Raw genomic sequence first — 63,988 nt, 5'->3', positions numbered from 1 at the left:
CTTTTCATTTCTGCTATGTTATCCATTTCTGGAATTGATCTAATTTCTTCCAGGTTTCTAAGTTGCTGGCATATAATTTTTCATAATGTTCTCTTATAATCGTTGGTGTTTCTGTGGTTTTGTTCTTTTACTCTTCTCTCTTTTGTGATTTTAATTTGGGTATTTGGGTCCTTTCTCATCTTTTCTTTCTTTTAAAAAAAAGATTTTATTTATTTATTCATGAGAGACACAGAGAGAGAGGCCAAGACACAGGCAGAGGGAAAATCAGGCTCCATGCAGGGAGCCTGATGTGGGACTCAATCCCCCAGGACCCCAGGATCCTGACTGGAGCCAAAGCAGAGCCTCAACCACCGAGGCACCAGGTGCCTTGCTGATTCAATTCCTTTGCTAGTTATGGGTCTGTTCCCCTTTTTCTATTTCTTCCTATTTCAGTTTTGCTCGTTTGCACATTTCTAAGGATTTGTCCATTTCTTCCAGGTCTCCCGGTTTGTTAGCATATAATCTTTCATAGTATTCCCTTATAATTGTCTTATTTTCTGCTGTTGATTGTGATCTCTCCTCTCTCATTTGTGATTTTATTTATTTAGCTCCTTTCTCTTTTCTTGTTGATGAGGCTAGCTAGGGCTTGATCCATTTTATTAAGTATTTTGAAGAACCGGCTCTTAGTTTCGCTATTCCATTCTACTGTTTTGTTGTTTCTGTATTGTCTATTTCTGCTCTCATCTTTATTATTTCCCTTCTGCTGCAGGGCTTTAGGCTTTGTTGCTGTCCTTTTCCAGCTCCCTTAGGTGTAGGGTTAGGTTGCGTATTGGAGACTTCTTGTTTCTTGAGGTAGGCCTGTATTGCTATGTACTTCCCTCGTAGGACTGCCTTTGCCGCATCCAGAGGTTTGGAGAAACGTGTTTTATTTTCATTTGTTTCTTTTTTTTTTAATTTCCTCTTTAATTTCCTGATTGCTCCATTCTTTCTCTAGTAGGATGCTCATAATCTCCATGTATTTTTGGTCTGTCCAAATTTTTTCTTGCTGTTGACTTCGAGTTTCATAGTGTCGTGGTTTGAAAATGTACATGGTATGATTTCAATCTTCTTGTACCTGTTGAGGGCTGATTTGTGGCCCATGATGAAATCCGTTCTGGAGAATGTCCCATGTGCACTTGAAAGGAATGTGTATTCTGCTGCTTTAGGATGAAATGTTCTGACTATATCTGTTGAGTCCCTGTGGTCCAGTGAGTCAAGGCCATTGTTCCCCTGTTGATTTCTGCGTAGATGATCTGTCCATTGCCGTAAGTGGTATTAAAATCCCCTGTCATTGTATTATTATCAGTGAGTTTCTGTATGTTTGTTGTTAATTGGTTTCTATATTTAGGTACTCCCATGTTGGCGGCATAAATATTTACAGTTGTTTGATCTGATAATCAGAGATTGATAGTCTTCTTAATTATGAAATAATGCCCTTCTTCATCTCTTCTTATAGTATTTGTTCTTTCTTTTTTTAACTTAAAGATTTTATTTATTTATTCATGAGAGATACACAGAGAGAAGCAGAGGCAGAAACATAGGCAGAGGGAGAAGAAGACTCCCCAAGGGGAGGCCGATATGGGACTCGATCCTGGGACCCCAGAATCACACCCTGAGCCGAAGGCAGATGCTCAACCACTGAGCCACCAGGTGTCCCCAGTGTTTGGTTTCAAATCTAGTTTGTCTGATATAAGTATGGGTCCTCCAGCTTTCTTTTGATGTCCATTAGCATGATAGATGATTTTCCATCCCCTGACTTTCAATCTGCTGGTGTCTATAGGTCTAAGGTGAGTGTCTATAGGCAGCATATACATGGATCTTGGTTTCTTTTTTTAAAGATTGTATTTATTCATGAAAGAGAGAGAGAGAGAGAGAGGCAGAAACCTAGGCAGAGAGAGAAGCAGGCTCCCCACCAGGAACCCGATATGAGACTCGATCCCAGACTCCAGGATCACACCCTGAGCCGCAGGCAGAGGCTCAACCCCTGAGCCACTCAGGCATCCTGGATCTTGTTTTTTAAATCCACTCTGATATCCTATATCTTTTGATTGGAGCATTTATTCCATCTGCATTCAGAGTGATTATCGAAAGAGATGAATTTAGTGCCTTTGTGTTACCGTAGCGTTGGTGTTTCTGGCGATGTTCTCTGGTCCTTTCTAGTCTCTGTTGGTTTTGGTCTCTTTATTCCCCCCACTAAAAGAGTCCCCCTTAAAATTCCTTGCCAGACTGGTTTAGAGGTCATGAACTCCTTTATTTTTTGCCTGTCTGGGAAACTCTTTATCTCTCCTTCCGTCCTGAATGACAGCCTTGCTGAAGAAAGAATTCTTGGCTGCATACTTTTCCCATTCAGTATATTGAATATTTCCTTCCACTCCTTTCTGGGCTGCCAAGTCTGTGGACAGATCTGCTGCAAACTCGATTCATCCTCCCTTGTAGGTTAAGGACTCCCTCTTCCCACAAACCCCGCCTCCGCCGCTTTCAGGATTCTTTCCTTGTCTGTGTATTTTGTGAATTTGACTACAATGTGCCTTGGCGATGGTCGGCTTCTGTTGAATTTAGTGGGAGTTCTCTGTGCTCTCGTTTTCAGTGTCTGTGTCCTTCCTCAGGTTAAAGAAGTTTACATAATTTGTTCAAATAAAACTTCTGCCCCTGGGATCCCTGGGTGGCGCAGCGGTTTGGCGCCTGCCTTTGGCCCAGGGCGCGATCCTGGAGACCCGGGATCGAATCCCACGTCAGGCTCCCGGTGCGTGGAGCCTGCTTCTCCCTCTGCCTGTTTTTCTGCTCTCTCCTCTCTCTCTCTGTGTGCCTATCATAAATAAATAAAAATTAAAAAAAAAAAAAACTTCTGCCCCTTTTTCTCTCTCTTCATCTTCTGAGTCTCCTATGATATGAATGTTATTGTTTTAATAAGTGGCTGACTTCCCTACGTCTGCCTTGTGGTCCATAACCTTTCTTGTTTTTAAGGCTTCCACTTGGGACTGCATCTCAGTTATAGCATTTTTAACGTTGGCCTGACTAGATTTTAGTTCTTTTATTTCTACAGTAAGGGATTCTGGAGTTTTCTTCTGTGCTCTTTTCCAGCCCAGCTGCTATCTTTATAATCATTGTTTTAAGTTCTAGTCAGACATCATATATGTGTATTGATGAACTTCCTGGCTGTGGGTACTAGGAGGTTTTTTTGGAGGTGAATTTCTCCATCTCATTATTTTATCCAAAAAGAAGGAAGAAAAAGAAAAAAACAAGAAAACACAATAACAACAACAGCAGGTCTATTTTTAACTCTTTGAGGAACCTCCACACAGTTTTCCAGAGTGGCTGCACCAGCTCCCATTCCCACCAACAGTGCAGGAGGGTTCCCTTTCTCCGCATCCTCTCCAACATTTGTGGTTTCCTGCCTTGTTAATTTTCCCCATTCTCACTGGTGTGAGGTGGGATCTCATTGTTTTTGATTTGTATTTCCCTGATGGCAAGTGATGCAGAGCATTTTCTCATGTGCGTGTTGGCCATGTCTATGTCTTCCTCTGTGAGATTTCTCTTCATGTCTTTTGCCCATTTCATGATTGGATTGTTTGTTTCTTTGGTGTTGAGTTTAAGAAGTTCCCCAAAGATTCAGATGCAATGAAACGCCGGGACACCTGCACCCCGATGTTTATAGCAGCAATGTCCACAATAGCCAAACTGTGGAAGGAGCCTCGGTGTCCATCGAAAGATGAATGGATAAAGATGTGGTTTATGTATACAATGGAATATTCCTCACATTAGAAACGACAAATACCCACCATTTGCTTCAAAGTGGATGGACTGGAGGGTATTATGCTGAGTGAAGTAAGTCAATCAGAGAAGGACAAACATTATATGGTCTCATTCATTTGGGGAATATAAATAATAGTGAAAGGAATATAAGGGAAGGGAGAAGAAATGTTTGGGAAATATCAGAAAGGAGACAAAACATAAAGACTCCTAACTCTGGGAAACAAACTGGGGGTGGTGGAAGGGGAGGAGGCGAGGGTGAGTGGGTGACGGGCACTGAGGGGGACACTTGATGGGATGAGCACTGGGTGTTATTCTGTATGTTGGAAATTGAACACCAATAAAAATTATTTTATTAAAAAAATAACAACAACAGCAACCACCCACCCCCCAAAACCCACTAGATCCTGTGTGTTTTGGCCTGCTTGTTAAAAGAATCTAAATTCCAAAATAAGAAAGAAAATCAAAGTACAATGAAAGTAAACAAAAATAAGTAATATATAAGGTATATACATAAAAATTAAAATCAAACAATTAATAAAAAGAATCGAAGAAAAGAAATGAAAATAAAGCAAGCACAAAGTACAGAGGAAGCTCGACCCCGCTCTCCCTGCGGAGCTGGAGCTCTGCGGCCTCCTCTGCGGTCCATCCACCTGGGGCAGCAGGGGGGGGGCGGGGTCTTGGGGCGGGGCCGCGGCGCTGACGTCAGGTGCGCACCGCCTTGGTGGCGATGCACCTGCCTCCGGGGGCGATCCACCTGCCTGGGGGCGATGCACCTGCGGGTCAGAGGCGGAGTCTGGCCTCCCGCGGGCGGCGCTGTGCTGCCCCGAGCCTCGGCGGCGCTGAGGGCGGGATGCGGGGGGCGCCGGGTCCCCTGGGCCTGGGGCTGAGCATCCCGCCCCCCCCCCCTGGTCTGCAGGGGCCTCCGCAGAGGAGCCCCTCGGGCCCGGGCCTCCGCCGCTTCTGAGGACCCTGCTGCACCCTGCTGGGGCCCAGCTTCTGTTTGGTTTTTGATCTCGGACAAGTGACTGAGTTTCACACCTCCAAGTTTTAGGGGCTGCCCTGGAGAGACCCGTGCTCACCTCCCGCCCGGGAGGGTGCCCTCCCACTTCTGGCCTTTGCTGGCCCGGCCCAGGGACGTGGCCCCGTGACTGCACAGGGTTTGCAGTCCTGCTGCCACACAGGGCAGACAGCTGGCCCTAGTCCCGCGGCTCTCGGCTGGGGTCCCCGCTCCTGGGCCTGGGAACCGTTGGCGCCCCGTCCTTGGGACCCCCCCCCCCCTGAGCCCACCCTGTCGCTCCAAGGGCCGCCCCCCATTCACCTCCCGAGCACCGTCAAGGCCGGCGTGGCCCCCACTCTAGCAGACTCTGAAAGTTCCGACTTTGTGCTCTGCTGCTTCTAATACTGTGCGTAGACCCGTCGTCAGCTCTGTGGGACCCGATCCTCTGTGGGATCCCGGTCTGTGTCTCCCCCAGACTGACTGATTTTTAAGATTTTATTTTCTGTCATCTCTCACCCACATGGGGCTTGAACTCTCCGCCCCAAGAACAAGAGTCGCATGTTCTTACGAACCACACCGAGCGGCCAGGCCTGGGAGACCTTCCTGTCCTTAGAGGAAAGCGGGAATCCCACAGGGGTGCGGGTGCCAGAGTCCCCCACCTGGGAGCCTGTGTGGACTCGACTCTGGGTGGGGGCGCGTGTCCTGAGGTTGGGGCGTTGAGAGGTGGTTCTGGGGGCAGCAGGGCTGACGTGGACCTGAGGCCCATGGGCTCCTGCGCTGGGTCCCCGCAGGGCAGCTGGACCCCGGCCTCGGGCCCCCTGGGGCCGGGGGACTGACTGCTGGAGCCCCAGCATGTGGAGGAGCCTGCCTCCTGGTGTGGGTGTGGGTGGGGCCCACGGGCCTGCCCCTGCTGCCCTGCCCTGGGGTGTCCCAGGATCCCCAGGGCTGCCCTAGGTCAGCGACCTGGATCTGTGGGGCACGCCCAGGGCCCAGGAGGCCACATCCGGCGGTGAGAGGGCTCGCTCAGCCCAGGGCCAGAACGCAGGCCTGGCCAGGGCCCCGGGGCGCTGGATCCCATTAGTGCTGGGCCTGGGAGGGGGGCTCGAGTCGCCCCTGCCCCCACAGAGCCCAGGGCCAGGCCAGCCCAGGTCCCTCTGGGTCAGGGGCTGGTGTCCTGTGCGGGGGGTGCCGCCCTCTGGGAGGGACAGCAAGATGAGGCAGGGCACGGTGACGGCGGGCCAGAGCCTCTGGGCCCCCGCCCTCACCGCCATGCTCTGCCCCCGAGGCCCGCGAGCATCGAGCTGCCCCGTGGACGCAGAGGGCAGAGGGTCCCGGGCCTGTGCGGGGCCTCGAGGCAGCGGGCTCAGCTCCGCCCTGGCTCTGCCCTGGCTGTGCCCATCACTGCCCAGCGAGGGGCACAAGCTACAGTGGCCGCGGGGCAGGAAGGGTGTCCTGGACCCGACAGGTCGTCCCTAGGGGGCTGGGGGGACCCCGTGATGGGAGTCCTGGGGGTGCTCCAGGGCCTGGTCCGTCACGGGGCCTCTGGGGTGGCCCAGGCAGGTGCCGAAGGGAAGGGGACCCCGTTTTTTGTCATCAAGCCCACCATGTCCAGGGACCGCCTGCCTGCACCGTCTTGTTGCACTGGGAGGGTGGGGAGGGAGCTCCATCGCTGGGGGGGAGGTTGGACTATGGCCTGGCCGGGAGGGGGTCCGGGTGGCTCAGGCTGGGTGGCTGGGCCCGGGGAGGCCGGCTCCTCCACCCTGGGCGGTGTCTCAGAGGCCGGAGAAGGGAGGAGAGGCCCGGGCGCTGGGGACACTCGCTCCAGGCCCACAGGCCTCGTGGGGAACTCCTCAGGTCCCGCTGGAAAGAGGCCGACGGGGTCAGCGTCTCCAGCAGGCTGTGTGTCCCCCGCAAGGGGCCCCGGGGGTCCTCACGGCTCCCACGTGGCCCCTCGGCCTGACCCTGTGCTCAGCCCCCCACACTGGTGCCCGGGCCCTGCAGTGGGTGCCCACCCACCCAGCCCTGGCCTGGGGTCCCCAAGGCTGGAGCAGAAGAGGAGAGCCCCAGAGATGAGGACGGGGCCCCAGGGGCTCTGTCCCCTGTGGGCGGCCCCAGCAGGCCGAGTTGGGAGGGGCCGGGGCCCTGAGCCCACCTGGGGGGGGCAGGTCGCACCGCATCCTCCGGAACTGGGTCATGGAGGCCCGAAGGTGTCTGAGCACCGCCTCGTCCTCCAGGGCCCAGGGCTGGGCCAGAGAGTCCTGGAGGAACTCCCGGAGCCCTTCCAGGGGCAGCTTCAGGAGGCGCTCTGGGAGGTGGGCGAGAGTCAGACCCAGAGGGCCCCGCCCTGGGGCCCCCGGTGCCCCCAGGCCAGCGGCTGGGGTCCCGCTGTGCCCAGGAGCGCCGTGGGCAGTGCGCTGGCCAGGGTGGCCCCTGCCCACTGCTCCTCTCAGGGAGCCCCGCTGCACCTGCCTGCCCCGCCGTCCCCCCGCCCCAGGTCTGGGTGCTGCTCAGAGCACAGGGTCACCGCCCCTGCCCCCCCCCCCCCCCCGGCACACCTGGGCTCCCAGGGGCTCACTTACTCCTGTGCACCTTGAGGATGGTGTAGGCCATGGCCGTGAGCACCCTCTCCCCATCCAGCATGTAAACATCCCACAGCTTCAGGGTGAGCGAGCAGGGGGTCTAGGGGACAGCAGGGTGGGAGGAGCGGCCTGAGCAGGGCCCCTGGAGGGCTCGGCTGGGGCTAGGCTAGGCTTGCCATCTGCCCCCCGCTGCCTCCGACAAGGCCCCACAGCCCCTCGTGCGTGCCCTCCTCCCAGGGAGATCAGGGCTCCTGGCCACTCCGAGTTCCGACCCCGGCCAGCACCTCCCGCACCCCTGGGGGCACAGACTCTGCCCGCACTTGACGACACCACACCTCGAGAGGACCCCAGGCTGGCCGCCCGATGGGCCGAGGGCCCGTCCACACCCCGGGCTGACCCGGCCTCCCCCGGGGGAGCTGAGGCAGAGACGGCCTGCCCCCCGGAACCTTGTCCAGGGACCCTCTGGGCTTCTCCAGGACGGGCTGGGCTGCAAGCCTCAGCCTCAGGGCCCCGGGGTCGGGCCTGGCTCGTCTGGAGGGTGGGACTGAGCTGGGTCCTCCCCGGGGACAGGGGGCAGGTCCGGGAGCAGGGGTCCCGGGGGTCCTCACCCGGCCGAGGAAGCACTGCAGGAACCACTTTGGGGTATAGATACCGGTAGACATCTGCTCGTCCTGGCGGGAGGGCAGGAGGTGCTCAGGCCCCACGCCGCGGGCCCTGGAGCCGGGTGGACGCGCTCCCCATGGCCCAGCCCAGCCCCCGGGCACCCCCGGGCCCCAGGGGGAGGAACGTGACCCCAACTCTGGGCAGCTTGGAGGGCCGTGCCCCCCACCCCCTGCCCTGGGCCCCGGGGACGGAGCCTCAGGAGCTCCCACTCGCCATGTGCTTCCTCAGGTCAGGGAGAGCTCTTTGGAGGATGTGCTCGTGATGAGCCTGGAACCTGAGGAGCTTCGGGAAGCCCGGGACGAAGAAGCCTGAGAAGGCCCCAGGCCCCCATGGTCAGGCCCTCCTCCTGCACCAGGCGGGGTGGGGGGTGTTGGGGCAGGGGACCCCCCCACGCCCTGACCCCTGTGTGCCCACTGCCCTCGGAGCCCTGACTGGACCCGCTCTTCCCAGAGGGCAGGGCTGCCTCCCAGGCCGGGGGCGTGGGGCCCGGGGACCCTCGTCCTCACAGAGACCCTGCGGGGCGTGGGCTGGGGCTGAGGACCAGGCCCAGCTGACCCAGCACCCTCTCTCCTGCAGGGGCCGCCGCGCGGACAGGCGGGTCCCCAGCCCCGAGGGGCAGCAGGTGCAGGCCACGGGGAGGGTGATGGGTGTGCACGGCCCTCTGTGGGGCTTGGGAGTGAGGCTGGGGGCCCCCGGGAGGGGGAGACGCTGCCCCCTGGGCCCCGTGTGGCCGTGGGCTGGCAGGGGGGCCTGGGGGGCAAGCAGGCAGCCGGGCGGGAGGCTGGGGGAGTAGCGGGAGTGCAAGGCCTGCAGACGGTGGGGCGGGTGGCCGTGGCTCCGGGACCCCGAGGCCTCCGGGGAGGCGGGGCCCTTGCCCATGGGGGGGCGGGCTGGGGGGTCCCCGCCTGCCCCCCGATGCAGCAGCCTGCAGGGAGGCCCTCCTGACTCCCCTCCCGCCCGGCGGCCTGGCAGGCCCCTACCGTGCATGGTGTGCCTGTCGTCGGTCATCAGGTGGGCCAGCGCCCAGAAGGCGTCCTCCTCGGGCAGGAACATGAGGATGGCCGCGATCTCGCTCATGCCCTGGCAGTAGCCCACCTCCTGCAAGAGCCAGAGCCCCACGGAGGGCGTGCGCCCCGAGGCCCCCTCTGAGCCCTCCCCGTGGGCGTTGGGCTCCCCCCAGCTCCCTCACAGCCCGGGCACCCGGAGGGGGCTCCAAGAGGGTGGGGGGCAGGTGAGGGCCACCCGGACCAGCTCGGGCGCCAGCACCCCGGGCCCCGCTACCGAGCCCTGTGGCTGCCGTGCCAGGGCCCCTGTCCTCAGACCAGCAGGAGGGGCCTCCGTGAGCTGTGCCAGGCTACAGGGGACCCGCCAGGGTGGAGACCCCCCGGAGGGCAGGTGGGGGCCTGACTGTGGCTCCTGGCATGTCCCACGAGGGGAGCTGGGCCAGGACACCCCGCAGAGCCGGGGAGTGTGTGAGCTGGGGTCCTCGGGGACCCTTCTGGAATGTGCCGTGGAAGGGGGTGGCCTCGTGGGCGCCTCGGCCTCGTGCCCTTCAGGGGAGTGGGAGGCTTCCCCGCCCGGGTTCTCATCAGTAGTGCCGTCTGTCAGGGTCCAGACCGGAGCTCTAGGACGGCCGCGGTGCACGCGGGGGCCCCGGGCAGCCCTGGCCCTCGGGCACGCAGGCCCTGCCTCCCCTGGGAGGTCTGCACCCGGCCCCCTGCCCGTCCCGGAGGAGAGAGACCCTCCCCGGCATCTCGGGGCCGTGGAGCTGGGGCCCTGACTGTGAGTTCCGCTGGTCACCAGCACAACAAGGCTGCCTGCGGGGCAGGAGGGGGGGCAGGGACACTCACGGTGTCGTACACCAAGTAGGCCTCCAGCACGAGGAACAGGGCTCGCTGCCTAGGAGGGGGGACAGCGGGGGGCTCTGCTCAGTCAGCCCCCCACAGCGAGACCACCGAGGTGCCGACACCCGCCCCGCAGGCCCCGCGGCCCGCAGGGCCCCTCCGCGGAGGCCGATCTCTGGAGTCAGGTCTGTGCACGGGGACAGGCGGTGACCTCACACGTGCAGCGTGCCTGGGGTTAAGTGCACCCTGGGGTGTCCGACGCCTCCGAGAGGCTCCCGCCATGGGGTGTGCAGCTCTGGATTCCCCGAGCACCGCCAGCGCCCCCTCCAGCCCTGGAGCGGCCCCCCCGCACGCCCCCTGGGAGCCAGCGCTCCCCCTGCCCCGGTCCCCCACAGCCCCTGACGCCTCTCCTCTCCTGCCCTGGCCTGCCCTGGCCCCGTGTCCCGGGAACACCACCAGCCCCACGTGGCCCCTGCCCCGAGCCCACGCAGCCGGGGCATCCGTGGCCCTGGGCACACCCCCACGCCTTCCCAGGTGTCCCTGGGCTGGACTCTGTGGGGGGGACCCCGGGGCCGCCCATCCCAGAGCATCTCGGGGCTCCAGGTCTGAGCCACTGTGAGGAGAGCAGGGAACGTCGTGCAGGTGTGACCCGGATACAGGCTGCGAACCCCTGGGGTCACTATCTGAGCACAGGGGGTACGGGGTGCGGCCCCTCAGCGCTGCCAGGAGCCGCCCGATGCCCTCCCGCACGGCAGCCTGAGTCTGCACCCCGGCTCCGCGGCCCCCGGGCCGGGCTGCTGGAGGCCGGCTCCCCCTGGGCCGGGGGTCACAGGTCAGCCTGACACCGCCGCGCTCTGAGGGCCACGGGGGCCCCAGGGGGCAGCAGGTTCCCTGCAGGGAGGAGCACCGAGTTCTCGTGGGGAGACGGTCTGAGCGGCCCCCTGGGAAGCCCAGCTACCCTTGCCTGGTAGCCCCCTAGCCCCGCCCCTGGCGCCCCTGCAGGTCACCCCTGGGGTCCCGGGCTCCCACACACCCTGCCAGCTGCACACAGAGGTAGCTTCACCCTCTGGTCCACCCACCGGCACCCCCCTGTCGGGGGCTCCTTGCCTTCCCCACCTCCCCGCGGCCCCTGGGGACTCTACGGGACACCCGGGCTTCTGACGGGAGCAGGCCATCCAGAGAACCCCAAGGTTGCTGGGGAGGCTGAGCATGTCCCACAGGGGGCAGCTGCACTGCGTCCTTGTTGGGGGGGAGACCGATAGTGTAGGGGTGGGGGGTGTGGGGGTGTGGGGGATGGTGTGGGGGTGATGTAGGGGGATGGCGTGGGGGCGTTGGTTGAGGGGGATGGGGTGGGGGGCTGCAGACACAGGGCACCCCCTTCTCTAAGGTGCACACAGAGACATCTACAGATAAAGGCGACCCCAGTCTGGGGTTTGCTGTGACCCCTGCCCCTGCCCCTGGGGCCCCGTGTGCTCAGCGCAGGGCCTGCCTGGACCGGGGCGGCATCTGGGGGTCGTCATGCTATGTGTGCTCACCAACTGCAAATTGTCTAAAATGCCCAGAATTCAGAAGTACATAAAGCACCGAGGGTGGGTGTCACCCTGACCTGTCCAACCCTCGTCGGGTCCATATGTCCCGGTCCAGCCGCGGCCATGCACCCTGGCCCCCAGGTCCCCTTCCTGCCCCCCACGCCCCCACCCCGGCCCCCTGCTCTTCATGGGTCTGCCCCTCACCCCCTTGGGGTTCAGCTCAGACGGTGACCCCAGGACGGGGCCTCCCCATCCCCGAGACCCTGGGGGTGGGGGCACGGGGGTCATCCCCAGCACCCTACCATGTGGCAGTGTGTTGTTTGCTGCCGTCGCTCCCCCCGGCCTCGGAGACCCCGTGTCCCCTGCACAGAAGCCCCCGGGCCTCTCCCGGGCCCCCAAACCCCGCAGGCCCAGCAGCCTCACCCGACCCCGTAGCCCTCCCAGAACATGGTGTGACTGCGGAACATCCCGTTGACGTCCAGGTCAATCTGCATGATGTCCCGGGAGGAGACCAGGGCCTCCTCCTTCATTTCCTGCGGGGAGACCCTGGGAGGAGGAGCCGGCGTCAGGGACACAGACCCCGACCTGTCAACAGCTGCCATCCTGGGCAGGGAGCCCTGGGGCCACCATGGCAGTGTGTCCTGCAGGAACCTCCACCCTTCCCCTGGGGGGCTGGGGACGGCGGAAGTGCCCACCATGCCCGTGGGGCCTGCGTGAGGGCCTGTGCCCAGCTGTCGTGGGTGGGGAGGGGACTGAGGGTCAGCCCTGGACAGGGAGGGGACATGGAGGATCAACCCGGGTGGGGAGGAGACACGGGGGGTCAGCCCGGGTGGGGAGGGGACACGGGGGTTCAGCCCGGGTGGGGAGGGGACAGGGGGTCAGCCCTGGACAGGGAGGGGACATGGAGGGTCAGCCCTGGGCAGAGAGGGGACCGAGGGTCCACGGGGAGTGGACGGGCCCCACCTGGTATTTCCCGGCATTCCTGGCCTTAACCTGGTCGACATTCAGCAATCGCAGCCACACCTGTCCCCACACCTGGGGCGGGACCCCCTTGTAGACTCAGCATCTCAGCTGCGGGGAGGAAGGCAGCGCTGGTGAGAGGGGCCCGGGGCGGCCCCTTGGAGCCCAGGGAGCGCGAGGCATCTAGAAGTTTCCAGCTTCGGCTCCAGGGTGTCTGCGGAGAGGCTGGGTCTCCCTGAAGCTGGGCCCCATCCCCCACGAGGAGCAGGGACCGTGGCCCCGACCTGACACTCCCCCACTGCCGACCCGGGGCCTGGGGAGGCTCGGGCTCCCAGCAGACTCTCCCCAGGCAGGGGGCTCCCCCGAAGACAGGGCAGGAGGACACTGAGGGCAGCCCCCCAGCCCCGTCAGGACGGAGAGCCCTTGGGGGCACCCAGCGCCCCACCTTCTCGCTGGGGAGGTAGTGATCCCATCGCTTGAGCATTTTTATCCATTTGTCTGCGCGCCGGGTCTCTTGGCGGAGTTTCTGGAAGAGGACAAGCGGGGGCCGCAGGTGAGGCTCCAGCCTGGGAGGTGGGCGCTCGGGCCGCGTCCAGTCCCCCGCGGGACCCGGAGGAGTCAGGAAGGCACAGGGCCCCCTGCGGACCACGGCTCCGGGTCTGGGGTGCATTTCTGGCAGCCCGTGCGCCCCTGGGATGGGGGACTGGGGAGACGCCCGGGGATGTCCTGGGGTCTGTCACGGGGTGCAGACAGCTGGCCCCAGCTCCCCCCACGTCCTGCCCGGGGCCTAGGACGGGCTCTCACCTTGGCCTCGCGGGGGCTGGGGCCGGGCAGCTCCTTGTCCCTGGAAGGCAAGAGACGCAGAGCCCTGAGGCCCTGGCCCCACAGCCACCCCACCCGTCTGCACCCAGGGGCAGTGCTGGGCAGTGCAGGTGACGGCGGCAGGACACCTGGCGCAGGGTGAGGGCTGCCCCGATCGGCCCGTGGCCCGCAGTCCTGCCACTTCAGAGCATTTCTTACGGAGCCACCTAGACAGGGCCATGTGTGCACATCTCACTGTCCTCACCCTGCTTGTGCCGTGAGACAACCAAGTGTCTACGCGGTGACCCGGCGCTCGGCTCCCATGGACCTCCTGTCCACGTGTCGGGAGGGGGCCGCAGTGACCGGAGCCACGGCGGTGGGGTGGGCCGGGCAGCCTGCGTGGGAAGGGTGTTGGTGTGTTCAGGCCCCGTGAGGAGGGCGTAGGTGTGCTCGCACACCGTGCACGCTCAGCGGGCCGCCCCAGGGACCCCCCCCCCCGGCCCTGCCTTGGGGCCTTCGTGCTGCACACGGTGGCGTGGAATTCCTGCTCACGCTGGAGACAAAGCGAGTCTGTGTGTCAGAACCTGAGCTATTGGTTCACGCCTCTGAGCAACTCCTACTTTTTCCCTAGATCTTTAGTGATTAAGGAGTTTTTTTCGAAGCCCAAGTACAACCACATTTTGAAGCCAGAAGACTGTCTGAACCGTGCACCATCCTGCAGCTGGACAGGAGAACCGTGCAGATCGCTGACCTGGAGGTGAGAGCCCCGGAGGCTAAGTGGGCGGCGCACGTACCAGACTCTGTGCGAATAAACAGATTGAGGAACCTTGCCTTTGATTTTCCCCGAGTCTTGTCTTTTTTATGCTCTGATTTTGTATTTTTACATTATTTTTTCACGGACCTCTTTAACATAATCAGTCATTTTTATATTTATGTTTAATATTTTCAGCATCTTGAGATTCTAATAAATTATATCTAGTTTCTTCAAGGATTTCAAGTTAAAAATTTTTTTTCTAAGTTGTGCTACCGTGGATGACAAAATTCTTAATTCTCACTCTTACATTCCCCCTGTTGCCACGAGGTGGCGCGTGTGCATTCAGAAGGGTCTCATTTTAAGGGTGTGCTCGGAGGTGCAGAGCTTGGGAGCGGGTCCCTGGAACCCCCTGGAGCTCAGCCGGGAGCTAAGCTGTTGGCTCTGCACTTAGTTTCGCAGTATAGAGAGGCCCGGTTCTTTATGCCAAGAATTGAGAAGAAAGGATTCCACTCAAATATGGGGCCAGAAAATGAGGCAAGTGAGGCCCACGTTGCTTGAAACCTTTTCTTTCTTCCTTTTTTTTTTTTTTTTTTTTTTGAAACCTTTTCTGATTATCTGCAGCATGTGAATTTGTGCTGCCAGCTTTAGTAGTTCTTTCCTGAGGAGCAGGTTTGCTGTGTTTGGCGACACTAGCAAGTTGCATCCACAGTTACTGGACTAGACGTGGGGCCGGGCAGTGCAGCGGCATCTGAGCGGGGCTGGCGGGGACAGCTGCTAGTTCCTGCCCCGGAGCCCTCGCCGCCTGCTGTCACGCGCTCACGGGAGCCGCGTCCCTTCCTTATCGTTTGCCTGAACAGACCGTGAAAGGCGAGCTGCACTTTGAGATCAGGAAGGCCGGCACGCTGCATGGATTCACGGCCTGGTTCAGTGTCCGGTTCCAGAGCCTGGAGGAGGACAAGCCGCAGCTGGTGCCGAGCACAGGCCCGTTTCACCCGTGAGTGTGCAGCACCCGCAGGGGCTCCGCTGCCCCGGGAGGAGCGGGTGCAGGTTCCCTGCCGCGCAGCCGTTGGGGAGGCAGTGGCGTGTGTGGGCGGTGGGCGGGGGACCGGGACCGTGCCCCACCCGCCCCTGCCCTGGGCTGCCCTGCTTGCCCTCTGACCCCTGCATGAACGGGCGGAGCACACTGTGCCTGCCTCAGTTGCCCTGGACGCTGCTTCAGCTTCCCATGGTCTAATACAAGCACAACCCACGGAATTGTAGGGGCTTTTAACTCCCCAAGACTTTCTTGAGGAAGGTCAGTGTTTCTTGAGACAAATTTTTTTTAAAGATTTTATTTGAGGGAGAGAGTGGGCGAGAGAGCACACGAGCAGAGGGCGGGGCGGGGAAGGGAGAGGCAGACGCCCCGCTGAGCAGGGAACCCGATGCGGGACTCGATCCCAGGCCCCGGGGTCATCCCTGAGCCGAAGGCAGACACTCCCCGGACTGAGCCCCCAGCCGCCCCTGGGACACTTCTGTGCAGTAGCATTTTGACGCTGCACGCTGCTCAGGCGCGCTGGGCGCTGCGGTCTGCCTCGGAGCTGTCGCCCGTCGAGGGCGGGAACTCAGACCCCGGGCAGTCGAGCGCCCGCACACGGTGGGGTGGGGCAGGCAGGTGCCGAGCCCGGGCAGCGCTCTGGGACGCGGGGACAGGGGCCCTCACAGCGGCTGGGGTCAGAGGGACGTGAGGCCGTGGAGCCGTGTCCTCAGGGCCTGCAGAACCCAGAGAGCGCGGAACGACGGTTTGTCCCAGATGTCGCACTTGCCACACCCCCTCCAGCCCGACTCCCAGGGGCAGTGGCCTTCCTGCACTGCGGAAACTAGAACTCGGCGTTGGCAGCCTAGGGACCGGGCAGGGATGCAGTAGACGCCCGTGCCAGGGTGCGGGGGCCTGGGAGCACCTAGAGCAGTGTGCTCACTGGGCTGTGGCCCAGTCCCTGGCGCCCACAGAGGCCTCGCCATGGGCCTGGTGCATCTGCCCCACGGGGGAGCCTGGGGGTCCACCCCACAGAGGTGATGCGTGCCCCGTGTCTTGCAGAACCACCCACTGGAAGCAGGTGCTGTTTATGATGGACGAACCCATGTCCGTGGTCTCGGGAGATGTGGTCATAGGCTTGGTTGTGCTGCAGAGAAACCCCGTGTGGAGGAGGCACATGTCCGTGGCGCTCAGCTTCCACACAAGACCCCACATCCACACAAGACCCCACATCGCAGAAAGTAAGGCTTGTGCTGCAGGGCGGGTGCTGGGTGCTGGTGCTGGGAGATGGGCGTGGCGGTCGCGATGCCACGGCCTCGGCCTCGCGAGCCTGCGCTGCTTTCTCACCCTCCTCACGGGAATTGGGTGCTGTTATTGGTAGAACAGGAAACGGGGGCAGGAAGGTGAGTCTGAGGGCAGGGGCCCAGCCCAAGGCCACCCTTCCCGTGTCCAGGAGGCCCCGGTGGAGAGTGGGCCGGGCCGCCGTTCCCACACCTGGTGCAGGATGGCAGAGGGGACGCGATGGTTCTCCTCTGGTCTCCTACCTGCTTTGTGCTAATTTTATGTCAAAGTCTTAATCTTGGTCATTAAGAAAACTTCTCCGCCTGGAAGTCGCTCTTGGGTGCCATCCTGAGTCGTCATCAGGAGGTGCTGGGTGTGAGTCACACTCAAGCGGTTTATTATGACTGATTTGCTTTGTCTGTTTTCAGGTTGGAGAGAAGGTCTTTCCCATCTGGAGATGACGGTCGAAGTTGTGGGAAGCAGGTGCTGCAGGAACGAGCCCGGGCGGAGACGCGCTTGGATGTGAGCCCCCGTTCCTGTGGCCTGAGAGCTCCCCTGCCCGGCGGCGGGACACCCGTGTGCGTGCACGCTACCTTCCTCGTGGCCTCCAGAGGCGCCGCGTGGGGCTCGGTGGGGACCCCTCACCCCTGTCACTGCCCGTGTCTGTGCTCTAGAAGTAGGCTGTGTCCCCAGGTGTCCACAGTCTGGCTCGTGGCCGAGTCGGTGGCACCGTGTCTCTAAGCTAGGTCTAGATCTCAACTCGTAGGGCACACGCGCATCAACCTCGTACTCCTGTGAAAGTGGCTGTTCACGTATCATGTGTCATGGTGTCCTTGCTGCCCGGGTCCCTCCCTGTCGTGCGAAGGTGGGCGCCCCAAAGCCGTGCAGGGCCTGGAGGCGGTGATGCATGTGACGGGACTCTGCATGGATAGTACAGTCGTAGAGATGTCTTCCACGTAAATTATGTGTTGGCGCATAGCACATACTCAATAAATAATTTTAAAGAAATGAGTGTTGGCGTGTATCCCATTTCCATGTGCGTGTGCTGTGTCGGCAAGCGTGGGATCGTACCGCCTGTGCTGCTTTGTAGCCTTTCTCACCTGGTGTGAAGGAACGTCCCTGCCTGTAGGTCCAGGTCTACGTCTTTTGGTGTGTATTGTTTTGATTTTTAGTTGACTTTACATTGCAATATGAACGGTATATCCCAACCGCGTGAGTGACGGGTGTGCAGGTGTGCATCTCTCTGTAACAAGCACTCGACCGAGACCGTCAGCCGCGAGCGGCTGCCCCAAGTGCCCAGCACGCAGCGCCTCCGAGGGTGGGGCCCCCGGTGACGCGCAGCTTCCTGGGGCCGGTGGGGCACACAGGCTGCTTCCTGGAGCCTGAAGCTTGTGCCGCTCACACTCCTAGGCTGAGGCTCCTGGCGGGGGGGGGGGGGGGGGGCTTAGGAGCAGGTGTTTGGGAGGTGCTTAGGCCTCGAGGGGGGCCCCCAGGAAGGACTCGTGCCCTTCCGGGGGAGAGCCCCTCAGAAGGTGGCTGCCCGGGGACCAGGCCGGGTCTCCAGGTCCCAGGGGGGAGGCCGCTGGGCTGGGGGACGTCCAGCCCCCGGGCCGTTGAAGCCACCGGGCCGGTGCCATCCGGGCCCTGTCCCTCGCTGTGGGCGTCGCTCAGCTCACGGGCACCTGTGAGCCCCGACCTGTGTTGCTGCGGGTTCCCGCCATGTCCTGCCCCGCTGGTGGTCAGCGGGTGGTCAGTGGGTGGCCTCCCGGGCCGGCCCCGGCAGGTGCGGCAGGTGGTGCGTGTGGGCCCGCGCGTTCCCCTTGGGTGCACGGCCGCCGTGGGGCTCCCAGGAGCCAGGGTCCTAGCGTCGGCGTCCTTGGCGGGCCCGGCTAGAAGCCCTTCATAGGCTTGTTCTGCAAACACCTGCTCCGTGGCTTAGTCTTCTCTCTATTTTGATAAACAGAAGTTCTTAAGTGTTAATTTTGTCCGATTCGACATTATTTTCCTTAAGGATACACTTGCTGCATCCGGTGGAAGGAATCTGCTCTCCGTTTACGGCTCCGTCGGTCGCCCTGGCGCACAGCTCAGCGTCCCCCCCCACCCCACTCCCGCCGGCCTTGGTTTCTCTCGGGCCGTCAGGGCGGGCTCGGGATTCGCGTCCCCGGGGGTGGCTGCTCCGGCGGTGGAGTTGCAGCTTCTTTCCTCTCCTGCTGCGCGCACCCTTGCTTTCTCCTCTAGAGCTGCTGCGGCGGCAACAGCATATTTTGATTTATTTTCAGTATCTCCCAGTTCCAAGTATTTTCTAATTCCCATTATGAGTTCTTCTGCTGTCCCAGGGCCATTTAGAAATTGTGGCTTAATTTCCAAAGGTGGAATTTTCTAGGTATTTTTTCTTATTAATCTCTAGCTGAATGTCACTGTGCTCAGAAGACGACCTGAGTGATCTCACTCCCCTGAGGTCACAAGGACTTGAATGTGCGTCATGCTGTCGGATGATGCGGAGGCCACCATGTCGCCGGGATCGGCTCAGGCAGCAGTGTTGCTCGCTCGGGCCCCGATGCTTGGGCCACTTGCGCCTCCTCGTCCCCTCAGGCAGCCGCCAAGGGAGGGAGCGGGGCCTCCGAGGACACAGCTGCACACTCTGACTCCGAGGACACAGCTGCACCTCGGCGGCTTCATTTGACCCATGTCCTTAAGGCCCTGATCTGCAATGCAGTCACACTGCGGGGCCCTGCTGTGACCCCCGACATCCCCGTGCTGGGATGGAACCCCCACTGCTGAGCGGGCCTCTGGGGATGTCAGGGGCTCCTCAATGATGGGGGGGTGAGGCGGCAGGGGATGTTGGGGACCCCTGAATGATGGGGGGGCCACAGGGGATGTCAGGGGCACCTGTGGGGGCGCCTGGCACTCCTGTAGCACAGCCCCACCCCGCACTGCTCACAGGGCCACCAGCTTGCCAGCCCCCATCCCGGCGCCTCTTGGAGGCCTGGCAGCTGGCCTGTGTTCGGGGTGGGGTGGCTTTAGGGGTATCTGCTCAGCGGGGCTGCCCCCGCTGTGGGGGGGTGGGGGGAGCAGCCCCAGGCCGACCCCCTGGCCTGACCCTGTGCCCTCTGCACCCCGGAGCTGACCCCGTGGTGGACCTGGAGGCTCAGGCAAGGTCATCGTTGCAACAGGAAGACCTTGACTGACCTGCATCTGTCTGCTTTTTTACAAAACGTGTTGTGCCCATGTGCGGCAGTGCCCAGGGCCCAGACTGGGTGGGGGCGACTCGTGGGCGTGCAGTGTGGCCTGCTGCCCCTGCTGTGGCGTCGGAGCCCCCGAGGGTAGGCTCCAGCCTCCGGCCTCCGGCCTCTGGCCTCCGGCCTCCGGCCACCGCAGCCCAGCCAGCCCAGGTTCTGAGCGTTCCCAGCCTTCCCCTCTGAGGCCAGCACGGGGCCTGGCACGTGGCAGGCACTGCAGGAGCAGGAGACCGAGGGGGAATGAGGCCGGTGCATCCCGGGGAGCCTGTGGGGGGCTGGGGGAGGGGTGTGGCGTCTGGGCCAGGCCTGCTGCCCTGCAGCCTCCTGGCCCTGTCCCCACTGCTGCGCCCCTAGAGGCCTGCAGGCACCCCTGCCCCGGGCACACACCGGGCCACCGTCCCAGCAGCGGGGAGGGCGGTGAGCAGACGGCGGGAGGAAGCCAAGGCTCGGCCCGGATGCGCCGGGCGCCTGGGTGCTGGGCTGCCCCGGTCCGTCTGCTCGCCGCCCCTGGGGAGCCGAAGCTCAGCACCTCGGCCTTGCAATGGCCCCGCGTGGAGAGAAGCCCCCGGGATGGCTGCTGTATCCTGCCCCCAGCTGGTCTCCCTGGCCGCTCTGCTTCCACAGGAAATATGGAAAGTAGCAAGTGGAGCCTGGGGCCTGGCCTGGACTGAGCAAGGGGTGAGGGGCCGCCGGCGGGGTGAGTCCCCCCTGGAGCCCTGCCCCGGGCGCTGGTGGCAGCCAGAGGCACCGGCATAGGGCTCTATAGATAGTCAGTTTATACATTTGCTTGGAGTTTACACTAATCTATATTTAAGGTATATGATAATTTAGGTTGACATAGTGGGATAGAAATTTTTTCTTTAGAAATTGTCCATACATTATTCATGCAGGAAATAGTGACCTGACACAAGACACCTGACCTCAACTTCGCACCATGGTGAGAGGCAACCAGGATAAACTGCACTTTACTGTGAAAACTGACACCCACTTCCATCCTGCCAGGGTCTTGCGTCGTTTGCCTCATTGTCAAGGGGACTTTACTTTCCCTGTTCACATCACAAGGATGTGGCGAGGATCAGGTATATGGAAGTGTGTTGGGATCTGTAAGAGACACACTCCAGCCAGCCAGCCATCTGTCCATCCATCTGTCTGTCTATTTATTGTCTTTATTGAGCTTTCATTCACGCTCACGCATGCAGATGCTCACAGAGCCCCGAAATCAGTGTCCCTCTTTTGTCAGACTAATAAATGGAACTTGAAGAGGTTAAGAGGTTTCCCCAAGGTTATGCAGCTGCCAGGCAGGTGCCGGCATGATCATGTGTTGTGACAGGCACTGGATGGTGACTTCGGGTGTGTTAAAAGAAGGCCCCTTGTGGGTTGGGAAGGGGCAGGGATGGGCAGGCTTCTTCATTGCCCTGCAGCTTTCTCCCTAATGCACGAACCTCATTTGAGCTGTTCTGCTCCACTGCGCACAGCCCAGAGGGCCGTGAATAATCCGGGAGGAGCTGGGACCTCTGGGGGAAGCAAAGGGTCGGCTTTTGGGGGAGACGGGCCGTATCAGCTGGGAGTACTGTTAAGTGAGGCCTGGGAAATGAGTCCCATTTTTAAAATGTCATTTCATAAACTCACCCTGGAAGCAAATGCATTCTCTGCTGTGTGAGGAGCTCCACGTGGACTCAGAGCAAAGCAAACGGTGGTGATGCTGGTGATAATGACCATTGACATTTATTGCTATTTTGGGCCAGACTTTATGCAGCATCCCAAAATAGGTATTAGTGCCAATTTTACAAAAAAGAAATGGGCTACATATTAAAAAATACATAAAAGTGGAGGTTGAGTGGGGGCCCTATCAGGAATAAATGTGTTTGTTTTTAATGTGCCAGAACATAATTAATATTAAATGACGTGTAAACTAACTAACTAGGAAAATGTGGCTGTAGCCAGCCACAATCTACTCTTTTCCATCCAAGAGCAACAGCTCACTTCTGAAATTCATCAAAGTTCAGTTTGAACACAGAAGAGAGAAACTGGAGGCAAGCATAACTTCAATATTTTCAGCATTACTTTTTGTTAATTTGACATTTCATGTTGCCCTTTTTATATTTTGGGGAGCTGTATTTCCTAAAATATTCTCCCTTAAGAAGTCTTATCAGGGTTCTCCCAAGAAGCAGAACCAATAGGATTTACGTGCGCTACCCACGTCATCTCTCTCGATCTACAGCGTCTCTATGTTTATCCTTCATCACTATCTGTATATGTGGATCATGCCTCTCTCCTGCAGGCTGGAGACCCAGGAGACGTCATGCTGCAGCTTGAGTCCGAAGGTCAAGGTTGTCTGCCATCAGAATCCCCTTTCTCAGGGAGGTCAGTCTCATCTCTACTAAGACCTTCAACTGACTGCATGAAGTCAGTGACTTCATGTGACTGCTCATCACACTGGAAAGCCTCGTCTGCTTTATTCAAAGTCTAATGATCTAAATGTTAATCACATCTAGAACATACCTTCGCAGAGAAATCTAGAACGTTTGACTAAATAGGCCTAGCCAAGTTGGCACAAAATTAACCATCACAAGTGTCACTCATTTAAAAAAATATATATTTGGTTTTTAAAATATTCTTGAATAAAAGGATCCTGCATCTAGTCAAACATTTATTTTTTTTATTTATTTATGATAGTCACAGAGAGAGAGAGAGAGAGAGAGAGAGGCAGAGACACAGGCAGAGGGAGAAGCAGGCACCGGGAGCCCGACGTGGGATTCGATCCCGGGTCTCCAGGATCGTGCCGTGAGCCAAAGGCAGGCGCCAAACCACTGTGCCACCCAGGGATCCCTAGTCAAACATTTAGAGCTAACTTCTACTCTGCAGGTAGAAGGTCTAGTGAAACAGCAGTCCACTGACGCCAGGTCCCAACTGGGGAATTCTGGGGGATGGATACACCGCTCAGTCACTTGTGGCAGTGACAGCACAGATCCTGTCTCCACTCAGAGAGGGTAGGCTGAGAGAGAGGTCTAGGAGGCACAGGAACAAAATACAGCGTGTGCACCACGTTTGAGTCCTGATGGGAATAAAACCAACCGTCAAGGGACCCCTGGGTGGCTTAGAAGTTGAGCATCTGCCTTTGGCTCAGCACATGATCCCAGGGTCCTGGGATCGAGTCCCACATCAGGTTCCCCGCAGGAAGCCTGCCTCTCCCTCTGCCTATGTCTCTGCTTCTCTCTCAGTATCTCTCATGAATAAATAAACTAAAAAAAAAAAAACAACCAACTGTGGAGGAACATTTTCTTTTTCAGAAATGGCAAGTTTAAATTTGAAATAGGCACAAACTGACGTTAAGAAATCATGGAGAGGGGATCCCTGGGTGGCTCAGCGGGTTAGTGCCTGCCTTTGGCCCAGGGCGCGATCCTGGAGTCCTGGGATCGAGTCACGTGTCGGGCTCCCGGCATGGAGTCTGTTTCTCCCTCCTCCCCTGTCTCTCCCTTTCTCTCTCTCTATGTCTATCATAAATAAATAAATAAGTAAATAAATAAATATTTAAGAAAAAAAGAAATCATGGTGAATTTTCATAGGTGTGAAAATGCCACAAGTAAGAAAATGTCTTTTCTTCTAAAAGATTTTATTTATTTGAGAGACAGCCAGAGCGAGCGAGCGAGCAAGAGAGAGCATGGGGAAGGGCATGGAGAAGGACAAGCAGACTCCCTGCTGAGGGCAGAGTCTGACCTCAATCCAAGACCCTGAGACCATGACCTGAGCTGAAACCAAGAGTCAGACAATCACCCAGGAGCCCTGGAAAATGCCTTTTTTATTTGAGATGCGACTGATGGTTTTCCAGGTGAAATGATGTGTTTAAGGTTTTCTTTGAAATTACTCCAGCAAAAAGAAAACTGAGATCAGTAAAACAAGTATGGCAAAATGCTAATGATTGCCAAAGCTGGGTGACATATATGAAGTCCACTGCTCTATTCTGTGTATGTGTAGATGCTTTCATCAATAAAAGTATACAATAAATAAACCTATTAAATATTAAGAATTTGTATGTTTACATATATAAATATAAATAAGCCTATTAAAACATTATGATTTTCCATATAAAAAAATCTTACATAACAATTTGAATTTGTGTTGGTAAAACTGTATTGCTGAAATTCTTCTCAGCATCCTCCAAGTGCACCTTATACTTTCTCTGTATCCAAGATAAAAGTCGTCTGCTTCCTCAGCTGTTACATTAATAAGCCAGCTGTTCCTTCTGCATTCCCATCTCTGCTCTAGGACCGAAGTCTCAACAGGGCAGAATTTCAGTGACGCACCCTAACACCTCTAACACTAATATTTGTTGAATGAATAATTGTTTTTCTTGCCAGAAAATACTGAGTCGTGAATAGTCATTTCATAAATTTGAACGACGCTTCCATTCAACAATGGAATGATGAGCCAGTGCAACTTTTCAGTAATTAATGCATGAGTACAGCATTAGTTTTGCATCTTTTCAGAATTTCTTTTTTATAGTCCATACATTTTACAAGCCTGATAATACAGTATGGTCGCACATTAAGATTACTGGCAGGTTACAAAAGATTCACATTAAGTCGTCGCAAAAGCACATTCATGAAACTCCGCAGAAAATATTCAAAAATGTCTTGCACTTTTCTCAAGTACAACCTGACACGGGCACAGTTCGGTAGCGCGAGGCCGCCTGGGTGTCCGGCCGGGGGGGGGGGTCCACTCCTTGGGACTCGCGTCCTCCAGAACACGGTGTTTTGTCAGGAAACCCAGGGCGTGGGTTACAGTCTGCAAAGCCCAAATCAACATCTGATGGAAACTGGCTTCTGAGCAAACAAGAAACGGTTTTTGAAGAACAGAATTCCTTACTGGTCGCTTCCGGGGCCCCGGAGCCCACGAAAATGGCTTTTAGTGACTTAGGGCGGGTCACGGGGTTAACGGCCTCCTCGGGCGAGGGCGCCACGTAGATCCGTGAGAGGAAAGAGTGTCTTCGAGCTGGGTTCTCCGCTTCCCACGCAGGGCTGGAGGATTCGCAGGCCGGAAAGTGTCGACCTTGCAAGATAAAACGGCTATTCTACCGGCAAATCGGGTTTCCCCAGGAGCAGCAGAGGCGCTGCAGCCTGGAAGCAGCCGGCGGGAAACGCTTTTATATGGAAGGGGGTGGGCGGGGCTGTATGGAAGGAAAGCCCATTGGAGGGCGGTGGCGGCTTCTCACTGGCTGAGTGCGGCGGCAGCTTCTCATTGGCTGCAGGTGATGGTGGTGGCTTCTCATTGGCTGAGCGTGGCAGAGGCTTCTCATTGGCTGCCGGTGATGGTGGTGGCTTCTCATTGGCTGAGCGTGGCAGAGGCTTCTCATTGGCTGCCGGTGATGGCGGCGGCTTCTCACTGGCTGAGCGTGGCGGCGGCCCGCCCGGAAGTCTTGGCGCTTCCTGCCGCCCTGGGCCGGGTGAGGCCGGTTTCCGCTTGAGGCTGCCCGACGGCAGTTCCCGCGAGGTCTCCTCGGCTCGGCTCCGGCTCGGCTCCGGCTCCGGCTCCGGGGCAGCAGCAGGGGAGGCGCGGAGGCCCCGTGGAGCCCTGGCTTCCGGCCGGGCGGCGGAGCAGCTCGGGGCCTCGCCGCGGGGCGGGCAGGGGGAGCACGCGGCCTCCGCCTCGAGCTGTGCGGGCGGAGGCACCTGGGCCCCGAGCCCAAGGCGCGTCCGTCCCGCGGCCCCGTCTGCCTCCGGCCGGCCTCCCGGACGCCCCCTGTGCCCGCCCGTGGCCGCCGCGGGAGCCCTCCCCGGCGCAGCGGCCCTCGGGGCCCCCCGGGGACGAGGACGGGGACGGGGACGGCGGCGCGGCTCCGGCACGTCCTGCCCCCGCGTGGCCCCGCGTGCCCGTGTGGCGGTGTCGGCCGCCGCCGCCTGCAGCTGGGACGAAGCCGCCCGTACCTCGACGCTCCTCGGCGGCCGCGGCTCCCCGTGGGTCGGGCCGTGGCTGCTGCGTCGTGTTCCGCGTCCCTGTCGGGCGGCCCGTGTCCTCGCCGCGAAGCACGGGCCTGGGCCGGGGGCGAGGGCGGGCGCGTCACCGGGATCAGCGCCCTCAGGACCCCGAGCGCCCGGCGAGGCCCGCGCCTGCAGCCCCGGGAGTGGGGCCGGAGCCGGGCCCGTCGGGGGAAGCCCTGGCCTCGGCCTCGGGGGCGCAGGGGTGAGGCCCCGCCGTGCAGCCCGCCCCGCCCCGCGGCTCCCTGCGCCCCACCCGGCCGAGGGCGGCGCTTGTCCCCGTGGCCGCGCCGCCGCCGCCGGAGCCTCCCCCGGGGCTGGAGGCCGCGTGCCCAGCGCCGACCACGCCGGGCCGCCTGCGGGGGGCCGGGGCCAGCCTGAGCCGCCGGAAGGGCCCCGCCCCCGCCCCCGCGTGCGCCTGCCCAGGGCCTGACCGGTCGCCGCAGACCTGGGGCCGAGGCCGGACACGGATCCCTGAGAGGCCCCGTCGGCCGCCCCGGGCCCCCGCGGTGTCCCCGAGCTGCCCGGCCTCTCCCAGCGCCCGGGGCGTGCCCGGCCCGTCCTCCCGCCCCGTCCTCGGGAACGCGGCCGCCACCTCCCGGGAGCCCGGAGTTCTCCGGAGGACACGCGGCCGCTCGCCCAGACCCGGTGCGCGCTGGTCGCCGCAGGTGCCCCCCCCGTGCCCGGCAGCCCGACGCCACGCGGGCCCCTGGACGTTCCCTCCGCCCCTCGTCCTGCGGGCCGCGGTGTCCCTCGGTCGGCGCAGGCTCCGCTCACCGCGGGTGCCTGGGGCCCGTGTGCCGGCGTCGCGGAGCCCCTGCCTGCTGGGAGCGCGGCTCTGGCGCCGGCAGGGGTCGAGAGCGAGGGCAGCCGCGGGGGGCTCGGCGGCTCTGCGGCGGCTTCGTTCCAGCGACGAGGACGCAGCCCGCAGCGCAGACGCCGCCTTCGCTAGCGAGCGAGTCGGGGTCCCCCGTGGGTGCCGTGGGGGGCGCGAGCGGCCGCGTCTGGGTCCCGCCGGCTTGCTGCGGAGGCGCCTCCACCCCGGGGCGCCGCGCTCTGGGGCCCTCGTGCCCGCGGCCGCCGAGTGCTCCGCCGCCCCGTCCCGCTGCGGCCCGCGCAGGCCCCGCCCAGTCCTGTGCTCTGCCGGCGGCGGCCCGTGTCCGTCCTGACGCCCGCCCCGCGAGGGCCGCCCTGGGGACCCCGGGCCCGAGGCCGCCCTGGTGGATGAGGCCTCTTGGGATACGAACAAGATTCAGCCTCTGCGGAGGGCGGAAGTGGTTTTTCTGTTGAAACACGGAGCCCCTGCGGTAGCGCGTGCCCCGAGACTCCCCGCCCTTTGCTCCGCGTGCGCGGCGGGCGCTGCTGGGGCCTGCGGTCGCGCCCGCCGCTCCGTGCTGGCTGCGTGTTTCCAGAAGGGTGAGCCTCCGTTCACATTCGATTGCCTTTTCTTGGTCCCACACGGTTCTCCTTGTCCTTACTCCCACCCCGGGATTGTGTTTATTTCCTAGACAAAGGCACTTGTATCTTTGTTTCTCTGGTTCCCGCCGAGGTTAGGAGCCCTGCCTTCCCTGCCCAGAGCACGTGGTCAGGATTTTTTTCCCCTGGCGAAACGCCTTTTGGAGTTGTTTTCTTTTCTTTCTTTCTTTTCTTTCTTTCTTTCTTTCTTTCTTTCTTTCTTTCTTCCTTTCTTTTTTTTTTTTTAAGATCTGAAGCATTAAAAATGTAGTTATTTCAGCTTGAGAGTGGGGAGAGATCACAGATTGACTTTTAAGTTACTCTGAGAAAAGTGATGATTTGTCTCAATAGTTAGATAAGCCCTTACCATACAAATAAAGATGCGGTGATCTTTCATGCCACCCCTTCTTTCCTAAAGAGGAGACCCCGCCTCTTCTGTGGCCACTCACCCAGTGGTGATGCATGTTCCTCCTGAACTGTCTGTGGAAGTTTTGTACTTCTGGTTTGGCAGGTAAAGATCTGTTACATTTGAGCCACCCAGAACCTGGATTCCTTGCTAAGGTACCAGCAATATATCTTACTTACTTATTTATTTAAATATTTAATTTATTTATTCATGAGAAAGAGAGAGAGAGGCAGAGACACAGGCAGAGGGAGACACAGGCTCCATGCAGGGAGCTCGATGTGGGACTCGATCCCGGGTCTCCAGGATCAGGCCCTGGGCTGAAGGTGGCGCTAAACCGCTGAGCCCACCCAGGCTGCCCAACATATCATATTTAGATAGAAAATTTCAGAGAAAGAAAATGTTCAAGTGCCCAAAGTTAGTAAAAATGAAATATGGTATGCTAATATTGCTAATATTTCCATATACACAAAAGATATTTTTCCTTTGTACGTTTGTTTCCTTTCTTGTGTTTGATGGCTTATGGTATGATTTACACATACATCCCTCCCCCTGAGTCTCACACTTCCTGAAACAGATAGGACACATGCAGCATCACCCTTGTGGGGAGAGGTGGCTGCTCTTTGACTAGCCGTTGGCTCTCAGGGATGGACATCAAGGGTTTCTGACTCTGCCCTGTGTGACTCTCACCCACATGGCACTTTGGTTATAGAATTGTCTGAAAAATGGAAGGAATAGATATAGAATACTTTATCCAACCAGAAAATTGACTTGATAATTAAAGATAAATTCAACAAGATTTGAAATGAAATGTTTTTTGAAAACCTCTGAGGCCCCAATTCTGCTATTATCATAACCACTGACAGGAGATAGATTTGGAAAATGTCATACAGTACCCGAATAAGCAAGTCTCCTTCAGAAAACAGCTCTAGATTGACCTGTGGAGAGGCATGCTCACTTCCTCCTGGATTCATGGGTCGGTCAGCTGGGCAGTCTGCAATGCTGTCCTTTAGGGTGGCTGAGGAAGAGAAAATGTTTAATGTTCCTGTTTGGCTTAGCTCTTTTTTTGGTATATTTTTTTATTGGAGTTTGATTTGCCAACATATAGCATAACATCCACTGCTCATCCCATCAAGTGCCCCCCCTCAGATCCCATCACTCAGTCACCCCATCCCCCCCCCACCTCCCCTTCCACTACCCCTGTTTGCTTCCCAGAGTTAGGAGTCTCTCATGTTCCATCACCCTATCTGATATTTCTCACTCATTTTCTCCCCTTTCCCCTATAATCCCTTTCACTGTTTTTTATATTCCCCGTATGAGTGGAACCATATGATGATTGTCCTCCGATTGACTCACTTCACTCAGCATCATACCCTCCAGTTCCGTCCACGTTGAAGCAGATAGTGGGTATTCATCCTTCTAATGGCTGAGGAATATCCCATTGTATACATAGACCACATTTCCTTTGTCCATTCTTCTTTCGATGGACACCGAGGCTCCTTCCACAGTTTGGCTATTGTGGACATTGCTGCTAGAAACATCGGGGTGCAGGTGTCCCGGCGTTTCACTGCATCTGTATCTTTGGGGTAAATCCCCAGCAGTGCAATTGCTGGGTCGTAGGGCAGGTCTATTTTTAACTCTTTGAGGAACCTCCACACAGTTTTCCAGAGTGGCTGTACCAGTTCACATTCCCACCAACAGTGCAAGAGGGTACCCCTTTCTCCACATCCTCTCCAACATTTGTGGTTTCCTGTCTTGTTGATTTTCCCCATTCTCACGGGTGTGAAGTGGGATCTCATTGTGGTTTTGATTTGTATTTCCCTGATGGCAAGTGATGTGGAGCATTTTCTCATGTGCTTGTTGGCCATGTGTGTGTCTTTGGTGAAATTTCTGTTCATGTCTCCTGCCCATTTCATGATTGGATTGGTTGTTTCTTGGGTTTTGAGTTTAACAAGTTCTTTATAGATCTTGGATATGAGCCCTTTGTCTGATTATGTCATTTGCAAATATCTTCTCCCATTCTGTAGATTGTCTTTTGGTTTTGTTGACTGTTTCTTTTGCTGTGCAGAAGCTTTTCATATTGATTAAGTTCCAATAATTCATTTTTGCTTTTGTTTCCTTTGCCTTCATAATTGTATCTTGCAAGAAGTTGCTGGTGGCCAAGTTCAAAAAGGGTGTTGCCTGTGTTCTCCTCTAGGATTTTGATGGAATCGTGTCTCACATTTAGATCTTTCATCCATTTTGAGTTTATATTTGTGTCTGGTGCAAGAGAGTGGTCTAGTTTCATTACTCTGCGTGTGGATGTCCAATTTTCCCAGCACCATTTATTGAAGAGACTGTCCTTCTTCCAGTGGATGGTCTTTCCTGTTTTGTCGAATATTAGCTGACCATAGAGTTGAGGGCCCATTTCTGAGTTCTCTATTCTGTTCCATTGATCTGTGTGTCTGTTTTTGTGACAGTACCACACTGTCTTGATGACCACAGCTTTGTAGTACAACCTGAAATCTGGCATTGTGATGCCCCCAGATATGGTTTTCTTTTTCAATATTCCCCTGGCTATTCGGGGTCTTTTCTGATTCCACACAAATCTTAAGATTACTTGTTCTAATTCTCTGAAGAAAGTCCATGGCATTTTGATAGGGATTGCATTGAATGTGAAAATTTCCCTGGATAGCATAGACATTTTCACCATATTAATTCTTCCAATCCATGAACATGGAATATTTTTCCATCTCTTTGTGTCTTCCTCAATTTCTTTAAGTGTTCTGTAGTTTTTAGGGTATAGATCCTTCACCTCTTTGGTTAGGTTTATTCCTAGGTATCTTACGCTTTTGGGTGCAATTGTAAATGGGGTTGACTCCTTAATTGCTGTTTCTTCAGTCTCATTGTTAGTGTATAGAAATGCCACTGATTTCCGGGCATTGATTTTGTATCCTGCCACTTTGCCAAATTGCTGTATGAGTTCTGGCAACCTTGGGGTGGAGTCTTTTGGGTTTTCTATGCACAGTATCATGTCATCTGCTAAGAGGGAGAGTTTGACGACTTCTTTGCCAATTTGAATGCCTTTTATTTCTTTTTGTTGCCTGATTGCTGAGGCTAGGACTTCTAGTACTATGTCGAATAGCAGTGGTGAGAGTGGACATCCCTGTTGTGTTCCTGATCTTAGGGGAAAGGCTCCCAGTGTTTCCCCATTGAGAATGATATTTGCTGTGGGCTTTTCATAGATGGCTTTTAAGATGCTGAGGAATGTTCCCTCTATCCCTACACTCTGAAGAGTTTCTATCAGGAATGGATGCTGTATTTTGTCAAATGTTTTCTCTGCATCTATTGAGAGGATCATATGGTTCTTGTTTTTTCTCTTGTTGATATGATCTATCACATTGATTGCTTTCCGAGTGTTGAACCAGCCTTGCATCCTGGGGATAAATCCCACTTGGTCATGGTGAATTATCTTCTTAATGTACTGTGAGAGGACTCAGGCCCCCAGCTCTGCCCAGACCAGGGCCGGGACCTGCTGAGGATCAAGGTGTTCCTCACGAAAGCAGTTCACAGCACACGACTGGTAGACAGCTGCTCTCCAGGGCAGCCCAGGTCCCATGTGTGCCCCTTACCTTGGGCCATCCTGGGCAGAGGGTCAGAGCGAGGGCAAGGGTCTGAGGTCTCTACCACTGTCAGTGGCCTGCAGCACAGCCCAGTGGGTGGGGACAGGCCCGAACTAGCGACACGTGGGCAGACTGCCTGGAGACAATGGCAGAGGCAAGCAGAGGACCTATTCAGGGTCTTCGAGGGCTGACAGGCCTACAAAGGACCCCTGCCTCCCTCCCCGCAAAGGATCCCAGCCCCTGTGGGATTCACGTAGCCTAAAATTAACCATTTTAAACTGAGAAACCACCACCTCTCTCTCCATCCAAGATACTGGATCCACACCCCCAAAAGGAAAGCCGGTGCCCATTTAGCGGCCCTCCCCGATGCCCTGACCCCAGCCCCTGGGGTCACAGTGGACCCCTGCATGGACAGTCCACAGCACTGCTGTACGAGACTCCACAGGTGCTGCTGCTTTGCAGTTACCCCTGCAGCTGGGTAATTTCATAGTTCTCAGTGTATTTTCAAGGTTGACTAGACCCGTTTCATCTTTGAGTTTCTTTTTGAGCAGCTGTAACCATCTGTCCCGTGTTGTTCAGGCCCAGAGTCTTCCTTGGGCTGTCTTCCTGTGCGGCTGCTTACTAGCTATGGAGGGGATGTGCTCAGCTGCATCACTCAGTTTACTGCGTACAAGTCCCAAGCACAGGAATGGGTTAGGACTAGCTCTCAGCAATGACACAGTGGATTAGCAGGTAGGAAACAGAAGAGTAGACTGTGCCCGTTACATGGTAAGGAAGTTTAGGAGAAAAAGAGCTCTGGGAGATTATAAGAAATAGCCCAGTTCATAGCTTCAGAAAAATGAGCCCTTTGTTCTGAGCCAAAGCTCTGGAAGATGGAGGAACATTTAATTTATCACAAGAAATGATAAAGTAAAGGAAGGAAAGAAGTTAGACCATCTGCTAGGACCTCTCCTCTGCACCTGCCATTCTGTGAGCCTGGTGGGAAGCCCGTGCCCATCTCCTTCCACAGAGAGCAGAGCCCAGGGTCCATATGACAGGCTGGGCAGAGAGACACACCTGCAGTCTGGGTCACCTATTGTACCTGAGCTGAGCGTGAGGCCTTCTTCCTGTGTCCGGGACCCAAACACTGCGGTGCCGCTTCTGCCTCACAGAAGGTCAACGCTTAGAGCTTGTGGGCAAGCTCCTCTCGTAGCTTGATCTGGAGCCACGCGGCCGCTTACCTGCAAAGCAGCTCTTCACCTTCAGGTAGCCCACGACCAGCCTGAGGATGCAGAGCTTGTCAAGCCGGGCTGCACGTCCTCGGGGTAGGGCAGCAAGGTGGTCAGTTTGCTCAGCTCTGGATTCCAACGGTCCGGTGCTGCTTCAAAGGGTTGCATTTGGCTCCCTCTGGAGGCTGTGGCTCAGGACTTGGCAGGGAGAGAGCAGCAATCATTCTCTACCTCCCTCTGTACCTTCACCGGAGTCACCCGCAGGGCCCCCAGGCCATGCCGGACGCCATCTGGCCCCAGGTCCTGGTGCTTGGAGGCAGGGACCCTTGTCCTTCAGGTTCGGGTTCTGTCCTCACTGCCCTCCTGGCCGGCGGGCCCTATTCATACTGTGCACATGCGAGACCTGGTGGCCCTCAAGGCACTAGGGGCCCAGGACTGGTCATCCCCTCCCAACTTTCTGGTAGCCTGACATGTTTGCAACCATTTTTTAAAAAGATTTTATTTACTTATTCATGAGAGACACAGAGGCAGAGACACAGGGAGAGCGAGAAGCAGGCTCCCTGCGGGGAGCCCAACGTGGGACTCGATCCCAGGATCCCGGGGTCACGCCCAGGGCCGAAGAAGGCCAGTGCCCAACTGCTGAGCCACCCAGGGGCCCCAATATCCACACATAAATTTTAAATGAGTAAATCTCCATACTACAATTAACACTGAAAAAGCTGAAGCTCCATTTAAGAAATTATAGTTAAGAATTGAGCCTACACACAGACACAAACACACACACACATTAACATACATCTACATGTATACTCTCTTTCTCTGCATGCACACACCCATGCACACCCCAGACCAATGTACATCATAATTACATTGTTAAAAACCAGGGATGGGGAGAGCCAAAGGAAAAAAGACCCATTTCATACAGACAAATAAAGACAGAATAAATGACTTCTCGTCAGAAAAAATGCAAACCAAAGCACAACAGGGTGATATCTTTAATGTTCCAAAAGAAGGGAGCTGTTAACCCAGAATCTCGTATCTGGAGAAATGATCCTTCAAAATGAGGGCAAATTAAAGAAATTTTCAGACAAAAATTCAAAGATTGTATCTCCAGAAGATTTGAGCTACAAAAATACTAAAGAAATTTCTTCAAGCTGAAGAAAAATGGCATTAGGTAGAAATGTGGATCTCCACGAATGAATGAACAATGTTGTAGACAATAAAAAATTTAATGATTTTATTTAAATGGTAATTGTGTAAATAAAAACAGTATTGCATCATGGGGCTTGCAACATATGTAGAAGTAGAATTTGTGAAAACAATAACACAAAGGATGGGAAGTGGAATTACATTGTTGTGAGGTGCTTATGTCGTCCATGAAGTAGTACAATATTATTTGAAAGTAGACAGTAATAAGTTAAGATGTGCATTTTATGCCTTATGGCAACCACTGAAAAAATAAAACAGAAGTACAGCTAATCTGTACTTATTAGAGGAGAAACATGAGATACTAAAGAAGAATGAGGGGATCCCTGGGTGGCGCAGCGGTTTAGCGCCTGCCTTTGGCCCAGGGCGCGATCCTGGAGACCCGGGATCGAATCCCACGTCGGGCTCCCGGTGCATGGAGCCTGCTTCTCCCTCTGCCTATGTCTCTGCCTCTCTCTCTCTCTCTGTATGACTATCATAAATAAATAAAAATTAAAAAAAAAAAGAATGAAATCCAAAGGTAGTAAGGAAAAGAGGAAAAATAACAAAGATGGAACAAAGAAAAAACAGCGAGATGGCAGACTTAACCCTATTGATTGTGACAAAAATGTAAACAGAGGATATCAGACTGACCTGATATATGGTGTCTGGAAGAAACCCAATTAAAAGGTAAAGACACAGATTAAAGTGAAAAGATTGGAAAAAGACATACTATGTACACACTAGACATAGGAAATCTGGAGGTGCTGACAAAGAAGACTCACCAAAGAGAAAGATATTTTCATAATATTAAAAAGGTCATACCAATCATATATGCATTTAATAACAGAGTTTCAAATATGTGAAGCAAGAACTGACGTAACTGCCAGGAGAGACAGGCGAATCCATTAACTAGAGTTGGGGACTTCTGCGCTATTCTCTCAGTAACTAATAGGACAGATTGCTAGAAAATCAAGGACATACAAGACATGAACGCTATCCTCTAACTTGGTATGATTGACATTTATAAAACAGTGTACCCAACGACTGCAGAATATAGATTCTTTTCATGCACATGCAAAAATTCACCACGGGAGACCATAAAACAAGCCTTAGTACATTTAAATAGATTCAAATCATTTAATCATCATAGAGTATATTCTCAGACCACAATATTTGTGAATCAATAATTAAAACATCTGAAAAGTCCTCAAATATATGAAAATCAATACATTTTAAAATAACTCATGGGCCAAAGAAGAAATCACAGGGAAAATAAAAACATTTCTAAGTGGTAATGAAAGACAACATGCCAAAATTTGTGGGGTACAGTTAAAAGATGATTGTGTAGAAGGAAGATTATAATCTTATATAAGTAAAGGAGGAAGTTTTACAGTCAGTGATCTGGGTTGCCTCCTTAAGAAGCTAGAAACACAAGAATAAACTAAGCCCAAAGCATGTAGAAGGAAAGGAAATAATCAAGTTAAAGCAGAACAATAAAACAAAATGGAGGAGCTAAATGAACCAAAAACTGAAAATATCAACAAAATTGTTAATCATCCAGCTAGAGTAATCAGTTCCCGCCAAAAAGAAAATGCAAATTACCAACAGCAAGGAAAAAAGGGAGATAGTTCTAGATCCTACAGACATTGAGAGGAGAAAATCTTTGTGACCCTGCAATATGCAAAGATGCCTTAGATGGGACACCAAAATCACTAACCGTAGCAGAAAAAGATTGATAAACTGGACTTCACCAAAATTAAAAAACCGAAAAGGCAAGCCACAGAATGGGAAACAATACCTGCAGTACATGTAGCTGAGACAGGAATTGTATCCAGAATACATGAAGGACTTTCACTAACCAATTAGAAATGGGCAAATAATTTGAATAGATACCTCATTAAAGAAAATATGCGGGGATCCCTGGGTGGCTCAGAGGTTTAGCGCCTGCCTTTGGCCCAGGGCGCGATCCTGGAGTCCCGGGATCGAGTCCTGCATCGGGCTCTCGGCATGGAGCCTGCTTCTCCCTCCTCCTGTGTCTCTCCCTCTCTCTCTCTTTCTCTCTCTCTCTTCTCTCTATGTCTATCATAAATAAATAAATAAATCTTTAAAAAAAAGAAAATATGCTAATGACCAAAAAGCATGTAAGATCATAGGCACCATCATAATTCATCAGAAAATGCAAATTAAAGTAAATTACTTGTACACATACATTAAAATGGCCAAAATTCAGAAGATTGACACCCAAGTGTTGGAGGGGATTTAGAGTAACTGGAATTGCCATTAGTGGAAAACTTTGTTTCTTTTTTTTTTTTTAAACTTTCAGTTTCTTAAAATGTTAAACATGACCTAGTAATTCCATTCCTGTCTACCCACTGGAGTGAAATGAAAACATGTGTCTGCTGGGGACTATTTATAGCACTTTATCCATAATGGCCCCAAATGGGACAAGCCAGCCAAGTGGGTGAGGAGAGGCTCAATAGCTCAGCCCCCACCCCCACCCTGTAAGGCTCCTTGGAGCCTGCTAACCGGGGGACCCTGTCCCACGAGGTCTGCCCTGGTCTTCTCCAGCCAGATCCCAGCCCCTTTGAACAAGCCACAGAGAGGGGCTGGGTCTCTGTTGGGCAGCCCCCTCACCACCCAGCTTTGGTGACTTGGCCTCAACCCAGAGGATAACAGAAGTCTCCACCTCTTAGGTTGCCTGGGGATCAATGATAACACAGATGCCATGGTGCAGAACCTGTGCCATCCTTGTGTGGTTTGCTGACAATGTTAGTTTGTGTGTCCCATCACTGTATTATGTGGAAATGTGGACGATTTCATTTTACATTTAAAAAAATTAGGGCACTGGAGGATGTAACTAAGTTCAAAGGACTTTGGGTAGATTCGTTTGTTAAATCTTCACAAACTGCTTTGAAACAGAGCCCTGAGGAGGTTTGTAGGGCCACCAACACCTGGATTTGAATCAGCAGAACAAAATGGGCAAATTGGTATATGCTGATGTTTTTTACTCTTGGAAAAAAAAAAAGAAATACAATTTTCAGTATATATAACACTCTTAGGGACCCCTCACCCCATTTTATTGTATTTTATTTTATTTTATTTATTTTTTTATAATAAATTTATTTTTTATTGGTGTTCAATTTACCAGCATACAGAATAACATCCAGTGCTTAAACATCTTTTTCAATTAACCAGTGATGACTGGTTTCCGTACCCTGGAAAAATAACTTCTGATGAGCTGGTTCTGGGATACCTATGCCCCTACCAGGAAGTTTTATGATATATATATTTGTGGTAAAATACACACACCATAAATGTTACCATTTTAACCATTCAGTGGCATTAAGTACACTCCGGATGCTGTATAACCATCACCGCTATCGGGTTCCAGAACTTTTCCATCAGGCCAGGGAAACCCTTCACCTGGTAGCAGTCGCCTCCCCTCTCCCACTCCCTTGCAATTACTCATCTACTTTCTGGATTAGCTATTCTGGACATTTCACACATGGTGTCATGGGCCATTTGCCGTTTTGTACATGGCCTCGATCGCGGCACTTTACGCAGAATTAGGATCGGTACTTCTAGAGGCTTTGGAAATTTCTCACAAACCTGCCTCCAGGTGCTGGGAAGGAACCCTGTGCCCCTGGAGGCTGCTCCGGGTCTCCGCGTCCCTGGGGAAGTGCTCTGAGCCTGTGGATGCCGGCCAGGCTCTGCGGGGTCCCCCGGGGTCTGCCGGGTTCCCGGGCTCTGCGGGTCTCCCAGGCTCTGCGGGTTAGGGACACCTCCCGGCAGGGTGTACCCCGCTCCTCGGTGGTTAGGGACACTCCCGCAGGGTGTACCCCAGCTCCTTGGTGGTTAGGGACACTCCCGCAGGGTGTACCCCGCTCCTCGGTGGTTAGGGACACCGCCTGGCAGGGTGTACCCCGCTCCTCGGTGGTTAGGGACACTCCCGCAGGGTGTACCCCAGCTCCTCGGTGGTTAGGGACACCGCCTGGCAGGGTGTACCCCGCTCCTCGGTGGTTAGGGACACTCCCGCAGGGTATACCCCAGCTCCTTGGTGGTTAGGGACACCGCCTGGCAGGGTGTACCTCGCTCCTCGGTGGTTAGGGACACCGCCCGGCAGGGTGTACCCTAGCCCCTCGGTGGTTAGGAACACCGCCCGGCAGGGTGTATCCCGCTCTTCGGTGGTTAGGGACACTCCTGGCAGGGTGTATCCCACTCCTCGGTGGTTAGGGACACCGCCTGGCAGGGTGTACCCCGCTCCTCGGTGGTTAGGGACACTCCCGCAGGGTGTACCCCAGCTCCTTGGTGGTTAGGGACACCGCCTGGCAGGGTGTATCCCACTCCTCGGTGGTTAGGGACACTCCCGCAGGGTGTACCCGCTCCTCGGTGGTTAGGGACACTCCCGCAGGGTGTACCCCGCTCCTCGGTGGTTAGGGACACTCCCGCAGGGTGTACCCCGCTCCTCGGTGGTTAGGGACACTCCCGGCAGGTTGTACCCCAGCCCCTCGGTGGTTAGGAACACCGCCCGGCAGGGTGTATCCCGCTCTTCGGTGGTTAGGGACACTCCCGCAGGGTGTACCCCGCTCCTCGGTGGTTAGGGACACCGCCCGGCAGGGTGTACCCCAGCCCCTCGGTGGTTAGGGACACTCCCGCAGGGTGTACCCCAGCCCCTCGGTGGTTAGGGACACCGCCCGGCAGGGTGTATCCCGCTCTTCGGTGGCTGCTGGTGGAGCTGGGAGCGCCCAAGCGGGGGCCTGTGCGAGTGCGTGTTCGTGTTTGTGTGCCCAAGAGCCGCTCTGCCATTGTGCCCGCTGCGTGTGTGATGCTCCAGGTGCTTCAGGCTCCTGAAGAGTAGGCTTCGCACCCCTCAGGTATGGGGATGACGTAGGAGTGCTTTTATTTTAACTGATCATAGAATGAAAATAATCAAGGGCACTTAAAGAACACCAGTAATACGATACATTAGTGACCGACTGTATATGCTCCAGGAGGCATGATAGGCATCTCGGTGTTTTCCTTTGCACATCAGACCCCTTCCTTGAGTTTAATGAAGTTGATTCGAGGAGTGGAGGCAGAAACCCGGGGCCCAGTCCTGAGAGCAGCTTACTCCCAAGTGTTTGCAGACGTCAGAAGAGCACCCGGCCAACTGTGAGCTGCAGTCGGAGGGGTCTAGGGCCCGGGCTGAACGTGGAGGAAGGGAAGCGTTTCCTGCCCATCCCCCCAGCAGCGCCTTTGCAGTCCCTCCACAGCCATAGGTGGAGACCCCCCTGACAAGTAAGAGAGCCATGGTGGTGCCACAGAGACCACGCTCCTTCCTGGGTTCCTCTCCCTCTTCCTTCTCTTCCCGGGTGATGCAGAGGCCAGGCCGTTTCCAGCAAAATCTGGGAATGCATTTCATAGCCTGGGACTTAAGGGCCAGTGCTGCAGGTTCAGGGATCCATGCGCTACAGCCTCTTTATCTTTAATGTAATGGGGGCTGAAAAAGTGGTCTCTGAGTCTTTTACAATCTTTTCTCAAAAAAAGACTTTTAAGACTTCTGCTAATTCAGTGGCATCTTTATTCCTAGAATCACTTGAGTTTCAATGGTATTGCCTAATTTCCCTGTCCATGGTGTCCTCTAGTGTTTTTTCTCTGCATATTTTTAAAAAACAGATGATGTGGATAATGTATTAAACTGGACCCTTTGGACTTTACAACAAGGAAAACTTGGTAATAATTAATTGGATAAAGGGTATAGGCTTATACCGTATAGGCTTCCTAAAAGAACCAGGGTGTGTGTTTCATTGTATGATTGGACATGCTCTGCTCACTGTTAGCAAGGGCACTGGGTCTCGGTGCCTAGCACCTGTGGGGAGGAGCCAACATTGTTAGCGTGCTGGCTCTTTACTGAGGCCATCAGTGAGGCAGTGCACAACTGACGTATTTCGTTTCAGTCCTGCAGATTGGACAGGAGGAAGTTGCCAGCTGGAAAGTCTCCTGAGATTTAAGAGTGCAGAGGACCAGGGCCACTTACAAGTCAGCAATTGTCTACCTTCTTGAATTGCAAAAGCTGAATTATTTGGGCTCATGGCAGCGTTAGGGATGGGATCATCAAACTGTGGTATTCTGGAAGCCAGGATGTGATAGCCTGGAGGATCAGGGGATCCTGCCCCCCAAACCACTCTCGATAGGCCTGCTGCTGCTGAAGGCCTCTGTGCCTCTGGCTCTACCATAAATCTGGGTGGGGTGGTGGCCTGGGGACTGAGAGGTGTTCTTGGACTGTTTGGGGCCACCTGGCCATCCCAGTTCTTTGTTCCCACTGTTTTGGAGGCAGAGAGAAGGCTGGGCCAGAAGCCACTGACTAAAGAGATAGGACCAATAGTCATGGCAGGACTCAGGAAATCAATCAATTGGCATCAAAATAGTGTTTGGGACAGTGTCAGCGAAGGGTGCCCTGGCGCAGGAGCCTCTTACTGTTCAGTCCCCAAGGCCACCTCCAGGATAGTTACCTCCCCTCTCAGAATGCTGTCCCCAGGCAATAACCCTTTTAGTAGGGCCACAGAGAACAGAAGGGAGCAGAAATCAAGTCTTCCGTGCAGGGGGAACCCAGCCAGCCAAGCTGTCCATTGAGCAGGACGTCACTTTCTCCCTATCCAGAGGGGCGTGATGTGTTATTCAGACCACTGATGACTGGATTTACATTTCCTTTTCTGAAAGAGAGTTTTTATTCTGATTGCTCTGCTTTCCTTCCTTGATTAGGTTAGATATCTGGGTAACTGTTAAATCCATGGTTGCAAGATCATGAAACTGAACATTTTCACCTTCCATGATGCGTGTACAGCACCCCCAGGTTTTCAGCTTGTTGCAGTATGATCTACTTGGATCCAGTCCTGAGCCATCTTCCAAAGGAAGAGGAGTTTTTTGTGATTGAAAGGATTGTTGCATTATGAGAAGTGCAGTCTTTGGAATAATTAGTTAGGGAAAGGGTGTGTGTACATGTGTATGCAAATCTGCATGCATACTCGGGAACCAAGGGGTGGACTGTGGTTGAATATGTAATGTTTTTTGCTTGCTCTGTTGTATTAATTGTAAGTGGCTGTTGTAACAAATTTCTTGGTGGCTTAAAACAACACAAATGTGTTCTCTTAGAGTTCTGTAAGGAGTCGGAGGTTTAATATAGGTTTCACCAGGCTAGACTTAAGGTGGTTAGCAGGGCTGTATTTCTTTCTAGAGGCTCCAGGGGAGAAGCTGTTTCCTGTTCATTCAGCTTGTTGGTAGGATTCAACAAGTTGTCGGACTGAGGTCCCATTTCCTTGCTGGTTATGAGCTGAGGGCCATTCCCTTCTTCTTTTCTTCTCTTTTTTTTTCTTCTTCTTCTTTCCTTCTTCTCTTTCTTCTTCTTTCTTCTTCTTTCTTCTTTCTTCTTTCCTTCCTCCTCCTCCTCCTTCCTCCTCTCCTCCTCCTCCTCCTCCTCCTTCCTCCTCCTCCTTCTGTCTTCCTCCTCCTTCTTCCTTCCTCCTCCTCCTTCCTTCTTTCTTCCTCCCCTTCTTTCTTCCTCCTCCTCCTCTTCCTTCCTCCTCCTCTTGCCTCCTCCTTCTTCTCTCCTTCTTCCTTCGTTCTTTCTTCTTCTTCTTCTTCTTCTTCTTTCTTCTTTCTTCTTCTTCTCTTCTTCTTCTTTCTTCTTCTTCTTCTTCTTCTTCTTCTTCTTCTTCTTCTTCTTCTTCTTTTCTTCTTCTTCTTTTCTTCTCCTTCCTCCTTCCTTCCTCCTCTGCTTTCTTCATCTATTTATTTGTTAGAGAGAGAGAATAAGTAGGAGGGGCAGATGGAGAGGAAGAGAGAATCCAAAGCAGACTCTGTGCTGAGTGTGGAGCCTAATGCGGAGTTTGACCTCATGACCCTGAGATCATGACCTGAGCCAAAGCCAAGAGTCAGATGCTCAACTGACTGCCACCCAGGTGCCCCATTCCCAGCTTCAGAGGCCACTCACATGTCTTGATTTGTGACACCTTCCTCCATCTTCAGTGCCAGCAATGGTGAGTCCAGTGCTTCTCACAGACTCTTCTGCTTTCCTTCTCTATGGACTCATCTCATTAGATTGGAGCCACTTGAGTAATTCCAGATAATTTCCCTATTTCAAGGTCAACTGATAAGGTAACCTTAATTCTATCTGTAACCTTAATTATTTGTTGCATGTAGCAGAATATATATACAGATGCTGGGGATTAGGTGGCCATCTTTGAGGTGCCATCATTCCACCTGCCACAGTTACATGCTCAGGAGAGGGGGGACTTGTGGAGTGTAGAATCTGCATATGATCAGTTTTACCTGATTCTGCTAAATAATTTTCCAAAGTGGTTGTACTCACCAAACACTATTCTGTTTTGTTGATCTATTTGTTTAATCATATGCTCATATCATACTGTCTGAGTTTCTGTAGCTTTTAATTAGTAAGTCTTAATATCTGGTAATGTAAATCTTCTTTCTTATTCTTCTTTGGTATTGTATTTGCTATTTTAGTCTTGCATTTCCATATAAATTTTTTAATTAACTTGACTTCCACAATACCTGCTGGAATTTTGAATGGGATTGTTAGATTCTATAGATAATTTGGGGGAAGAATTCACATTTTATAATAGAGTATTTTGTTTTTAAAAGATTTTATTTATTTATTCATGAGAGACACACAGAGAGGAAGAGGCATAGACACAGGCAGAGGGAGAAGCAGGCTCCATGCAGGGAGCCTGATGTGGGACTCGATCCTGGGTCTCCAGGATCACACCCTGGGCTGACGGTGGCATTAAACCACTGAGCCACCCAGGCTACCCTTATAATAGAGTCTTCTAATCCATGGATAAGGCATATCTGTCTTTATTTTGGTCTTCATTATGTCTCTCAATAATGTTTTACAATCATCTATCCATTTATTTATTTGTTTTTGAGAGAGGGTGCGGATGGAGGGAGGGGCAGAGGGAGAGTGAGAGTGAGAATCTTAAGCAGACTCTGTGCTGAGCAGGGAACCTGACATGGGGCTTCATCTCACGACCCTGAGATCAATGACCTGAGTCAAAATCAAGAGTTGGACACTTAACTGACTGAGCCACCTAGGTACTCCAAACATATATATTTTTACATATACTTTATTAAATCTTTTCCTAAGTGTTTTATTTTTGAAGCAATTATAAATGGTGTCATTTAATAATTAATTTTCCAATTGTTGCTGTTGTTTAGAAATATAAAATTATGTCCAGTAACTCTGATTATTAATCATAGTAGTTTCTCATAGACTTCTTTGGATTTTTTTAGTGTTCATATTGATGTAATCAATAACAAATGACATCTTTATCTACTCCTTTCCAGTCTCATTACTTTTCTCTTTCTTGTCTTATTGAGTCTGGGTGGCATCTCCAGCCCATCATTGAATGGGGATGGTGTGAGCAGCCATTTGTACTTTGCTCCAAAACTCAAGGAGAAGGATTTTTTAGATTTCACCATCAAGCATGATGTTTGAGTGTTTTGAAGACACATCAAGAGGTTAAGTAAATTTACTTCTATTCATAGTTTTTTCTTTTTATCATGAATGGATTTTTAATTTTATACAATAATGTTTCTCCCTCCACTGACATGATCATATGTTCTATAGATATGGTTAATTACTTAAGTAGATTTTTGAATGCTAAATCAATCTTGCTTTTCTAGAATAAGTCTGTTTGATCACACTGTACTACCCTTTAATACTGTCTGGTACTTTGATAGCATTTTATATCATATAGTTTTGTAATGTTTTCTTTAGTGATTATAGATTTGACTTTCATTACCCTTGTATTTAATGCCTCTGTGAAGCTTTTGTATCAAGGTTTGCTAGCCTCAGATATTGAATTGGAAATGTTCTCTCCTTCCCTTTCTCTGGATAAATGGATATAAGTTTGTGTTATTTTGACATGAAACACGTGGCAAAGTTACCCAGCCTGGAGTTTTTGGTTAGAAAGTGACCCAGGAGGGGTGCTTTCAGCCTGGTTCAATGTCCAGCAATCGATTCAGTGTCCAACTGGTGATTTTGGCTCAGGTCATGATCTTGGGGTCCTGAGATCGAGTCCCGAGTCTAGCCCCACACTCATTAGGGAGTCTGCTTGAAAATTCTCTCCCTCTGCCTCTGCCTACCCCCTATTTGTGGATACAATCTCTGTTTCTCAAATAAATAAATAAATCTTAAAAAAAAAAGAAAGACTAACCCAGGCGGGAGGGATGCAGGACCTGCTTGTCATGGAGCCAAGGAATATGATACGAAGAGGCATCTGAAGGAAACAAAGACGGAACATACAGCACTTTAGCTATGTGGCTCCGGTGGACATGAAAAGGACATAGTGTCTGAGTCTCAAGGTCTGAAGAATTTTCAAAACCTGTGCCCACAGTTGGCTGACTTTCCTCTGATATGAACCAGCATCAACTCCCAAACTATAAACTCCCTCATTTGCTCTTTTGTTGTCCTTGTTATATTAAGAGTTTAAATAAAAATGCTTTACACACAAAAACAAATTAACGAGGGGCCTGAATCCCAAGACATTAGTGAGTCTGACTTCCCGCTGCTTCCCCTCAAAGCGCCTGCTGTTTCAGGGCTGAGGAATTGGGCAGAATGGGGCTGATCGGAAGCAAATGATAAGCAGTGAGTTCCAGCACCTGGGGAGACAGAAACTGGAGTTCTGCAGAGAAGTGAGCCCCATACTTTCTGTTTTCTGCCCACAACAACATTAATCTAGAAATTGGTACTGAGGTATACTGATACAATAAGGTAAAATAAGGTATATAATAAGTAATACATGATGATGAAGATAGATGATAGATAGATAGATAGATAGATAGATAGATAGATAGATAGAAGATAGATAATAGATAGATAGTCTCTATCTATAACATCCAATAACAATGATCCCAGGTCTTAGCTTCTACAAATGAACCAGAGCTCCATGATTCCAGGGCCATGTTAGGAAAATTACAAGGTGAAGCCTGGAGCATCTTGTGCCAAAACAGCAAGGAGGGGCTCACAGACTGGAGGCATGTTACAGGGATACAGGAGCCAGCCTGGAGGGCCTCCTGTTGGTCAAGTCTGAGATGGTTTGAATGTCAAGAGAAACAGTGAGAGAACGGACTAACTCAGTAAAATAGGAAATCATATTACAGATATAAATACATCAGTGATTACATCGAAAATTCTATGATGAAGGGGGTATTTATATAGTTGGAAAGTATTTCCCTACAAAATGCTTAGTAATTTCAAAGGAGAAAGAGTATCATCATGGTGGAGACTGTGGGAGATCCCAGCTTCAGTGCGTGATTGTCAGTAGTACAAGGAGAACTTGTGGGCCTCCTACAAGGACATAGGCACAACATTACCTCAAGATGTTTTGCCAAAGATACACGACTTTAATCTATGCATGAGGACATGTCAGATGATCCAGATGAGGGGCCTTCCATGTTCTACAAACAGCTGGCTGTGGTGTTGGAAAGTACCCAGGGACTGGAGAGGAGACATGGAGTACCTTTTACTCTGCAGGGCATTATTATAGATGAGACTTGAGTACAGGCCAGAGGACCAGGTGTCAGCTCTACATCCATGACAGCTCCCTCATTTTCAAGGATGCACTGCAGTTGTGTGTGGGGAAAAGTCCTTGTTTGTAGGAAATACATGCCAAAATCTTCAGGGGTGATATGGTGTCAGTTTTGCAACTTTCTCACAAATGTATGTCTAGGTTTTCTCTAAGTTTGTAATTATTTCAAAATTATAAGAAACAAATTGAATTTATGACTTTCCCACTAAGAAAACTCCAGGCCTGGCTGGCTTCATTTGGTAAATTCTATCAAAAACCTAAGGAATAATTAAAGTCAGTATTATAGAAAATCTTTTAGAAAATGGAGGCAGGAATACTTCTGAGATCATCTCATGGACCCAGGATACCAGTGATGCCAAACCAGACAAGGATATTATAAGAAAAGAAAATTGCAAACCAGCATCTCCCCATGAACAGAAAAGTCCTCAACAAAATATTGGCAAATTGATGGAGCAATCCATAGAAAGAATAATACATCACCATTTCCTTGTTGTGTGACCTTGGGCATTTTACTTGGCTGCTCTGAACCTCATGGCCCTCACACACCCTTCCTGAGGATAGTGCCTCGAACATTCGTTCTAATGATTTCCCCATCTTTTTCACCGCAGTAGGCCAGGGCCAGTATGAGGACCCCAGCCCCAGGGCACAGTCACTGGGTCAAGGAGCAGACCCGCTGCCTCTGTGGGTCCCATCAGTTTCTCTCCTCCTGGAACTCAGGTCTTGAGCGGTGACCAAAGGCAGCCACAAGAGGACATGGAGGTGGCACCCACCGTTCCCACAGCAGCCGGGACTCCGTCTTCCCAGGTGTCTGTCTCTCCCTTTGGCACAATGAGGAATGACCCTCACCTCTCAGTATATCCCCATTGCTTTGGTGGTTAGAGTGAATTTCTCTTGCTTGTAAGCAGCACTTCTCACTGTGGGAGAGGAGAGGATGTGCCTGCACATGGGTGAGGGGGTGGAACTTGAGGGAAGGGCAAGGAGGGCTGAGTCCCCAACAGCAGGTCAGATGGTCAGCCCTGAAGGGAGTGACCTCAGGGTGGGTAGTGAAGAGAGCAATATTTACATGAACATAGCAGAAACTTGCCTGCTAGATGAAAGATTAAGAGTTGGACTCATTTTTAAAAAAGATTTTGTTTATGCATGAGAGACACAGAGAGTGGCAGAAACACAAGCAGAGGGAGAAGCAGGCTCCCTGTGGGGAGCCCAATGTGGGACTCGATCCCAGGATCCCAGGATCACACCATTGGCCAAAGGCAGACGCTCAACCACTGAGCCACCCAGGTGCCCCCAACTCAGTTTTTGACTTTGGAGTGCTGGCAGCCTCCGAGCCTCACCTTCCTCTTTCCTTTTGTCCCATGTCTGGGTGAGATGGTGAGAAAGCTGAGTGCTCCCTCCCTTGGCAGGTGAGAGATTCAGAGAGCCCCTGAGCCAGTGTTACACTGGGGATTTGTGGTGATTTCCTAAATTCCATAATATATGTAATTCATTCTGAATGTCCTAGTCCTCAAATGTCCAGTTCCCAGAGGGAGAAGAGGGAAAAATAAAGGGGGCTGGAATAAAACCCTGTCTCTTAATTTCCCTGGTGGCTTCTTTAGCCAGTAGGTTTGCGACAATGGCAGTCTACCTCCCTGCCTGTACCTCCAAGATCAGAAGCAGCAATCACAGTATAAATCCCTGATACTTGTAGGGAAAGATCCATATTGTCTACATTAGCCCCCCAAAATCACATTCATGACATGTCAGGGATGCAGACATGAATGTCTGCCATGTGGCCGAAGATGAGGATTGAGTGGCCACCACATGCTGAGAGTGGAGAGAAACCACAGTGTGCTGCCCAGTAATTCCCCTGAAGGCTGCAAGCCTTTGAAAAGACCCCAGAATTTCAAAATAGTTACATCAGACATATTCTTCAAGTACAATTTTTGTCTAGAATGGGAGATGTTTTCCTGGAGCTTCCTGCTTTGCCACCTTCTCTAACATCATTCTAAGACCATTCACAGTTATTGTAATCCTTGCCTTTCTGAAAATTTGTTCCAGAGATGCCTGGGTAGGCTCCATCAGCTAAGTGTCTGACTCTTGATTTCAGCTCAGGTCATGGCCTCAGGGTCGTGAGAGTGAGCCCCGCATGGAGTTTGCTTGGGATTCTGTCTCTCTCTCTCTCTCTCTCTCTCTTTTTTTAAGATTCATTTATTTTTTTATTTTTTTTATAATTAATTTATTTTTTATTGGTGTTCAGTTTGCCAACATACAGAATAACACCCAGTGCTCATCCCATCAAGTGCCCCCCTCAGTGCCCATCACCCATTCATCCCCACCCCCGCCCTCCTCCCCTTCCACCACCCCTAGTTCATTTCCCAGAGTTAGGAGTCTTTATGTTCTGTCTACCTTTCTGACATTTCCCACACATTTCCTCTCACTTCCCTTATATTCCCTTTCACTATTATTTATATTCCCCAAATGAATAAGAATATATAATGTTTGTCCTCCTCTGATTGACTTATTTCACTCAGCATAATACCTTCCAGTTCCATCCATGTTGAAGCAAATGGTGGGTATTTGTCATTTCTAATGGCTGAGTAATATTCCATTGTATACATAAACCACATCTTCTTTATCCATTCATCTTTCGATGGACACCGAGGCTCCTTCCAGTTTGGCTATTGTGGACATTGCTGCTAGAAACATCGGGGTGCAGGTGTCCCAGTGCTTCATTGCATCTGTATCTTTGGGGTAAATCCCCAGCAGTGCAATTGCTGGGTCATAGGGCAGATCTAATTTTAACCCTTTGAGGAACCTCCACACAGTTTTCCAGAGTGGCTGCACGAGTTCACATTCCCACCAACAGTGTAAGAGGGTTCCCTTTTCTCCACATCCTCTCCAGCATTTGTGGTTTCCTGCCTTGTTAATTTTCCCAATTCTCACTGGTGTGAGGTGATACAGTCAACAAAACTAAAAGACAACCTACAGAATGGGAGAAGATATTTGCAAATGACGTATCAGATAAAGGGCTAGTTTCCAAGATCTATAAAGAACTTACTAAACTCAACAGCAAAGAAACAAACAATCCAGTCATGAAACGGGCAAAAGACATGAAGAGAAATCTCACAGAGGAAGACATAGACATGGCCAACATGCACATGAGAAAATGCTCTGCATCACTTGCCATCAGGGAAATGCAAATTAAGATTCATTTATTTATTTATTTGTGATAGACATGGAGAGAGAGAGAGAGGCAGAGACACAGGAGGAGGGAGAAGCAGCCTCCACGCCAGGAGCCCGACGTGGGACTCGATCCCGGGACTCCAGGATCGCGCCCTGGGCCAAAGGCAGGCGCCAAACTACTGAGCCACCCAGGGATCCCCAGGATTCTCTCTCTTGATCTCTGTCTGCCCCTCCCACCCTGCTTGTACTCTCTTTAAAAAAAAAATGTGTTCCATCTGTTCTTTGTTTTCCAACATTTCCAATTTGGAGATTACTGGACACTGGTTCTAAACTGACACTAATTTCAGGAAACCTAAAATGTCACTGTGGTCCACTAGTCAGCACAGGGGCTTAGGGAGAGCAGGTGAGCAAGGCAGTTTGGTGCCAGGGCATCTCCGAGCACGTCTGGTATGTTTCCAGAGCGATCTTGTGTAACGGAATTACATTTATTGAATTCACATACTCAGTAACTGGCTGAACTGTGTTGCTTCCCTGGCTTCTGGAATAGCGCTATACCGGTAGGAAGGAAGAGGGTTAGAATTCACTAGAACTCTTTCTACTTAGGAAAATAGTAAACCAACAGAAATTCCACATTCTGGAAGAGATTAGTGCCACCATGAAGGACTTGAAAGGACTTGGAAAATTGGGGGGTGAGTGGCGAATCTCTCATAGGTTATTCAATTCACATATCTGGCCTGTGCAGAAAACAGAAGGATCTTGTAAAATGATGGTAAATTCTAGTAAGCTTAACTAGATGGTATCTCCAATTGTAAGTGTTGTTCCAGATGTGGTTTTATTGCTGAGTAAATTAACACATCCCCCATACCTGGGTATGCAGCTTTTGATCTGGAAAATGCCTTTACCACACCTTGACATCTATTAGTAAAGACCAACAGAATACTTTTCTTTTAGCTGGCGAGACCAGAAGTACACGTTCCCTGTCCTACCTCAGAGGTATATCTACTCTCTAACTATATATCATAATTTGGTCCACAGGGATCTTGATTGTCTTTCCCTTCCACAGGACACCACATGGGTCCTGATGGCATTATATTGATTGACCTAGTGAGTAAGAAGTAGCAAATACTCCAGAGTTATTGGCAACACATTGGCATGTCAGAGGGTGAGAACTAAATATGATAAATTCAAAGGCCTTTCTCCTCAGTGAAATTTCTAGAGGTCCCTTGGCACCAGGCATGTCAAGATATTCCTTCTAAAGGGCAAAAAAGAGGCAGAATGCCTAGTGGGCCTCCTTGGATTTTGGAGGCAACATATTCCTCATTTGGGTCCATTTACTGAGTGACCTTGAAAAGCTGCTAGTTTTGGGTGGGACTCAAAATGAGAGAGGGCTCTGCAATAAGTCCAGGCTGTCATGCAAGCTGCTCTGCTACTTGGGCTATATGATGCAGCAGATCCAATAGTTCTCAAAGCAGCAGTGGTAGGTAGAGGCTTTCTGGATGTGAGTCACAATGTGGACACCTAGTATTTGTGAGGAAATTCCTATTATCCTCCAAAAACCCTATTATCTCTCTTTGGGGAACAGCTTTTGGCTTGCTACTGGGCCTTGGTAGAGACTGATGCTACCAAGTTACTATGCAGTCTGAGCTTCCGGTATTAAGCTAGACATCGTCTGACCAATAAAGCCATAGGGTCGGGCATGCACAACAGTATTCCATTGTTGAATGGAAGCGGTCCATACAAGATTAGGCTTGTACATGCCCTGAAGGCACAAGGAAATTACACGAAGACATAACCCAAAAGCCCACAGACCTCACTCCTGCTACATTACCTTCTCTCTCCTAGCCTGCATCTATGGCCTCCTAGGGATGTCTGCACTGTTAGTTGACTAGGAAAGTGAAAGCTGAAGCTTGGTTTACAGATAATATGCACGCACCATTCAAAAGTGGACAAATGTGGCACCACAGTCCCTTTCTGGGACATCCATGAAGGACAGTGGTGAAAGGAAATCTTCTGAGTGGGAACAATCAGGTGCAGCTAATTGTTCATTTTGCTTTGGAAGAAGTAGTCAGAAGTATGGTTTTGGGCTGTGGCCAACGGTTTAGCTGGATGGTTAGCAATTTGGAAGGAATATGATTAGAAAATTGGTGAGAAAGAGGTGTGGGGAGGAGAAATGTGGATAGACCTTTGAGTGTTCAATAAACATGAAGATATTTTTGGGAGGTACTGTACTGTGTGGGATCATTGATCTCAATTAGCAAGGGGAAATTGGGCTGCTACTACACGGTGGAAATAAGGCCAAGGGTGTCTGAAATACAAGTGAGCCTTTAGGATGACTTTTACTACTACCAGTTTCTGTGATTAAAGCTGATGGAAAACTACAATGATCCAATTCAGGCAGGAGTATTAATGATCCCCACACTTCAGAAATGAAGATTTGTGTAATCCGTCTGTCTAAGAAATCCACCTAAGCCCCACACATTATTAAAAAGCTCAAAATGGATATCAAGCATATGTATACTGTAAAACTATAAAACTCTTAGAAGATAAAATAGGAGGAATTCCTTGTGCCCTGGGTCTTGGTAAAGAGTTCTTAAACACGACAAAAAATGGGGCAGCTGGGTGGCTCAGTTAACGAAGCCTTGGACTTTGGCCCAGGTCATGATCTCAGGGTCCTGGGATTGAGCCCTGTGTGAGGCTCTGTGCTGAGCTGGGAGTCTGCTTGAGGATTCTCTCTCTCCCTTTGCAAACCCCCCCCCCATCTCTCTAAAATAAATAAATCTTTAAAAACAAAACAAACGAAAAATCCCAGGGCACCAAAAGCATGATCTGTAATAGGAAAAATTGGACTTCATAAAAATAAAATAATTTGTTCTCTGAAAGATTCTGTTAAAAAGATAAAAAGACAAGCTACATCCTGAGAGAATATTTACATGCTATATTATTTGACAAAGGAGTCTTATCTAGATTATGTGAAGAAGCCTGAGAACTCGATGTTTAAAAACCAAACAATCTAATTATAAAATGGACACCCAAAAAGAAAGACACAAAGAGAAATTTCACTGAATAAGATATACAAATGACAGATAAGCACATGAAAAGATGTTCAACGTCACTACCCTTTAGTAAAGTATTGAGACCATGATAAGGTATCACTACAAGCTATCAAAATAACTAAAATATAAGATAATGGCATATGCATGTTACCTCAAACTGGATTAAAGACCTAAATATAAGATCCCAAACTCCAAAACTCCTAGCAGAAAACACAGGGGAAAGCTTCATAACATTGGATTTGGCAGTGATTTCTGGGACGTGACACCAAAAGCAGAGGCAATAATAGCAAAGACAAATGGGACTACATCAAACTTTAAAACACTCATGCATCAAAGGGCACAATGGACAGAGTGAAAAAAGTCTATAGAATGGGAGAAAAGATTTATAAATCATTAAAGTGATAAGGGATTAATAATATAAGGAGTATGTAGACAACTCCTACAACTCAATAGAAAAAAATCAAGTAAGTTGGTTTAAAAAGGATTCAACAATATGAACTGACCTTTCTCCAAAGAAGATATACAAATGACCAACAAGTTTACAAAAAGATGCTCAACATCACTAATCATTAGAGAAATGCAAATCAAAACCACAGTTAAATATCACTCCACACCCATTAGGAAGAGTACTATCAAAAGATCAGAAAATAACAAGTGTTGACAAGGATGTGGAAAAATTAGAAGCTCTGGAAAACCACTATGGGAAACCGTGTGGCAGTTCCTCAAAAAAAAGCAAAAGTAGAACTACCGTGTAATTTATCAATTTCATTTCTGGGTATAATCCAAAAGAATCGAAAGCAGGTCTTGAGATATTTCCACACCCCTGTTCATAGCAGCATTATTCACAAAAGGTGAACACAAGGGGATCCCTGGGTGACTCAGCGGTTTAGCGCCTGCCTTTGGCCCAGGGTGTGATCCTGGAGTCCCAGAATCAAGTCCCGCGTCGGGCTCCTGGCATGGAGCCTGCTTCTCCCTCTGCCTGTGGCTCTGCCTCTCTCTCTCTATGTCTATCATGAATAAACAAATAAAATCTTTTTAAAAAAAAGGTAAACACAAGAAATCCATGAATGGATGGAAGAATATACAGAGTGTGGTATATACATTTACTGGCATGTCATTCAACCTTAAAAGGCAATCCTGTCACACACTACAGAATGGACATTAAGCCTAGTATTATGAACCAGTCACAATATGACAAATATTATATGATTCCAGTTAATGAGGTATCTTAAGTAGCCAAATTCATAGCAATAGAAAGAATGGTGGTTACCAGATGTTGGGATTAAGGGGAGAAGGAGGGCATTGGTTAATAGGCATAGAATTTCAGATTTGAAAGATGGAAAAGTTTTGGAGATCCATTGCACAACAACATGAATATACTTAATACCTCTGAGTTATATGCTTATAAACAGTGAAGATGGTTGATTTTACATTATTTGTAGTGTACCATAATTTTTAAGAAGATAATCACATACTAAATATTGAGGAGGATGTACAGCAACTGGATTGCTCCTACACTGTGGTAGGATTGTAAATGTCCCAGCCACTTTGGAAAACAGTTTTGCAATTACTTTAAACATTGACTATACCTGTATCACACAGTACATCAGTTGTGCTTCTGGGCATTTGTTTCAGAGAAATGAAAACTTATGTTTACACAAAGATTCGTATACAGTTGTTCAGAGTAATGCAAAACTCCCTAACCAGTACCCTAACCTGTACCCTAACCCTAACCCTAACCCGTACCCTAACCCCTAACCCGTACCCTAACCCCTAACCCGTACCCTAACACTAAACCTAACCCGTACCCTAACCCTAACCCGTACCCTAACCCGAACCCTAACCCGTAACCTAACCCTAACCCGTACCCTAATCCTAACCATAATCCTAACCCGTATCCTAACCCATACCCTAACCCTAACCCGTACCCTCCTTAACCCGTACCCTAACCCGTACCCTAACCCTAACCCCTAACTCTAACCCTAATCCGTACCCTAACCCTAACCCTAACCCTAACCACTAACCCGTACCCTAACCCGTACCCTAACCCGTATCCTAACCCTAACCCCTAACCCTAACCCTAACCTGTACCCTAATCCCTAACCCGTACCCTAACACCTAACCCGTACCCTAAACCTAGCCCTAACCCCTAGCCCAAACCCTAACCCATAACCCTAACCCTGCCTTCACCCCTTACCCTAAACTCTAACCCCATCCCCCACTCTATCTCTAACCGTATTCCCTCCCTCTATTCCCTAACCCTAAACCCTATAACCTATCAGTAACATTACCCTAATCCAGACCCTAAGTCAATTTCCTAGTCCCTAATACCTTACTTTAACTCCTACCTCTTGACCCTTACCCCATCCCTCACCCTCACCAGTAACTCGTATGCATAACCATGATCACTAATCCATATCATCTAAGCTAACCTTAACCACCTATTGCTCACCCTAAACCCTAACCCTATCTCAATTCTCCCCATTCACTTACCTTGTCGTTCTGAGTAGCCCTGCTGAGGTGGATGTGACTCTGAACAGCGCCTCCAGGGTCCTCCAGCGGGTCCTGAGGAAGCCGGACTCCTGTCATGGCGGACGTGGCCCCATGTCTTCCTGAGTCATAGACAGCGGGTCCTGAGGACGAGAGGGGTCCTGTCACTGTGGATTATGCCTCACATCCTCCAGAAGCCTCCCCGCGGGTCCTGAGAAGGCCGGGGCTCCTGTCAGCGTAGACGCTGCCCAACGTCATCCCGAAGACTCACTGCAGGTCCTGAGGAGGCTGGGGTTCCTGTCCCCGTGGACACAGCCCCACGTCATCCCGAAAACTCACCGTGGGTCCTAAGGAGGCCGGGGCTCCTGTCAGGGAGGACGCGGCCCCACATCTTCCTGAAGTCTCACCGCGGGTCCTGAGGAGACCAGGCTCCTGTCAGCGAGGACGGGGCTCCACATCCTCTGGAAGCCTCACCGCGAGTCCTGAGGAGGCCAGGGCTCCTGTCACCGTGGAGGCAGCCCCACATGGTCCTGAAGCCTACCCGCGGGTACTGAGGAGGCCGGGGCTCCTGTCAGCGTGGACGCGGCCCCACGTCCTCCTCAGGCCTCCAGAGCGCAGAGGGGCTCCTGTTACTGTTGGCGGACGAGGCCTACTGCGCATGTGCGCCCTTGACCCGGGCCTGGGTTCGGGCGCCCCCTGCGGGATGCTCAGGAGCTGAAGGAGGCCGTGCAGGAGGCGGCGTCCCCGTGCCCAGGGCCGGACCTGCCTCCTTCCAGGCTCCAGCTGAGACCTATGAGCTTCAGAAATGTCGCGCTGAAATGGAGCCCAACACCCGGCTTCCCCAGAAATACTTAAGGACAATGAATTGGAGCCCACAGGATGCGAAATGAAATGTGGACCAAACTTTTACCACGTCCGCCAAGACTCACTCAACCCTCTTCCACTGTGGGCTGGACCGCGGGCTAGTGCAGCCGCCCTGGAAACAGTCAGGAGGCTCCTCAGGAAGTTACCGATAGACCTGCCCTGCGACCGGCAGGTGCACGGCCTGGAGCTCACTCCGAAGATACAGATGCAATGAAATGCCGGGACACCTGCGCCCCAATGTCTACAGCAGCCGGGTCCACAGTAGCCACACTGTGGGAGGAGCCTCGGTGCCTTCAGACAGATGATGGATAAAGAGGATGGGAGATAGATGATGGTCATAGAGAGAGGAATGGTACTGAGCTATCAAAGAGAAGGAAATCTTGCCATTTGCAATGATGCGGATAGAACTAGAGGGATCATGTTAAGTGAAATAAGTCAGTCAGGAAAGAGAATGACCGTGTGGTGTCATTCATAGGTGGAATTAAAGAAGCAAAGCAGATGAACTACTGTGAAGGGAAGGAAAGACAAATAAGATGAAAACAGATGCAGGAAATACAGACTCTTAATCATAGGAAACAAACTGAAGATCGCTGGAGGGGAGGGGGGAGGGGTTAACGGGGGAAGGGCACGAAGGAGGGCAGGTGATATCACGAGCACTGCTGTTCTCTCCAACTGGTGAATCCCTGAATTCTACCTCTGAAAGTAGAATTATACTTTCGCTATAACGAAAACACTATACGTTAAATCATTGGGTTTAAATTAAATTAAGTTAAAAAATATCAGTTGTATCAGAGCACATTTCCTTCTGAACTCTCTGTTCTGCTCCTTCAGCTTATGCTGGAACCACCCCCTGTGGGTCTAAGTAGGTGCCACGCCTCGTTCATGGCCCAACCCAGGGCTAGAACTCAGGACCCCGAGATCAGGACCAGAGGTGAGGTCAGGAGTCGGATGCTTAACCGACAGAGCCAGCCGGGGGTCCGAGAACCACACTGCTTTATCCTGTGTCTCTGTGACATCGTTTGAAATAGGAAAGTGCTGCGTCCCACTCTATCCTGCTTTTCCAATACTGATTTGCTGTCCGGGGTCATTTGTGGGGGCTGACGGATGTTAGGTTTTTTTTTTTTTTTCCTATTTCTAGGATCTACCACCATGATTTTGATAGGAATGACATTGAAACCGAGGGTGGCTTCAGGAACTGCGGACATTTTCACAAGATGAGGCTCCCACCCCACGAGCCCAGGACGACCTCCCAGAGCCTGGTACGGCTCAGTGCACAAGTCTTGTGCTCCTTTGGTTCAGTCTCATTATTTATTCTCTGTGATGCTCCTGAGAAGGGAGTCACGTCCTTCATTTCCTTCCTGAGTGCTCATTGTCGGGACACAGCAAGGCTACTGAGCTCTGTAGGTTCAGTTGGTGTCCCGTGAATTTACTGAATTCAATCATTAGTTCTAACAGGTTTTGGTGTGGGCTCTCGGGTTTCCTGTTTCTAGTACCGAGTCTTCAGCAAGTAGGGACAGTGTGACGTCCCTCTTCCAGGTGTGAAACCTTTGCTGTTTCCTGTCTGTTGACTACATTAGGACTTCCAGTGCTGAGAGGGGACCTCCTTGGCTTGTTCCTACTCTTAGGGGAGATGATTTCAGGTTTTCACCCTTGAAGATGATGTCAGCTTCCTAGCGGCCTTTATTCTGTTGATAGACATTTCCTCAAAACCCACTATGCTTTTGATGCTGTATTTTGTCAAATGTTTTTTCTGCAACTCTTGAGAGGATTGTATGCTTTTTGTCCTTTCTCTCGTTTTTCTTTTTTTTAAGATTTTATTTATATATCCTTGAGAGACACAGAGACACAGAGAGAGAAAGGCAGAGACACTGGCAGAGGGAGAAGGCGGCTCCATGTAGGGAACCCGACGTGGGACTCGATCCCAGGACTCCAGGATCACGCCCTGGGCTGAAGGCAGGCGCTAAACCGCTGAACCACCCGGGGCTGCCCCACGTCCTTTCTCTGGTTAATGTGATGGATCCTGCTGACTGATGGACAGAGGGGCCGTGGGTAGGACACGGGCGACATAGATGAACAATAGTAACAGCTATAAGCGTCTGGTTCGTAAATAAAATAAGTCACAGAAATTTAGAAAATACAGCCTAGGGAATAGTCAGTACTGTTGTGACAACTTTGTACGGGGACAGACGGTGACGCCGCTTCTCGTGGGGGGAGCTGAGTAAGGCACAGAATTGTCAAGTCACTAGTTGTAGCCGTGAAACTACTGTCACATTGTGTGTTGACTGTACTTCAGTAAATATCAAGGAAAAGGGGTTTCTGGTAGGACTCCCGGTGGGTCCGTGAAAGGCATTTACACGGTCGTTACACACACGAAGGCACCTCTGCAGAGGGGATAAAGATGCTCACGTGTCTTCATGTTAATTTTTAGAAAATTTACTTGAGAGAGGGTGTGGTAGGGAGGGGCAGAGGGAGAGGGGGAACCTGGAGCGGACTCCTCACCCAACGGAGCCCGAGCCCCACGCGAGGCTCCATGCCACAACCTCGAGATCCTGACCTGAGCCAAATTAAAGAGTAGACGTGGAACCGACTGAACCACCCAGGAGCCCCTCAAATGTTAAGTGTGACCCCATGCTGTGAACTCTGGGGGTCGGGGGGACATCTGTGACCCCCAGTCTGCCTAGAATGGTGGGAGGCCTGCAGGGCCCAAGGATGGGAACTGAGGATGTGGGAGGGTGCCTGCATCCCCTTCCCACCTGGTGTGGGGACAGGACCCTCCCCCAGGACCCTCGGCCTTCAGGGTGAAGGGCTAAGTGCTGATTGGACCCCGCCTGCCCACAGTGATGATGCGGGACCCCACTGTGGGCGGAAATGTGCAGCCCCCGGGTTCCACCGCTGCCTGGCGCTCACTGTGCTTCTGCAGACCTTCGGAAGCACTCGTGCTTTGGATCTGGCTCACAGCGACCCGACTCTCCTGCTCTCCCCAGTAGCTCAGTACTCCCACTCTCCTCAGTACCCCCACTCTCCCCAGTATCCCCACTCTCCCCAGTACTCACACTCACCCCAGTACCCCAACTCTCCCACTCTCCCCAGTACTCCCACTCTCCCCAGTACCCCAACTCTCCCCAGTACCCCAGAACTCCCACTCTCCCCAGTTCCCCAACTCTCCCACTCTCCCCAGTACACGGTGCATAAAGAGGAGGCACTCACACAGTGACAGGTCACAGGTGAGTGGCCCCTGATGCCTGCTCCCCGTGGACCACTCTGGGGCCTGTGTGTCTGGGTGGGGGCGTTGGCCTCCTGGGCTGGGGTCCAAAACACCCCGACCCCAATGAGATGACCTTGAGCAGCTCCTGCAGCCCTTCCACAGCCCCACGGGGTGAGGGCGGCCCCCTAAGGCCCTGTCCAGGGAAGGAGGCTGCAGTCGGAGTTCGGCAGCTCCCCCGGGACCCCCGCTCCCCTGTAAGGCCTGTGCTATGCAGGGAGACACAATACGTGACCTTTCCAGCCCGTCCTAGATGCAAGGACCCCGACAGGGATGACACCCCCCCCCCGCCCCACTCTGTGGTGAGGGGAGGACGGTCAGGGCCTGCTGGGTCCCCCTGACCGGTGAGCAGGCTTGCTCTTCACGCACTGGAGTGCGGGCAGAGTCCCTCGTGCTCCCCCCAGACCCCCCCTCAGGCTATTCACGCATCATTGCCCTCAGGGTGGGGAGTTTGGTCGCACTCTTGCTGGCATCAGGTTTTAATTTTGATGAAGTCTAGTCCGTTGCTTTCTCCCCTCGGTCGTTGTGCTTGTGGAATCTAAGAGAAACCTTCGATATCCCCTGGGCTGGGAGACATCACCCCGAGCATCAGATCGGCAGTTCGCCAGAGCCTCCTGGGTCCCCCGCCCGTGTGCTCCTGATACCGGGGTGGGAGCGCTCTGTGATCCCAGCGTGACGGCGTGTCCTGGGACAGTGGCTGGGAAGGTGGACTGTAGGTGGGCGAGTGACAGACAGGCAGTGAGGGCCCATGTGTGATGTTCCAGCCAAGCCTGTGCCCCTCAGGGCTATGGGGTTGTCTCCGGCTCCAGTCAGACGGAGGGGGACCTGCCCACGGGGAGCACCCGGACGCATGTGTCCTCGGAAGGTTTTCATGTGCCGTCATTCTTGGATGTGTTTGGATTGCAGCACCATGCAGGAGGACTCGGAGAACCTACTGGCCTTGGGAAGGGCCAATATCGTGGCCCAGTACCATCAGGTGAGGCCCAGAAGGGACCATAGACAATACACACCCACGACAAGGGAGACCATACCTGCAAGGCAGGGGAGGCCCAGGAGAGGATCAGAGCCAAGGATGAGTCAGGTCAGCCCAGACAAGGACCATAGTCACCAGGAACAACTGAGACCTTGGGGATGGTACTGGTGTCAGTAGCAACTAAGGGTCCATCCTGGATGTTAGTCATTGGTAGCTGAGGAGCCCAGTCACCAGGTACAGTGAGGCCTGAGTGGGGACCACAGTCACCAGGTCCAGATGAAGTCCACAGCTACCATGTCCAGGTGAGGCCCAGGTGGGGACCAGAGTCACCAGGTCCAGGTGAGGTGAAGGTGGAGACCACAGTCACCAGGTCCCGGTGAAGCCAAGGTGGGGACTACAGTAGCCAGGTCCACATGAGGCCCAGATGGGGACCAGAGTCGCTAGGCTCAGGTGAGGCCCAGTTGGGGACTAGAGTCACCAGGTCTGGGTGAGGCCCAGGTGGGAACCACAGTCACCAGGTCCAAGTGAGGCCCAGGTGGGAACCGCCTTGATAGAAATGCGAACTCTTCTCATTGTAGCGTTCCAACTCTCTTTAAATCTCAGGCCGAATTCATAAGTTTTCAGGATGATTTGAAAGTTAGCTAGGTAATTTGGTGGGGACAGGTGACTTGGGGACCCTACTCTTCGACTGTCTTGCCCTTCTGACAGGAATATTTTTAGCAGTGAACAGTAAAGTCTGTTTATTAAAAGTTGTTATTGATTTGTGCAAACAAATTTCTGTAGGCTTAAAGCAACTGTGAATCACACATATCCACACTGGCTAGAAAAATTTTTTAACCTGAGTTTCTAGATCATTTTCATTATGTGAGTGATTTCTTTCTAAAACTAATTACCAAAGGAAGTAGGGCAATGTGACAAGAGAAATAGCCAAACAACATGAGAAAAAAGAAACAAACATATGGTTCTTGGTTTTTCTCTTGCTGATATGATGAATCACATTGATTGTTTTACGGGTGTTGAACCAGCCTTGTGTCCCAGGGATAAATCCTACTTGGTCACGGTGAATAATTTTCTTAATGTACTGTTGGATCCTATTGGCCAGTATCTTGTTGAGAATTTTTGCATCCATGTTCATCAGGGATATTGGTCTGTAATTCTCCTTTTTGGTGGGGTCTTTGTCTGGTTTTGGAATTAAGGTGATGCTGGCCTCATAGAACGAATTTGGAAGTACTCCATCTCTTTCTATCTTTCCAAACAGCTTTAGGAGAATAGGTATGATTTCTTCTTTAAACGTTTGATAGAATTCCCCTGGGAAGCCATCTGGCCCTGGACTCTTGTGTCTTGGGAGGTTTTTGATGACTGCTTCAATTTCAGCCCTGGTTATTGGCCTGTTCAGGTTTTCTATTTCTTCCTGTTCCAGTTTTGGTAGTTTGTGGCTTTCCAGGAATGCGTCCATTTCTTCTAGATTGCCTAATTTATTGGCGTATAGCTGTTCATAATATGTTTTTAAAATCGTTTGTATTTCCTTGGTGTTGGTAGTGATCTCTCCTTTCTCATTCATGATTTTAGAACCATATGATCCTCTCATTGGATGCAGAGAAAGCATTTGACAAAATACAGCATCCATTCCTGATCAAAACTCTTCAGAGTGTAGGGATAGAGGGAACATTCCTCGACATCTTAAAAGCCATCTATGAAAAGCCCACAGCAAATATCATTCTCAATGGGGAAGCACTGGGAGCCTTTCCCCTAAGATCAGGAACAAGACAGGGATGTCCACTCTCACCACTGGTATTCAACATAGTACTGGAAGTCCTAGCCTCAGCAATCAGACAACAAAAAGACATTAAAGGCATTCAAATTGGCAAAGAAGAAGTCAAACTCTCCCTCTTCGCCAATGACATGATACTCTACATAGAAAACCCAAAAGTCTCCACCCCAAGATTGCTAGAACTCATACAGCAATTCGGTAGCGTGGCAGGATACAAAATCAATGCCCAGAAGTCAGTGGCATTTCTATACACTAACAATGAGACTGAAGAAAGAGAAATTAAGGAGTCAATCCCATTTACAATTGCACCCAAAAGCATAAGATACCTAGGAATAAACCTAACCAAAGATGTAAAGGATCTATACCCTCAAAACTAGAGAACACTTCTGAAAGAAATTGAGGAAGACACAAAGAGATGGAAAAATATTCCATGCTCATGGATTGGCAGAATTAATATTGTGAAAATGTCAATGTTACCCAGGGCAATATACACGTTTAATGCAATCCCTATCAAAATACCATGGACTTTCTTCAGAGAGTTAGAACAAATTATTTTAAGATTTGTGTGGAATCAGAAAAGACCCCGAATAGCCAGGGGAATTTTAAAAAAGAAAACCATATCTGGGGGCATCACAATGCCAGATTTCAGGTTGTACTACAAAGCTGTGGTCATCAAGACAGTGTGGTACTGGCACAAAAACAGACACATAGATCAGTAGAACAGAATAGAGAATCCAGAAGTGGACCCTGAACTTTATGGTCAACTAATATTCGATAAAGGAGGAAAGACTATCCATTGGAAGAAAGACAGTCTCTTCAATAAATGGTGCTGGGAAAATTGGACATCCACATGCAGAAGAATGAAACTAGACCACTCTCTTTCACCATACACAAAGATAAACTCAAAATGGATGAAAGATCTAAATGTGAGACAAGATTCCATCAAAATCCTAGAGAAGAACACAGGCAACACCCTTTTTGAACTCGGCCATAGTAACTTCTTGCAAGATACATCCACGAAGGCAAAAGAAACAAAAGCAAATATGAACTATTGGGACTTCATCAAGATAAGAAGCTTTTGCACAGCAAAGGATACAGTCAACAAAACTAAAAGACAACCTACAGAATGGGAGAAGACATTTGCAAATGACATATCAGATAAAGGGCTAGTTTCCAAGATCTATAAAGAACTTATTAAACTCAACACCAAAGAAACAAACAATCCAATCATGAAATGGGCAAAAGACATGAACAGAAATCTCACAGAGGAAGACATAGACATGGCCAACATGCACATGAGAAAATTCTCTGCATCACTTGCCATCAGGGAAATACAAATCAAAACCACAATGTGATACCACCTCACACCAGTGAGAATGGGGAAAATTAACAAGGCAGGAAACAACAAATGTTGGAGAGGATGCAGAGAAAAGGGAACCCTCATACACTGTTGGTGGGAATGTGAACTAGTGCAGCCACTCTGGAAAACTGTGTGGAGGTTCCTCAAACAGTTAAAAATATACCTGCCCGACGACCCAGCAATTGCACTGTTGGGATTTACCCCAAAGATACAGATGCAGTGAAACGCCGGGACACCTGCACCCCGATGTTTATAGCAGCAATGGCCACGATAGCCAAACTGTGGAAGGAGCCTCAGTGTCCAACGAAAGATGAATGGATAAAGAAGATGTGGTTTATGTATACAATGGAATATTACTCAGCCATTAGAAATGACAAATACCCACCATTTGCTTCAACGTGAATGGAACTGGAGGGTATTATGCTGAGTGAAGTAAGCCAGTCGGAGAAGGACAAACATTATATGTTCTCATTCATTTGGGGAATATAAATAATAGTGAAAGGGAATATAAGGGAAGGGGGAAGAAATGTGTGGGAAGTATCAGAAAGGGAGACAGAACGTAAAGACTGCTAACTCTGGGAAACGAACTAGGGGTGTTGGAAGGGGAGGAGGGCGGGGGGTGGGAGTGAATGGGTGACGGGCACTGGGGGTTATTCTGTATGTTAGTAAATTGAACACCAATAAAAAATAAATAAATAAAAATAAATAAAAAAAAGAAACAAAAAAAAAATGCTAAGCATTTTTCTCGGGATGAGAGAAATCCTGATCGTGTAAGGTTTTTTTCACTCTGCCCTGAGAAAAACCAATTCCCTGACTCAGATGCTTCAGGAGACAACTGGGTTTCTGATCCAGTAAATCGTGACTGCCTCTGGCACTTGGTTCCCACAGCTGTGGATGTGGCCTCAGACCAGCTCGGTGGTTTCCAGGCTGCACTTGGAGGAATTGGAAGGGCTCTGAACATGCACCTTAGGGGCAGTCTGGGATCCATACCCTACAGCTTTTAATTGATAGGTACACCAACTCACATAAAACTTTGCTAGAAAGAAGTCGAATTGTGAGTTTTAAGAAGAATTGAAAACGGGCAGCCTGGGTGGCTCAGCCGTTTAGCACTGCCTTCTGCCCAGGGCGTGATCCTGGAGACCCAGGATGGAGTCCCACTTCGGGCTCCCTGCATGGAGCCTACCTCTCCCTCTACCTGTGTCTCTGCCTCTCTCTCTCTCTCTCTCTCATGAATAAATAAATAAAATATATTTTTAACAAGTATATTGTAGGGCAGCCCCAGTGGCTCAGCGATTTAGCGCCACCTTCAGCCCAGTGTGGGATGCTGGAGATGCAGGATGGAGTCCCATGTCAGGCTCCCTGCATGGAACCTGCTTCTCCCTCTATCTGTGTCTCTGCCTCTCTCTCCCTCTCTCTCAAATAATAAATAAATAAATAAATAAATAAATAAATAAATAAATAAATAAAATGAAAAAGTATATTGCAGCTATATTGGTAGCTATATTAATAAAGTGTGTTGTTTTTACATTTTATGGTGACTGGACCTAGCAAGTCTCTACATCAACAACCATCACTTCTAGTCCTCACAACAGTGTCATGGGACAGGCGGTATTATTTCCTTTTTATAGATGAAATTGATGACCTCAAGCACATGCGGTTCCTTCCCTTTCTTTTTTTCTGTTCAGAATATACAAGCTATAAGAGAGTAAATTGCAAGAAAGCCACTTGCGTGACGAACACCTCTACTTTCCTCAGATGATTTTAATATTTTTCTCAATTCTGAACTCCTTATCTATCTTACTACTCCTTTTCAAATAACTTAGGATACATTTTCCCAGGACTTGTTCAGAGAACCAGTCCCTGGATTAATGTCTTTCCCTAAGTATGAATCAGTGACCTGAAACAGACCCAGCATACACAGATTCTCCTATTTATTCAACAGCCATCCATTCCAAAAAGAAGTCTATTTGGCCTTCTATATGGCAGGTACAGAGACAGGCTCCGTCCCCACTGGGTTTCGATCTATGTCTCAGAGTACTACCTGCAGGCTTTTGAACTTCATATCAGGAGCCTTAATGCTGATTTCTGAGGGCAAAACAAGCAAGTCCACAGTTCTCCTTCATGCTTCCCCAGCAGACCCTTGGGTTCTCTCCACAGAGTTGAACTGTTACTGAGCCATTGGTTGTGTAGGTCAGTCACAGAGCAGC

At 51.8% G+C, this 63,988-nt stretch overlaps 2 protein-coding genes and 2 long non-coding RNA genes across 5 annotated transcripts; all 4 read right to left on the bottom strand.

Annotated features, from left to right (window-relative positions):
- Positions 1-6,085: 6,085 nt before the first annotated feature.
- Positions 6,086-8,013, bottom strand: LOC125754766 (USP6 N-terminal-like protein). Its single transcript, XM_049107989.1, has 4 exons — positions 7,956-8,013; positions 7,348-7,447; positions 6,921-7,073; positions 6,086-6,628 (listed from the first exon to the last, which is right to left on the bottom strand). Exons 1-4 carry the CDS (start codon positions 8,007-8,009, stop codon positions 6,300-6,302), a joined length of 636 nt encoding a protein of 211 aa, XP_048963946.1. The 5' UTR covers positions 8,010-8,013; the 3' UTR covers positions 6,086-6,299.
- A 133-nt stretch (positions 8,014-8,146) lies between these two features.
- LOC112678761 (uncharacterized) lies at positions 8,147-10,177 on the bottom strand. Its single transcript, XR_003147822.3, has 3 exons — positions 9,861-10,177; positions 8,991-9,108; positions 8,147-8,318 (listed from the first exon to the last, which is right to left on the bottom strand). It is a non-coding gene; the product is annotated as an uncharacterized LOC112678761 (long non-coding RNA).
- A 12,849-nt stretch (positions 10,178-23,026) lies between these two features.
- On the bottom strand, positions 23,027-32,363 carry LOC112661492 (collagen alpha-1(I) chain-like). The gene is made up of 5 exons (XM_049107988.1): positions 32,332-32,363; positions 32,086-32,126; positions 25,662-26,638; positions 24,643-25,537; positions 23,027-24,479 (listed from the first exon to the last, which is right to left on the bottom strand). The coding sequence occupies exons 1-5, from the start codon at positions 32,361-32,363 to the stop codon at positions 24,076-24,078; spliced, it is 2,349 nt and encodes a 782-aa protein (XP_048963945.1). The 3' UTR covers positions 23,027-24,075.
- A 14,817-nt stretch (positions 32,364-47,180) lies between these two features.
- LOC125754765 (uncharacterized) lies at positions 47,181-54,211 on the bottom strand. Of its 2 annotated transcripts, none has more exons than XR_007409579.1 (3): positions 53,891-54,211; positions 53,555-53,694; positions 47,181-52,068 (listed from the first exon to the last, which is right to left on the bottom strand). It is a non-coding gene; the product is annotated as an uncharacterized LOC125754765 (long non-coding RNA). The 2 variants fall into 2 exon arrangements; XR_007409580.1 differs by having other exon boundaries at positions 47,181-47,807.
- Between the last annotated feature and the right edge of the window lie 9,777 nt (positions 54,212-63,988).

This window comes from Canis lupus, unplaced genomic scaffold (genome assembly GCF_003254725.2).
Source record: "Canis lupus dingo isolate Sandy unplaced genomic scaffold, ASM325472v2 SANDYSCAFF101, whole genome shotgun sequence".
Classification (NCBI taxonomy): Eukaryota; Metazoa; Chordata; class Mammalia; order Carnivora; family Canidae; genus Canis; species Canis lupus.
The sequence above is the reverse complement of the archived record's forward strand: the minus strand, read 5'-3'. Positions and strand labels throughout refer to the sequence as shown.

Excerpts from the sequence above, each read along its gene's own strand:
- LOC125754766 (XM_049107989.1), bottom strand. The coding sequence starts at position 8,009 with ATGTCTACCGGTATCTATACCCCAAAGTGGTTCCTGCAGTGCTTCCTC. Across the intron at positions 7,074-7,347 it reads CATCCTCAAGGTGCACAGGA|AGCGCCTCCTGAAGCTGCCC; the intron begins GTAAGTGAGCCC and ends CCCACCTCCCAG. Across the intron at positions 6,629-6,920 it reads GTGCGACCTGCCCCCCCCAG|CGGGACCTGAGGAGTTCCCC; the intron begins GTGGGCTCAGGG and ends GCCTCTTTCCAG.
- LOC112661492 (XM_049107988.1), bottom strand. The coding sequence starts at position 32,363 with ATGGCGTCCGGCATGGCCTGGGGGCCCTGCGG. Across the intron at positions 32,127-32,331 it reads ATGGCCTGGGGGCCCTGCGG|GCTGGTCGTGGGCTACCTGA; the intron begins GTGACTCCGGTG and ends CTGCATCCTCAG. Across the intron at positions 26,639-32,085 it reads GGTGAAGAGCTGCTTTGCAG|AGGCCTCATCCACCAGGGCG; the intron begins GTAAGCGGCCGC and ends TCGTATCCCAAG.